The sequence below is a fragment of the Bos javanicus genome, chromosome 5 (genome assembly GCF_032452875.1).
Source record: "Bos javanicus breed banteng chromosome 5, ARS-OSU_banteng_1.0, whole genome shotgun sequence".
NCBI classification, from domain to species: domain Eukaryota; kingdom Metazoa; phylum Chordata; class Mammalia; order Artiodactyla; family Bovidae; genus Bos; species Bos javanicus.
The window spans coordinates 26188267-26257201 of NC_083872.1; the positions used below are offsets into that span (position 1 = coordinate 26188267).

General features: G+C 50.0%; 4 protein-coding genes across 17 annotated transcripts; 2 read left to right on the top strand and 2 right to left on the bottom strand.

The window, feature by feature from the left end:
- Positions 1 to 1684: 1684 nt before the first annotated feature.
- ZNF385A (zinc finger protein 385A) lies at positions 1685 to 22715 on the top strand. Of its 5 annotated transcripts, none has more exons than XM_061415816.1 (8): positions 1685 to 1790; positions 8195 to 8331; positions 15918 to 16028; positions 18096 to 18258; positions 20159 to 20401; positions 20763 to 20932; positions 21110 to 21205; positions 21362 to 22715. In XM_061415816.1, the coding sequence occupies exons 1-8, from the start codon at positions 1781 to 1783 to the stop codon at positions 21590 to 21592; spliced, it is 1161 nt and encodes a 386-aa protein (XP_061271800.1). In that variant the 5' UTR covers positions 1685 to 1780; the 3' UTR covers positions 21593 to 22715. The 5 variants fall into 5 exon arrangements, with proteins under 5 accessions (XP_061271800.1, XP_061271802.1, XP_061271799.1 ...); XM_061415818.1 differs by lacking the exon at positions 1685 to 1790 and adding an exon at positions 6997 to 7102; XM_061415815.1 differs by lacking the exon at positions 1685 to 1790 and adding an exon at positions 7488 to 7793.
- A 1849-nt stretch (positions 22716 to 24564) lies between these two features.
- Positions 24565 to 43849, top strand: GPR84 (G protein-coupled receptor 84). 6 transcript variants are annotated; one of them, XM_061415814.1, is made up of 4 exons: positions 24599 to 24741; positions 25182 to 26137; positions 33768 to 33844; positions 42514 to 43849. In XM_061415814.1, exons 2-3 carry the CDS (start codon positions 25190 to 25192, stop codon positions 33795 to 33797), a joined length of 978 nt encoding a protein of 325 aa, XP_061271798.1. In that variant the 5' UTR covers positions 24599 to 24741; positions 25182 to 25189; the 3' UTR covers positions 33798 to 33844; positions 42514 to 43849. The 6 variants fall into 6 exon arrangements, with proteins under 6 accessions (XP_061271792.1, XP_061271794.1, XP_061271795.1 ...); XM_061415813.1 differs by having other exon boundaries at positions 24600 to 24741; positions 41186 to 42544; XM_061415808.1 differs by lacking the exons at positions 33768 to 33844; positions 42514 to 43849 and adding an exon at positions 29768 to 33600 and having other exon boundaries at positions 24565 to 24741.
- Positions 37460 to 56832, bottom strand: COPZ1 (COPI coat complex subunit zeta 1). Of its 5 annotated transcripts, none has more exons than XM_061415825.1 (9): positions 56735 to 56832; positions 45828 to 45896; positions 44466 to 44547; positions 43738 to 43829; positions 42536 to 42591; positions 41161 to 41238; positions 40951 to 41002; positions 39679 to 39772; positions 37460 to 38858 (listed from the first exon to the last, which is right to left on the bottom strand). In XM_061415825.1, exons 1-9 carry the CDS (start codon positions 56750 to 56752, stop codon positions 38533 to 38535), a joined length of 867 nt encoding a protein of 288 aa, XP_061271809.1. In that variant the 5' UTR covers positions 56753 to 56832; the 3' UTR covers positions 37460 to 38532. The 5 variants fall into 5 exon arrangements, with proteins under 5 accessions (XP_061271809.1, XP_061271812.1, XP_061271811.1 ...); XM_061415828.1 differs by having other exon boundaries at positions 39679 to 39717; positions 56735 to 56831; XM_061415827.1 differs by lacking the exon at positions 37460 to 38858 and adding an exon at positions 38952 to 39088 and having other exon boundaries at positions 39679 to 39717.
- A 9868-nt stretch (positions 56833 to 66700) lies between these two features.
- Positions 66701 to 68400, bottom strand: LOC133247261 (spermine synthase-like). The gene is given in 2 exon segments (XM_061415800.1): positions 66701 to 67554; positions 67557 to 68400. Coding segments are annotated over 2 exon segments (1125 nt in total). The 5' UTR covers positions 68322 to 68400; the 3' UTR covers positions 66701 to 67194.
- Between the last annotated feature and the right edge of the window lie 535 nt (positions 68401 to 68935).

Genomic DNA, 68935 nt, shown 5'->3' on the forward strand with positions numbered 1-68935 from the left:
GCTGAGGGCAAAGGGGTCTTTATCACTAATCAACTATGTCTGATGCTGACTCTGGTTTGTTCTCGGGAGTCCGCCCAGGAGGAGAAAGAATAACAAGAGGCAAGGAGGGAGTATATGTGTGTGGTGGGGGGTGGATAACAAGAACTGGGAAGAGCAAGCTTGGTGATACAAGGCTGGAACAGCATGGTGGTAGGTCGGATCTGGACCACAAGGACAAACTCTGATGGGCAAGGAGACCCTACCTTCTCCCCCAAGGTCAGATTTAGGCACAAAGCCACAGTCTGCCTAGATCTCTGGGCCTCTGGATCAGAACAAGACCAAGGCATTAGGACCCTGAGAATTAACTTGCCTTTAAGCTGGAGCATCTCGGCAGGTACAGAAACAGATATTTTTTTCAAACCAGATCAGTGGGGTGAGGACAAGAAACTGCTGAGGCCCAGAAACAGGAACTTAAACTTCCTGTACCTTAATTAGCCATATAGTCCTAAATTTCCTGCAGAACCCAGGAATGCCACGCTCCAGTCCCCTTCCTCTTTTCTAGACTATTCCAAGACGCCAGTCCCCCCACCTTCCTCCCGACTTCTGCCTCCCTGCCTCCACTCTCCCTAAATCCCAAGTGTTCTAGCTCCTAGTCACACCTACTTTCCCTCTGGCTGGGGCTGGCCTGAAGCTGGCTGCTTGGCATTCTGGGAAATCCTCCTGCCCTCCCTCCTGGGGCAGGTACAGACAGGTCCAGGCTGCAGCAGCTGCATCTTCTCCAGACACCTCGCAGACTCCCAGACTCCAGGCTCGTGCTGCGGTCCCAGTTGCCTGCCTTAGAATACATCCTGTTGGTGCTTAGAATACATCCAGTGTCCTGTCCTCTGCCCTGCCACCCCATTCTCCCCAGCACATACAGTCTGTTCTATCCTCCATCCTCTCCTCCACCTTATCAAAGACCCCCCACCAGGCCTCTCTAGCCCAGGCTCACCGTAGTGGGGAATGCCCTGGATAGACGCTCCCATCCCCACACCAATCCAGGCCATATCTACAAGGTTGAGCCTCAGTTCTGGATCTCCTGTCAACTCTGGTTGCCCTAATGATTTCAGGTGCAAGCATCTATTTCCACCTCTTTGGGTTCATTGATTGCAGTCTCTTCCCTCAGACCTTCTCTAGGACCTAGGCATTCAGATCCCAGCCAGAGATCAACCAGGATCCGTCTTCAACCCCATATTCCACTTCTGAGACCCAGCCCCCAGGCGTCCTGCTGCAGAGCCAGAGAAACAAACATTCTCTGCCCCCACCCTCCACTTCTGCCCAGTCCATCACTCTGGAGAGGACTCAGGTGTCCCATCCACCCTGGCCCCATCCCTCCCCACAGTATTTAGGCACCCCACCCCCACCGCATATCAACCCATGGCCAGACTTCCCGCCCTCAGACTCAGCCCTTCCCGGGATCCCAGGCATCTTAGTTTCCAGCTTCCTGTGTCAGCACACACCGTCCTCTAGATGTCTTGTTCCCCAAGCCCTGGCTGCAGTGTCACCGTAAATCCAGGAGACTCAGGGGCGGCAAGTAGAAGAGAACGCGGGAGAGGGCGAGGAGCCGCCGGGACGCCCCTTCCTGGAGCCCTGGGTACCCGGGTCCCCCCTCCTCCCGTCTTCACCTGCTGCGGGCTCCGCCCCCGCTCCGCCTCGGCCGGCCTCTGCTCCTCCCCCGACTCCACCCCCCGTACCCCCAGCCCGGCCAGAACGGCCCCCGGGACAGAGCGACGCGGAACCCCCGGGCGCCTGGGTCCCCAGCATGATCCTCGGTGAGTGGGCTCTGCGGCTCCAGGCTCCTGGGTCCCTCTCAGTAGGTCACCCCCCAACCTCCCGCACCGCGGTGACTGCGGCCGCCTGTCAGCGACCGGTTCCCCCTCCCCCTTCATCTGGCTCCACATCTGGGGCCCCCTCCTTCCCCAAACTACCGCTTCTTCTCCCGGTAATCCCGGGAATGGTAAAGGGGGAGGCAGAGCCGAGTGAGACCCCAGCCCCACAATGAGCACATTGCGTATTCATGAGCCTCATGAATATTATATGACTGTCTACGAGCGGCTGGGGGAGGGGGCTGGCCTTGGCCTGGTGGAGTTGAGCGAAAGGTTCTGACCCGCCCCCCCTCCGCACTCCCACCCTTAGCTCAAACACTCCGACCCGCTTCTGGGCCCAGGATAAGAGGGAAAGGAGGAAGTGGGGGGCGGGCGGGGGTAGAAGATGGTGGGTGTAGCTTCGAGGTGTGTGTGGTGGGAGGTGGGAACCTGAGGGCTGAAGATAAGGAGTCTGGGGAGAAGCACGGGTGGAAACTGGCCATCCCAGGGCCCCTGCGGCTTGGATCCTGCCTCCGCAGGATCCTGCCCCAACACGCCGGGACCTGCCCCTCTCTCTCCCAGCTCTGGCGGCCCGGGCCCTTCCTTCCCGGCTTCCTTCTTCTTCCTTCCTCCCCCACCCTACCTCCACCCCTGCCTTGGGCCGAGGGGCACCTTCAGAGGAAGGGGCGACGGAGAGCATCAGGATGGGGGAGGGAGACTCCCGCGGGGCTCCGCCATCCCTTCAACCACAGCCACCCCAGCCTCATGACCTACATGGGAAGGGAGCCCCGAGTGGGGGAGGAGAGGACTCTCAAGATCCGGGCTCCAGGCCCCTGCCTCCACGATAGTCTACCGGTGGACTGCTGTGCTTTGTCCTCTAACCTCTGATCTCTGCCCTGGCTAGGCCGGTTCCTGGGCCCTGTTTGTGATGGGAGACTGCCCACCAGGTCAGGCACCTGTGGGCTCCCCGCCCCCACCGGGACACCTGGCTCCATGCTGGCGCTCCAGGGCTTGCCTGGCTCCCGCCTCAGCCCTCTGCTGGTGCCTCCTTGGCTCTTTTGCTTTTCTGCTTTGGCTTGACCCCTATTGACTCCCACTAGGGGTCTCTCTCCCCTCCTGCCCTCCTCCTTCCATCTCTTTCCCTCTCCTGTATCTCCTCACTCTCACCACTCCACATCTGCCTCCCTCCACCTGGCACTCCATCAAATCCATTAAATGAATGAGCGAACGGAGGCACAAATGACTGGTTGCTTGCCTTCCTTCCCAAGAGGATCTCTAGCAGGGAAGAGACTCCCCTCCCATCTAGACAATCCCTACCCTTGTGTGACCCCCACCAACATACTTGGACTCAGGTCCCCAGAGCACAGACTCCACATTCCTCCAACCTGTGCAATCCCCCACACCCTGGCCCCACCCTGGGCACGAACCCCAGAGGCAGCGTCACGCTTGTCTGGGACAGGCCAGTTGGAGCTGTGCTTCTCCTAGTCAATAGGCCCTGGAGAGGACCTCTGCTAGCACCAGACCAAGACCCCACCACAGGAGGAATGCCCGGGGCCACCAATTGGACCCCCACCACATCTCCCTGAGGGCAGACACTGTAATTAACTCCCTCCTTGTGCCAAGCCCATAGAGCGGTGTGAAGCCTGGTGGGCCACACACCTAGCTCTCTTAGACAAGGAAAGAAAGAGAGAGGAAGCTGCCAGCTGGACCTCAGGCCCATTCTAAGGTTTTCAGGTTCTAAATGCTGAGGTCCACTGAAGCTGCGTGTGGGTGTCCTGCCCAGCAGGCGAGGCCCAGCCTGCTTGCTCAAGAACTAGACTGTGGGCCCAGGTTTAAGGTGGTGATTCTGGGCTCAGGTTCCCTATTCTGAGCTTTTCTTACGCTCCTCTGCAACTGGGCCCTTAGTGTGGTGTTGTGGGGGTTGGGGGCATTGAAGGAGGCCTCTCCAGTCAGGCTGGGGAAAATTTTCCAGGGGTCTTCCTTCTTCTTTTCCTGGCCACCTCCTCCCTTTAGGCCCTGCCCCCACCCACATCCACCCCAGGGTTATTAGGGATGATGTTTTGAGTAGTTGTTCATAATCATCCCCTTGTTGCTTTCATCTCTGACTTCAAAGCCTTCCCAGCACTCAGCCTGCCTCCTGCCAAGACGGGGAAAACTGAAGCAGGAGATAGATACCTGAGAGCTGGTCAAGAAAGCAAGATCCAGGGGTTCCAGGCTCTCCCCCCAAAACCCCCAGTTTTAAAAATGTCTGGGGTTTAGAAGAGACCAAAAGGCCTACAGAGAAAAAAATGGATTAGAGATGAGATTCAAGTCCAGATGCCAATCTCATTTCTCCTTTGGCCCCGGAGCATAATTCCCACTTTAACACAGTGCTGACCCCTTGTTTTTCACAGCCATGGGCCCTAACACATTTGCCACCCTCACCCCAAATCCTCTCTCTGATTTGAATCTCATCCCGGTCTAATCTCCAGACCAACACTAACCTGCAGCCCTACCCTAGCACCCTTCCTGGATCCTGTTCCTAGCAGACGCCGCCACTCCCAGAGCCAGCTCACGGCAGACACTCCCATTCTTTGCCACAGGAGCTTCAGGCCCCAGGCCCACCTAAGAGAGTCCAGGGCTGGGACTCCCACCTGGTCAGAGTTTCTGGGGAAGAGAGGAAGGAAAGGACCAGCCCTGAGTGGGATGGAAGGAGTCTGACCTGGCTTGGTTGTGGCTTGGTGCTGGAGGGGAAACCTGAACAAGATCAAAGTGCCTAGGGCCAGGTAGGGCGCAGAAGTGGACAGATGGACATGCATCCAAGGGACTGAGACCTCACCCCCCTAAAATGGTTGGGAACAGTCTTTAATAAAGCATTCGGCTTCTCCCAGCAGAGTTGGGTGGGGCTCTATCTGCTGGAGGTAATTACTCTAATGAGTTTCCCTCTGGAGTGGCCTGTCCCAGCCAGGCCCCAGCTCCTCCCTGCCCTGCTTGACAGGGTGTGCACGCCCACAGGCCTGTGCACTAGCGCACACATACACACTCCAATTTGCTGTCTACCTCCTCTTCCTCCAAACCCCCCTGAAGCCCTCACCTAACCAGCCATCAGGAGCCCCAGATTTCCTGCTTCATTTCCTCCTGCGAAGCCCTCTTTATATTCTTGCCTTTCCCTCTTCCATCCCTAGTAAAGTGTGGTGCCTGAAAGCCCTGTCTGGAGCCAGCCAGCTAGATTCAAATGCCTTACTAGCTGTGTGACCTTGGTCAAGTAACTCCCCCTCTCTGATCTGATGGCCGTCATCTAAAAGATGAGGATTTGTTTATTTAGCAAACATTTCTTGAGCTTTCTTTGTGGCAGGCCAGCACTGTACATAGATTTGTTCTATCTTTTCAACAACTCCACTACGCAAGATACCATTGCTCTCTTTTGATAAAGGAGAAGTGAGACAGAGAGAGTTCAGGAAACAAGCTAGTCACCCAGCTAGTGAGCAGCGGAGCCATCCACAAGGAGGCGTGTGTGTACAGTGCCTGGCATACAGTGGACCCTCAGAAAGTGGCAAGTTATTAATAAAGTTATTAATTATTCCTCTCCAAGAAGGAGAGGAAAGGACTGAGGCTTGGGCTCCCAGACCAAGGGCCCTGTTTCTGCTCACTGGGTCCATAAAAGCTGCCGTCTGCCGCCCTTCCACCCCAGATCTCAGTGGAGTGGACCCAGGACTCTGGGAAAGAGACACACGAATCTCTAGCTGCCCATTTGGGTTCCTCACTTCACTGCATCCTTAGCTCCTTCCTCCCACTTCCCCTTCCCTCCCCCCACCCTTGGGCTCATGTCAGTGGAAAAGATGAGTTGCTGGCCAGAGGGAACCAAGTGGTGGCTACCCCTTTTCCTCCAGCCCCAGGAGGTGCATGGAACTTGTTCTCCGTTTCCTGTCCTTGGACAAGATGGAAGCCTTGCTCATATCTTTGCTGAATTCAGAGTTAGACTGGAGCACTTCGGGGTTATTAGCAAAGGAAGAATTTGCTACAGAGGGTGACAGATCTTCATTGAAATCTCAGCCCTGATACTTACAGGCTGTGTAATATCAACCAAGTCTTTGTAACTCTTCCGAGCCTCAGTTTCTTCATATGTCAAATGGTTAAAACCTAGTATTAGCTACCGCATAGAATGGTTCCCTCAGAGATGAAATGTGCGAATACTCAGAATGCCTGGATATATTTGTTTTTCTGTCGCCTTTTGCGGAACTCACCTCTCTCCTCTGAGATGGGTGTTTGAGGGGCGAGGACCTGGAGAGTCCTGAGCCAGGGAAAGGGTCAGGGAGCTGAGCTGCTGCCCCCCCTGGGGCCGGGGCAAGTGCCAGCCCCGAACCAGCTGCTCGGGGTGGGTGCTGGGTGCCGGGGACTCTGGGAGTGCTCAGGTTTCTCTCACCATTCCTGATGCCGCCCGGGGCTCGTTAAGGCTGCCCTGGCCTTGTGTGCCAGGCAGGAGGGGGTGGGCACAGAAGGGAGAAGCCACGGGGGGAACAGAGGGGAAGGGGAGATGGTCACCCTACCCCATCAGTCTGTCCATCCCTCTTTCTCCTCTCTCGTTCTCTGTTTTCTGGTCTTTCTGCCCTTGTCCCTAGCTCTGTGTCCAGCTTCTCTGCGGTGTTCTGTTTCTCCCTCATTTTACTCTCTTCACCTCTCCATTGTCCCCTATCCTCTTCTCTCTCAGCGTTTATGTCCCTTTTCTCAGTCACCTATTCCTGCTTCTGTCAGTCTTTCCCCTTCTCTCTCACTCACTTTTGTCTGCTTGTCTGTCTGTCTCTCTCCTGCCCCACTATCCCCTCTCAACCTCAAGGTGAGGAGGGAATGGACATGACTTACAGACCCCCAGCTGCCCAAGGGCCAAGGCTAAGCATCCCACCCTTCTCCTTCAGCCCTTAGATGTCTGCCGCCCAAGCTCCCAGCAGCCTTGACCCCTCTCAGCCTCAGGCCCCTTGGCCACGCAGTCATAGCAGTGGGTGAAAAAGGCAGACCCCTCCAACCTTCCTGGACCAGCTCCCTGCCCCCAGCTGTGCCTGAGCCCTCCCCACCCCCTCCCTCTTGCCTCTGATTCCCCTAATCCCTGCTCCCCCGCCCTCCCCTCTGCCCCACTTTTCCAGGACTCTGATTGGCTGGTTCTACTGACTGGACTGGGGTTGGGGGGGGCTGGCAAGGGACGGGGCAGGGGGCAGAACCAAGGGAAGGGGACGCTGTCAGGCCCAGGCCCCTGGGGGGCCAGGGCCAGGCCACTGCCTGGGGGCAGAGGGCACCAGACACTGAAGGTATGAAAGGGGGCCGTCTCTGAAGGGAGCAGGAAAGGATCTGGGTGAGGGGGGACCCTCTGCCCCAGTGAGGTCAAGGGAGGACGGGGCTAAGCTTGCAGCCTCCTGGGTTTGCCTTTGTTCCTGGGAACCCCTGGTGCTGGCAGGGGGTTGCTGGAGCCGTGAAGGGCAGCCAGAGTTCCCTGACCGGTGGACAGTGAGATCGCAGAAGGGAGCTGGGCCAGCGGAAGCCCAGAGGGGTCCTTAGGGCCTTGGGGACCACTTCGTGGAGCCTGGCCGGGCTCCTCCCATGGCTCTGGGGGAGGAGAAGGTTTCAGGGAGGGTAGTGGCGTGGCTGGCCTGGACTTTCATTTCCCCTTGGGGTCAGACCCAGGCATTCCCCTCCCAGAGGCCAGTCACAGTTCCTCCTGCAGAGCCGGAGCGAACATTCCGGCAGCAACCAACAGAGGTGCCTGGGGAAGACAGACCAGTTGGGAGAAAGGGCTCTGAGAATGGTCCTAGGCAGCCCGCCTCCCAGAGCAAATGCCACTCGCTGACCCCAGACGTCGACAGTTCGTTAAGAATTACAGTTGGGACAAAATCATAACTCTATGGGGAGCCTGAAAGATTCAGCAGCCCTCCTTCAAATCCAGGTCTCAATAGTCCCCTCTAAGCAGTGGGATGAATCACTCACCTGACTGCTCTCCCTGGGGTAAGCCTTTGGGATTCCCTGGGGGACAGCAAAACCGGAAGAAGGGAGTGGCCAGGGGTCTGGGACTCCCAGTCCTGCTGGTCTGTCAGGCAGCCTGCAGATAAGGCCTGTGATCTTCCTGGGTTTGTAAAATGCCTGAAGGTCTTGGCTGAGGGAGGCTGGAGAAGGGGGAAGTGAAAATCACCCCGAAGGGAAGAACCACAGATCTGCACCCTCCCCCGGCCCACAGGGCACCTTGCTCCATTGCTCCGGAGTCAGTCAGCAGGAGGAAGTGTGTGTAATGGGGGTCGGTGGCACTTCTGAGTTTGGGGGCCCCAGCTGGGGATTGGGACTGCCAGTCTTGGGTGGGGCTCCCAAGTGTCAATCTTCCTGCCCGACATAATGTTTTCTCTGCCCTTTAGGCAGCTTGAGCCGGGCAGGGCCCCTCCCTCTGCTACGGCAGCCCCCGATCATGCAGCCCCCACTGGACCTCAAGCAGATCCTGCCCTTCCCACTGGAGCCGGCACCCACCCTGGGCCTCTTCAGCAATTACAGCGCTGTAAGTAGCGACCTGCCTGTCTGCCTTTGCCACCCTCTCGCCACCTGACTCCTTCTCTCCCTCGGATCCATCCCTGCCTTCTTCTCCTATTCTGTCTAATTCCTTATCTCAGGGCCCCATCCCTCACTTCTAGTCAGTTACAAGCATCGTTGACTTTCTGGTATACTATTGACAACAATATCCATAATAGCTAATAATCGCTGAAGTTCGGCTACGGGCCAGACACGGTGCTGGGTGTTTGATGTGAATCATCTCATTCAGTCCAGCTTCAAGAGAAGTCATGAGACCTAGATTGGGGGCAGTGACAAGGAGATGGAAAGAGAGACTCCACAAGGGCATAGGCAGCCTGTTTGTAAGCTCCATCTCTCTGGAGCCCACTGTTGGGGAGGGGAGGGTTAGTGCGGTAGGGCTTGAAGGGCCAGCTAAGTTGTCTAGATTTAATACAATATGAAATAGGGAGACATTATCCATTCTTGAGCAAGAGAGTGAGCTGGAGAAGCAGTGTTTGAGGCAGGTGAGTGGGGCAGGAGGGAAGAGAGCAAAGGCTGGAGGACGGTGGCCAGTCAGGAGGCTGGCCCTGCAATACCAACATTTGCATTGCACTTTGAGGTTTGCAAAGCATTTTGCATATCTCAGTCTTTATAGCAACCCTATGGGGTAGCTGCCATTTTACATCAGTTTTACAGATAAGAAAACGGGAATACTGACTATAAACAAGGTGCTGTCCAGAGCCTGCAGGGGAGCCTGGAGAGCCAGACTGGGCCCATGACAGCAGCAGAGTGAGCAGAGGAAGGGGGAGAGGTGAGGTGTTTCCAAGGAAATGTTGACAGGCTACGGTGACCAACCAGGGTTTGGGAATCTGGGGAGAAGAGAGAGGATGAGTCAAGGATGACTGCCGGTTTCAGGCCTCAGTGACTGAGACAAAGAAGTTACCTTGCCAGGGGCAGGGGATCGGAGGAGGAGGCTGGCCTGGGGTGAGGCTGCTGAACTCACTTGAAGACATGGTGAGTTGGTGGACCGGTGGGACACTGAGCCAAAAATGTCCAACAGACAGTTGGAACTTGGGGCCTGGAGAGTTGGCTGGAGCTAAAGGTTTGGGGAAAGTTCAGCTTTACTCAACTCAGATAACCCACCATCAAACCATATCCAGTTATAAGCATATTGAGCATCAACTATGCATCAGGCACTGCAGTAAATGGTTCTGTCATGGCCGTCATTGTTGTTTTGGCCACACTGGGTGACTTATGGAATCTTAGTTCCCTAACCAGGAATTGAACCTGGGCCCTCAGCAGTGAAAAAGCGAGTCCTAACCAGTAGATGTTTCTTTATATGTGATCTCATTTAATCTTCATCACTACCCAACAAAGTAGACACTATTATTCCAGTTTGATATATAGGAAGACAGAAACTAAGGCCCTGAAAGAATGTATCTAAGTTGACACAGTACGTGCCTAAGGTATGATTTGAACCCAGAGCATCTAACTCCAAAAGAGTTCTCTTTATACCTGCTGTTCCTTCCAACCTCTTCTCAGAGAATCCAAACCAACATTTGCATTGCATTTTGAAGTTTACAAAGCATTTTTCATATCTCAATCTTTATAGCAACCCTATGGGTTAGCTGCCATTTTATCCATGTTTTACAGACAAGAAAACTGAATACTGACTATAAGCAGGGTGCTGTCCTAGATATGATGGAGATGTGAGGGTAAATATAACATGCTCCAGTCCTAAAGATGCTTATATTCAGGGAAGAAGTATAGATGTGCATGAAATGATCTACAGTGCAAAACAGAGGAAGGGTTAGAAATATGGCAAAAAAGACAGTCACAAAAATTCAACTGAATGAAAAAATTTTTTGAGCACCTACTATGTGCCAGGCACTACACCGGGTGTCAGGGACACAGGACTCAGTCTGCTTGGAGAGCTCACAGTGTAGTAGGAAAGATAACAAGTTAGCATTTACCCTATAGTGTGAGAAGAGCTGTGCTGGAGGCATGCAGCTTGTAGGGCAGCCCAAAAGAGTATCAGAAAAGACTGGCTGGATGTAGTGAGGGACCAACTGGAGCTGAGCAGGGAAAAAAAAAAAAAAAACAGTGGAGGAAAAAGGGATTGAAGCTGGAGCAGGTGACGCTATGATTTGGGCTTTGAAGAATTATTAGTAGGATTTAGAAAGGGACCTCAGAGAATATTCCAGACTGAAACAAGGACTACAAAAGAGCATTTGAGAAACTGCAATTGATTGGATGTGACTGGAGCAAAAGGTGCTGAGAATACTTTCCCCCCAATTTGCATACCTGATTGACACTTAACCTCAGGTCTCCCATCATTGTCCCCATTTATTTTTTATTTTTTGCCACATCATGCAGCATGTAGGATCTTAGTTCCCCAACCAGGGATCAAACCCATGTCCCCTGCACTGGGTGCATACAGTCTTCACCTTTGGACAGCCAGGGAAGTCCCCTTTGTCCCCATTTTATAGGCGAGGAAACACCGACCCAGAGAGTTTAAGTGACTTGCCCAAGGTCACAAAGCTACTTCGTCTATTCACTTGGATAATCCCAGGTTTCTGACTCCCTGGGTTCATGGTTCCACGGCCTCTGGTGGAGACGAGCCATGTAAAGCCAGGACCGTGGATAAGCTTGGAGAGAATGTGACCAGATTTTGAGCAACACCAACTCTGGCATCAGACTGGCAGGCTTTGAACTGATGTTCTGAAAGTACTGGCTGTGTGACTTAGGCCAATTACTTAACCACTCTGAATCTCAATTTTACCAGCTGTAAAATAAGACAGCAATAGTACCAACTCAAAAGTTATTGTGAGAATTGTATTACATAATCATAATGCCTAGCATAAAGTAAGTTTTCAAGGTAAGCTGCTATGATTATTATGTTATTTCTATTGTTTTTATTTTATAGATGATCAGAGAGAGAAAGGTAGTTTGGCCAAGGCCCAAGCCTTGGGGAATATGCAGAACTAGGCAGTCATAACAGGAGGAGGCTCCAGCAAAGGAAATGGAGGAGCCACAGGAGGGGGTGGGGACAGAATTGGGTTTTTGTTGAGTTGGAGAAGCCAAGTGAGAGTGTGTGGCAGGCTGCATCAATAGTGTCAAATTCTGCAGGGGAACAAGGACTGCAGAAAAGCTGCAGACAGGCCTTGGCAGTGGTGTGCAGCAGTTAAGTACAGGGCTTTGGAGTCAGGCTGCCCAGGTTTAAATTCAAATCCCAGTTCAGCCACTTACTAGCTTATGACCTTGGGCAAATTATTTAGCCTCTCTAAACCTCAGTTCCCTCATCTATAAAATGAAGATAATAATAGTACTTACTTCCAATAGTGGTTGTGAAGATTAAATTAGATAATCCATGCAAAGAGCTCAGTCCACAGGCTGGCACATTCCAAGGGCTCAATCAACATTAGATGGAGGTGGTGATATTATTATTCATGGCAGAGTCTCTCCTTCGCTGCTCTAATACTTCCAGATCTCTCCTACTCTGGTAGTTCTTACTCTTTAGACCCCTCCCTGCATTACTCATCCCTCTGCCCTTGAATATCCCTCACTGTCTCCCAAAGACAGCCTCTCTCTCTCCGCATCCTAGCCCCTGCTTCGCTCATCTCTCGGCCTTAGGTGGAACGGAGGGGAAGAGATCCAGAGATGAGAGAGCCGGAATCTCCTAGGATTTATCCAGAAAAGGATGAGGAAATGTTTGGGGGAGTGGGCTGCTCTGCCCTCCTGGCCCTCGTCCCGCAGTGCTGTCCCCACTGGACCGCCAGAGGGCAGCAAGTGCACGAAGCATAAGCTCTTCGGGACGCTGGTTCTCCAGCAGGTGGCGGGCGAGCGGAGCAGGTGGGAAGAGGTTAGGGATGATGTCCCCAGCCTGAGGTCGCTTCTGCCCTGGGCGACCCCAGCTCCACCATCCAGAGGAGTCACTAGGAGAGCAGTGCCTGGCACCTGGGTACCTGGGCTCCGTCTCCCATCCTTAACAGGGGAAGTGACATGTAAAAGGGGCACCGGGGCGGTGTGCAGAGGGAGCAGAAGGGTCGTCTGGGGACTCGAAAGAGAAGCTGTTAGAAGAGCGAGGGTGGAAGGGGTGACAGAAAGGAGAAAGGTCCAAGCTAGAGAAACAGGGTCGGCCATGGGATTGGTAGGGATATAAGCCCCAGCAAGGTCCCCAGTGGAGGAAGCCCAATGGGGCGTCTGGCCCATGCCGCTCACCAGGACCAGGTCTTCCTGGAACGAGTGTCTGGACATGGACACCCCGTCCTCTTTTCGCCCTAGCGCCCCTTTATCCCTCCCGAGATCCCTATCCCCGCCCCCGTGTTCGGCCCTCCCACGGCCCCGCCTCTGGGGCGGGCTCCGGGCAGGGCCGGCGCCGCCTCCCCTTCTCCCGGCCGGCCCGGCCGCACAGCCCCGAGCCACCCGGGCAACGAGCGCCGCGTCCCCGGCCTGCCCGGCCCGGCCCGGCTCGGCCTCCCCGCCCGGGTCCACCAACCCGGGCCATGGAGCCGCGTCCCCCGGGGTCCCGCAGGGTAAGCCACCCGGCCCCTCCTCTCTCCCTGGCTCCCGCCGCTGCCGCAGCGGCCCCCCCCAACCCCCGCCCCAATCCCCGCCCGCAAGCCCCTGCCCGACTCCCTACCTCTCCGCCTGGTCCTCGGGTTATCCGGCCCATCCCCCACGACCGGCGCGGCCCTAACCAATCTCCGGATCCCATCTGGCGCCCCGCAGCCTGCTGCCACCATACTGGATACCCTGGCCTCTGTTTCTCAGATCCTCGAAGTCCCCCAAATCTTAAGACTTCCCATCAGGTCCTACACCTACCCCCTGATTGCCACGCCGCTGCTCAGATCCCTAATGCAGCCCTGACCCCATCTCAGCCTTAGACCTCTTCTTAGCATCCCTCCGCCAGCTTCCACCTGCTCTTTGGACATCCTCTAGCCCCCTCTCTTTCCTATTTCATTCTTCCTGCCCCTCAGGTCTCTCCATCCCCGAAATTCCACCCCCTTCCCTTTTTCGCCTTTATTTGGGGGGGATGGGGAAGTGGGGTGGTCAAACAGGGGCAGCGGTGCCATCAGATAAAGGGCAATGGAAGGAAATATAATCAGAGCCCCCCCCTCGTGTTCCTGATCTGGTTTCCCCCTTCCCTCCCCCTTGCCCTTCCTGATTCATTTTGCCCCAGCTTAGAGGAGCGATTCCCTTTCATGTCTGCTGTTGGAGGGCAGGTGGGAGGGGACTGTTCTGTGGACTTTTCCAGACAGCGTCTAGGCCAAAATCCTAGGGAAGGGGCTCTGGAGTGGGATGGGGTCTGGGAGACGCTGGCCTCCACCCTCCCCAGAGAGCCCTCATCTAGGTCACCAGGGCCTCTTGACCTTGGCCCGGAGCAGCACTTCAGTGGTTCACATTCCACCTGCGCAGGGATTGGGCCTAGGAGCCTTCACCTTCAGCCCGGTGTCTCCTTACTTCCTGGAGGACGGGGTGGGAAGGACCTACCTGGCTGGGTTGCTGCCCTCTTCTCTGCTTACCCCCACCCCTAGCTGGTGTTCATGGACTTAAACCTGAGGAGTGGGGTGTGCAAAGGAAAAGGCTCTTGCCCTGCAGGAAGGACCTAAGCGGGGGAGGGACTGTTGGCAGGGGATGGATGTTGGGACAGTCAACTCCCAGGTCATCCTCAGGGCACTGGTCCTCAGCCACTCTGGGGAGCAGGCTGAGGTGCTGGGTGGGGCACAGACAGAACCCAGAGCCTCTGTGTCCCCCTCTCCTTCCCACTTCTCTCTCACTACAGTTTTCTTTGACTTAGGTTTCCTGGCCCAGATTGGGTTTCTGTTTGGGCTGAATTCCATTCCCCACCCAGCATGTGAGGACATCCAGGAGCTGAGGGGATCCCTGGGGCAGGGTTGGGGGTCCCTGATTATGGAGGACTGTCGGCTAGGGGCTGAGAGTCGAGTGCAGTCATGTGTCTCCTCTTTGTGATTAAAGCCTGTCTCCAACTTGGTCTGTCTATCTTTCTGCCAAACACATCGTACATTCACACCGATAAACACACAGCTGAAGATTGCACAACCTGACCATTCATGGCTTCAGCAGATCCCCCGACACAGAAATGTTGATCCATAAATGATGTACACACAGCACGTGACACGCCTTCACACTCCACCCCTGCACAAATTGATCATAGCCTGCCTAGACACACACAGACACACCCAGTCTTCCCCTGTTTGGCTTTTCCCCAAAAAGGACCCAGGCTTCCAGGAGGTGAAGAGTAAGCCACTGAGAGGGACTGCTTCCAGCCATGGGCAAGCCAGGCAATGGACATTTGTCTGTCAGCCTGGTTATCTGAACCTGGCTCCTGCCTCTGCTACTGCCAAGTGGGGTGGCCTATTTCACAGGGATGCTGAAGCCCCTTTCTTGACATTAACCCCAAGCAGCCAGTGAGACAACTGAGGGGAGCAAAGAGGAGCCAGGATGTGTGGGCTCTCCAGACCGCCTTCTTCACCCTGCTCCGTGTTCCTGTCTCTCACCACTGCCTCCTTGGGAATCATGAAGACCTGGGCACAGGGAGGGCCTCGCCTAAGGAGCTATGGACACCCCCAGTCTCCAGCAACATTTTTTTCCACTTAATCCTAGGAGATAAGGTTTCAGCTCTCATTTGGTTCTAAGCTTATGAGAGATCACCCAGTCCTGCACAACCTCAGCTGCATTCCAGGCTCGCCTCTCCCCAGCCACTGAGGGGCCAGAAGGGAGGAGGAAGAGCAGGGAGGCAGTTATCATGCCTCTGGGCCCCTGGCTTCATCCCCTGATAGCAGAAAGCCTCAGAGAGAAACTCCCATCCTCTTCCCTCCTCATGTGAACTCTTGGCAGGACACTGCAAAGACATCTGCTGATCCAGGGTTGGGGCAGAGGCCGTTCCTAATCCCGCCCAGCCCCACAGCCCTGCCCTAGAAGCCCTGTGACCAGAGAGAGGGAGTTCAGAAGATGCCTGGGCTTCCTCAGGCCAGCCCGGCTTCTTAGCTTCCCCTTATTCCCCGTTATTCACTGGATCCACCTACTCTCGCCTGAGTTCTTTTACTCCCTCTAGAAACTGCTACTCTTAAGAGGTCCAGGGAGTGAGCATGTTAGGGCAACCTGGGGCTCAGAGATGGAAAGCTAGGAACATCTGTCTCCTTGGCTTGGCTTGGTTGAAAGGCCGGAAAAGGCTTTAGCTGAAGGCCCTAGGATCTGGGATGCTTTGGGGACTTCCTAAGTGGGCCTCTGGTGGATTAGCTCAGGAAAAAGGTCATGGTGACAGGATTCGATCTTCATGGTATAACAGATGGATGCAGGAGTCCAGGTTCAAATCCCAACTCTGCTACTGAAGCATGCTGTGACCTTGGGCAAGCCACTTCTACTTTCTGTCAAATGGGAGCATTGAGCCAGTGGCTTTTTCAGGGCCCTTCCAGTGCTATGAAGATTGGGCTGGGAGAGAATCAGGGAACCGAAGCTCGGGGCCTTCTGGCCCACTGAGGAGTGGGGAGGAAGCTCTGGGCACTTTGTTTCAGCCCAGCTGCTGCCACTGCTTGTGCTGGGTCCCTGGCTTACCCCAGCCTGCCTCCACAGATGGACCCTGTGCAGAAGGCTGTACTCTCCCACACTTTTGGGGGACCCTTGCTCAAGACCAAGCGGCCCATCATCTCCTGCAATGTCTGTCAGATCCGCTTCAACTCTCAGGTAAGATACCCAGCCACTCATGCATCCAGTGGGTGGGGCAGGTGGAACAGGGGCTGTGTGGCATCTTGTGGGAGGGTCAGGGCTGGGAGCTCTGGGTGAGGGGTGGGGATTAAGGGGGTCTCAAAGGATACTGCAGGAGGGGCGGGAATGATGGAAGCCCTCCGGAGGGACCAGAGATCTTTCTTGGGGGACTCAATTCAACTCCTAATGTTTCCAGATACTTTTCCCTCGCCCTGTAACTCAGGGACTGAGGCATTCCTGCCTCAGAACTTCTTAGAACGCAGGTGGCCGTCTGTGTCCGGGTGGGAGCGTGGCCTCTGGCCCGCTGGTCTCGGGTGTGGGGCTAATTTGTGTCACCGGCCCCCCTGCAGAGTCTGTGTTCCTTCCTTGTTGTTGTTCAGTCCCTCAGTCGTGTCCGACTCTGCAACCCCAAGGACTGAAGCCTACTAGGCTCCTCTTGCCTGGAATTTTCCAGGCAAGAATACTGGAGTGGGTTGCCATTTCCTCCTCCAGGCGATCTTCCCGACCCAGGGATCAAACCTGAGGCTCCTGTGCTGGCAGGCAGGTTCTTTACCACTGAGCCACCAGGGAAGCCCAGTGCCCTCCTTGGCCTCTGCGGAACTCCTCCCAGCACCCCCCACTTCCCTCTAACCTCCTGGTTTCCTCCTCTCTCCAAATCACACCCAAGGCCTGGCCCCTACTGCTCTCCTGTGAGAAAGTCTTTCCCATGGGAGAAGCCATCCAAACCTAGGTGTCAGAACTGATGTATCTGGCCTCCCAGATTATCCCCCTTTGAGGCTCCCTTTTCTATGGGTCTGTAGGGGACTCTGTGGGGTGCAGGTTCTAAGAGCTTTTGGAGAAAAACAGCACAGCCTCATTCTGCTGAGTAGGGGAAAAGAAAGCATGTTCTATTTCTCTCCCCAGTACACACACACACACCCACACACACGCACACACCATGCTGCCAGACTCTGCACACCACTGCCCCACCCTGGGCTGTCAGTCTTTTCCTGCCTATCCACACCTTTTATTTCTGCTTTACCCTGTCTGGATGTTTTTGTGGTTCCAGGATTGTGTATTCTTAGCAGAGGAGGCACGCAGGGTTGGGGTGGAGCCAGGACCAACTCAGATTTAGACTTCACCTTGACCTTGACTCCAAGAACCCCCTCTCTCAACCCTGGCTCCACTCACTGTGAGACTGGAGGGGCCAGGGCCCAATGGTGGGCAGCCCTCCCCTCTCTCTGCCCTCTCACTCCCCCCACCCCCACCCCCAACCAAGCAGCTCTGTTTTGACAGCTGTCTCTGTTGCTGTCTCTGTCTCCAGAGCTGGGCTTGGGGCCAGGGTCCTCCAGGGTGTCCACAGAGGCCTCAGGGAAAATGAGACCAGGGGGGAGTATTCAGGGTAGAGCCCAGACTTCAGTGCTCCTGGGACTCCCAGCTTGAGCATGGAAGCAGCAAAGCTGGATGCTGGGGCCAGGGGACACAGGCGCAGAGAGGAGATGCAGACTGGCTGGATTGCTCGGCCCCTCCCATTTCCCCTGTTGGAGCGAGTGGGCTTCCCAGGTGGTGCTAGTGGTAAAGAACCCACCTGCCAATGCAGGAGACATAAGAGACTCGGGTTATGTCTCTTCCCTGGGTTGGGAAGATCGCCTGGAAAAGGGCATGACAAACACTCCAGTATTCTTGCCTGGAGAATCCCACGGACAAAGGACCCTGGCTGGCTACAGTCTACGGGGTCACAAAGAGTCGGACACGACTAAAGCGACTTAGCATGCATAGACGTGAGTTCCCTTTCCCTCAGCCCTGGACAAGGTAGGAAGCCGGAGTCAGCAGCCAGGAGCTGGGTGAGGTGGTGGGGTAGAGCCCGGGCTAGATGGGGACTGAGGTTCCCCACAACTGAGCCCAGGAATAATCAGGGCTCCTCAGTGTGGGGCTTTACATATCCCTGGTGTGGGGAGAGCTTTTACTGTAGCCCGCTGAGACCACCCCAGGATCTGATACATCCGTGGGAAGAACATTCAGATGAAAGGTGATCTCAGATTGCCTTCTCTTCCTCCATCTCTGAAGAGCCAGGCTGAGGCACACTACAAGGGTAATCGCCATGCCCGAAGAGTCAAAGGCATCGAGGCTGCCAAGACCCGAGGCAGGGAGCCCAGCGTCCGGGAACCAGGAGACCCAGCTCCCCCAGGCAGCACCCCCCCAAATGGAGATGGTGTAGCCCCCCGTCCAGGTAAGTCCAACACCCCTACACCCTTCAACGGATCTTGTCTCCTCCATTCTGTCCCCACTCCCAGAACTCTCCTTTGCTTTCATCTCTCTTCCTCAGCCCCCACCCCACCCCCACCCAAGGTGAGTCCTGCAGCCAAACACAGTGATGCAAAATTTCCATCCTGTCACCCCGACTCCCGCCCCAGCTCCTCAGCAGAGTCCCCACTCTCTGTCCTCCCCACTGCCCAGTGACTCAGAGAGGGGCTAGGGTGAGGCCACCTGGCAGACTTCCTCAAGAAAAAGAGAACCACCAGATGCAGGGAAAGGCCCCTTCATGGGGCAGAGGAACAGGGGAAAGAATCAAGATATCTGAGGGCCTGCCCACGGAGGCTCCCCGCTCCACCAGGGAGGACTGAGCCCAGGAAACCCAGGCAACTCCCTGGGTAATCTTGGGTAGATCTTTTGACCTCTCTAGGCCAGAATTTTCTTTCTGGGGACATGAGGGCCTGAGACTTGAAGATCTGTGAGATTCTTTCTCCCTCATGGCTGATGGCCATCCTCAACCATATTCCCAGCCAAGAAACCAGAAAGAAGGAATATCAAGACAGGAAGATCTGAGCCACCCCCATCCCCAGGATTACCACATCAGATGTCAGTCAGGGTCAACTTCGGGGAGATTCAGCAAACCCATGTTCTTGTCCTTGCCTGTCCTTCCTGCCCCACCCTAAGAATGAGAACCAGGAAACAGGTCCCCACTCTCACCACACACACACACACACACACACACACACACACACACACTCACACCGTCCTCAGGGATGCACGGATAGGGCAAGCAGGTGAGCTGAGTTCTACTTGTGTTCTAGCTGCTTCTTAGCCTGAACATCTTGTGTTTATTTGGTAATGTCTCTGTCAAAGGGGCTGACGATGGTGGTGATGTAGCTAACACTGCCTGTCTAGCACCATTCTCAATGGTTAATGTATACTACCTCACTGAGTTCCTGGGGTACCTCTCTAAAGAGATAAGGAAACCTGTCCTGCTTTTGAAAGCCAGGAGGCCTGTCCAGATTGAGATATGAGTGTGCTGTCTGGATTGGGACGGACATAAAGGATGGCAGAAATGAGGAAGAGAGGGGAAAAAAAAACAAGAAAGATCCCAGGATGGACCAACAAATGGACATCTGCATGGCTTAGGGGGGTCCCCTCCCACCAGCCCCCCATCCCCACCCCTACTCCCACCCCCGGCCTCTCCCTGACCCGGAAACTGGATCAGCCACTGGAGCAAGAATGGGAGCGCTTGAGTTTCCCCTGTGCAGAGGCCAGAACCCAGCGCTGAGGACTGGGGCCTGTGCATCTTTAATCGAGCCATGAATTATAGAGCAGCCCACATCCCTGTTTCTTCCCTCTCCGGTTCTGCTGTTTCTGTTTCCCTTTCGCCATGTCTGTGTGTGTCTCTCCCAGGCTCTCCTCACCTCGCTTCGGCCCCTTCCTAGAGTTCTTTGGCATGCCTCCCCAGGGACTGGGCAGGCCTCTGAGAGGGGGCTGGCCGGGCGGAAAGCCCAGGCTGGCTGGCAGGCCTTGGAGGGGAGATTCTTTGCTCCATGCCCCTCTCCCCCTGGCTAGACTGGCTGCCAGCTTCACCCTGGCTGAACGGGAGGCTGGTGGGTCTGGACCCGTCAGCCTCCCAGCTTACAAAGAGCGAGCCAGGCGCCGGAGTCTCACACCCAGCCTGCGGCAGCTGGACCACACGTGGCTCTGAACCACATGTGGCTCTGGTCCAGGACATGAGTGCATGCATGTTGTCACAGGGTGGGGACTCCTGGGCCCCTGCCCTCCAGGAAATGGGGGTAGGTCTCCTCCACATAAAGAATCTTCTCCAAAAGCTATCTGGGATGATCCCTATGTTTCTCCCCCAATGACAGTTTCCATGGAGAATGGAGTGGGTCCAGCTCCAGGATCCCCAAAGAAACAGCCTGGCTCCCCATCCCCTCCCAGCGTTCCGGAGACTGGTCAGGGTGCAACCAAGGGTGAAGGGGGGACTCCAGCCCCAGCTTCCCTGCCTGGGGGTAGCAAGGAAGAGGAGGAAAAGGCCAAGCGACTGCTCTACTGTGCTCTGTGCAAGGTGGCAGTGAACTCCCTGTCCCAGCTCGAGGCACATAACAAAGGTACGGACTCCCCTCCCATCCCTGCAAGGCCCTGTCCTCACCCCGCTACTGCCCCCTACCTCCCAGTTCTGCGGTTTCCCCCATGCCTGACCCTCTAAGACCAGCCTGTCTCCCTCCCTAAGCATCTCCCTCATTCCTTAGCCCCTTGCCTCCTCAGTTTCCTCTCCACCCCCTCCCTACCTTATTTCTTGTAATTATGACCCTCCCCTGACCCACCTTTGAAAGGGCTGCAAGGGGCTTGGCAAACCCCCACACTTGATGCAGCCCCTCAATATTGTAATTGGAAATGTGGGTATTTGAGGCCTAGTAGGCCTGGAGAATTTTTCTCCATCCCTAACCCCCTGCCCTCTGTGGGCTCCAGGTACTAAGCACAAGACAATTCTGGAGGCCCGAAGTGGACTGGGCCCCATCAAAGCTTATCCTCGGCTGGGGCCTCCCACTCCTGGGGAACCAGAGGCCCCTGCCCAGGACCGAACCTTCCACTGTGAGATCTGCAATGTCAAGGTCAACTCGGAGGTCCAACTGAAACAGGTGGGTCTGAGGCCCTTCCCGAGAATTCTCAGGAGTACACCTGCTAAGGGGGAGCTTGGGGGAAGACATTTCCTCAGGGTCCCCCTTTAGTGCCACAGAAGGGGCAGGCCCAGGTGCTGAGGTGTGAGCTCCCTGTTTCCCCGTGGCTCACGGTCCCGTACCCACTGGTCCTTACAGCACATTTCCAGCCGGCGGCACCGAGACGGCGTGGCCGGGAAGCCCAACCCACTACTGAGCCGTCACAAGAAGCCTAGGGGCGCTGGAGAACTAGCGGTGAGGCCAGGACGATGGAAAATTTGGCCAAAGCAGGGGGGACCCGAGCGGGGGGGCGGGGAGGAGACGGAATGCCGGCCGCCCTGGGAGAGGTGGAGTTGGCCAGGCCACAGAATGACTATTCCCTCTCCCCTCCCCGCCCTCTTCCCCCTGCAGGGCACGCTGACTTTCTCCAAGGAACTGCCCAAGTCCCTGGCCGGCGGCCTGCTCCCCAGCCCCCTGGCGGTGGCTGCAGTGATGGCAGCGGCAGCAGGCTCCCCGCTGTCTCTGCGCCCGGCTCCAGCCGCACCTCTTCTCCAGGGACCGCCGATCACCCATCCCCTGCTCCACCCTGCTCCCGGGCCCATCCGAACTGCGCACGGACCCATTCTCTTCTCCCCCTACTGACCTGAAACCTGAACCCTGAACCCCCTCCCATTCAACACCCCCCCCCACCTCCAGCCGGGACCCAGGCCTCCGGGCGCCCAGCCCGCCCCTCCTCCCGGCACTCCTTGAATGATCTCTCTCCCTCCCCCCCACCCCGAGGTACGGGGTTCCAGGAAAGGGGAGGGGTAGCGGGGGAGGGGGGCTTCAGAAGGGGGGGAACACCCCAGATCTCAGGGAACCCCGCCCCCTGCCCTTCCCTCTCCCCTAGAAAAGGGGGGGCCGTCTCACCCCCGAGCCCCCTTGGAGACACCCCCCCTCCCAAAAGCCATGTCCATCCAGCCCTTCCCCCCCAACCTAGCACAAAACGGGGTTCACAAGCCATGGTCGGGGTCCAGGGGGCAGAAATGGATTTTCTTGGCAATAAGCGGACTCTGGGACTCCGGCGCCCCCTACCCCAAACTGAAGCGCTTCCGTGAACACCCCTGTCCTCCGCAGGGGGAGGGGAGCAGGCGGGATCCTGGGTCCCTCATAAGCACTTTGGTTTTACCGCCTGCAACCTCACTGTGCCCGCCCCGCATCATGCCCCAGCCCAGGTCTAGCCGGGCCCATGGGCAGCACTTAGGGGCATCTCTGGCATTTGGGTGGGACCAAGTAGATGCCCCTATAGACCCATTCCTTCACCTTCTTCCTTCCCAGTCCGGATTCCATTCTTTTCACCAGCACCCATCGCCCAAGGGGTACCAAGGGGGGCAAGGGGTGTCCAGTCCAAGCCCACCCCCGCCTCGCCTTCCGCAAAACTGTGAGCAAAAAGCAATAGAAGCCTCGCCCCCGCCCCGCCCCTTTCCGCAGGATTTGCAGTCTGTAGCCTCCTCCATCCCAGCTCCTAGACCTCACGGCTGTCCCCTCCCCCCAGACACCTCCACTGCACAATTCGGGCGGGGTCGTGACCTTCCCTCCCTCCACCCCCTGTGCTTTCCGTATCGTCAGCCCTCCCAGCACCGACCCGGGAGAGGGACGGGCCCCACTGGCCTTTCCCTCCACATCAACTCTTTCTGCTTGACGATGTAGCAACCCCGGCCCCCCACCCACGTCTTCCCCTTTTCCCAGTCCCTGACAATAAAATCTGGATTCGTTGCCCTCCGTCCCCCAGACTCAGACTCTCAATCTTTGCCCACTGTTTTGGGGAGCAATTCCATCAGAAGGGGTGTGTGTGTGTAAGATGGGGGGTGGGGGGCGGGGAACGGCACACAGGAAAGAGAGCCAGGAGGAGGAGGGGGACGGGAAAACCGAGCTGGGAGGAGGCAAGATTCGAGGCTTGCGCAAAGCGAGCAATACCCATCCCGCTCAGCCCCACTCCGGCCCAGCTCAAGTGTCAACTTGGCCCTGGGGAATCATTTCGAGTCCAGGTCTCGGATTGCAGCCACGGCTGTTGAGAATTCGTCGCAACTCCACCAGGCGGCGACAACGACATGGAAAAGAAAACCGCGGGGCTAAGACGCTCCAGTGCAGTGTCAGCGTCTCGAGGTCCTAGGGAGACAGGTGTCAGACCTGGTCTCAGACAAAGAAAGGATCCAGACTTTTGTGTCTCTAGTGGGAAACCCACGCCAGGGACACTCAAAGCACGGGGAGATGGGAGGAGGGACCTGGGAATCTGAGCTCTAGGCTCTACTCGGCTCCATAAAATAGTGACCTTGCGGTTAGTCCTCAACTTCCCCATCCGCAAAATGAGCAAGTTTGGGTCTCTTAAAAGTTCGTTTGATTTCATGGATCAACGACTAAAGAGCTGGGACCGTGCTGTTTACAATGATACTGGAATGCCTTCTCATCTGGTTCCCTAAGCGGTCTGTAGGACAGGAAGGCGCACTTCACTAACTGCCTCTCACATGATGCTGGGGGGAGGGGTCTCTCCATCTTCAGAATTCGGCTCAACCACACACTCCCAAGAGCAGCCAGTGCTTCTGTGACCCATCTCCCTCTAGCCCTGCAGGGCAGCAAGAAGGTCAACAAAAAAGGCCAGACCGGAATCCAGCCTCTACGTGGGCTCATCCTGAGTTGCATCTTCTTTGCTCACTTCCACCTCTCTACCCACTTCCCAGTCTTGCGGAAGAAAGGGGGAGGGAAAGTGAGATGAGGACTGTTAAAGAGGAAGATGAGGGAAAGCGGGCCTCCTGAGTTAGTTACCAAGTGGGGGGTGGGAGTTTGCTATAGGTTCAGAAATAGAATCCAACAAGGAGTTTGAGGGGTTTTGTGTGTGTGTGTGTGTGTATTTGTTTTGTTTTCAGGTTGATCTAGCTCAAAAAAGAGCCTGCTGCTGCTGCTAAGTCGCTTCAGTGGTGTCCGACTCTGTGCGACCCCATAGACGGCAGCCCACCAGGCTCCCCCATCCCTGGGATTCTCCAGGCAAGAACACTGAAGTGGGTTGCCATTTCCTTCTCCAATGCATGAAAGTGAAAAGTGAAAGGGAAGTCGCTCAGTCGCATCCGACTCTTAGCGACCCCATGGAGCCTAGAGATCTAGAAATCTGAGGGGCAGAAGTGGCCAGACAGGAAAGTGGGTGGAGAAAAGTAGGGCTGGATCACATGTGGAGAGAGGGGGGTGGGGGCTGGAAGAAATCTGGGTTAGAGGAGCTAGGATATTAGCATATCCCACAGGTACCTCAAATCTGGTATAAAACTGAATTCATTAAGTCCCTTCCTAAGCCTGCTATGCTTCCCACATTCCCTATCTCATTGATTAAGAGAACCACTTCCACCTGGAAAAGTGGGCATCCTCCTAGTCTTCCCTCCTTCTAACCCTTTTTCCTATGAGTCATTAAATAAATCCTTTCTGCCTCTCAATAACCTATGGATCCTGATCATTGTTCTCAATTCCCACAACCACTGTCCTAACCAGGACTGGCTACATCATTTGTGGTGTCCAGTGTGGTAAGTAGTACGGAAATTTCAGCAAAGAAGCCCATATTTCACTAGTTAAAGCCAAATGAGTAGGACCGGAGGCAAGGGAGGAAGTGGCTGAGGTTGGGTAACTGGGGAGTTTCTTGTTCTTTCAGGCCAGTATAATAGGAGCAGAGCACCTCCTGTTTGAAGCCTGACTGCCCACCAGAAAGGACTGTGCTTTGAGTGAGTTGAACGTCTTCCGCTGAAGAGAGATTTGAAGGCTAGGAGACTCAGGTGAGTACTTTTGTGGTGGATATACTTTTATATTCTCTGTCTCATCTCCCAGGTGGTAAAAACAAACAAACAAACAATAAAAAAAACTGAGGCCTGTTATGTGTGTGTGGCAGAAGGGACTATAGACAGATAGGACTGTTATGAATACAGAGGAGAGGGGACTCCTGGGTGGTCTTAAAGGACAGGGGAGAGTATCTGGATGGATATTGAAAAGGCTTGGAGATGGGAGTAGACAGAAACTTCATAGATAAAATAGATAAACATTTGGGAAAATCTTTGAGAATGGGAAAGAGGAGGTTGGGGATCTTGGGATGAAAAGGCTTGGGAATGGCTCTGGAGCTCCTGGCACAAACAGTTCAGGTGCCTGGAAGCCCAGAGTTATTCGAGAGATCTGAGTTCAAGGTCACGTTGTGACTGCCTCTTCTCCCCACCCCTCTCAGCTTCCATCATGTGGAACGCTTCTGACGTCAACTTCTCCTGCTACCATGAGTCTGTGCTGGGCTATCGTTACGTGGCAGTTAGCTGGGGAATTGTGGTGGCCATGACGGGCACGGTGGGCAACGTGCTCACCCTGCTGGCCTTGGCCATCCAGCCCAAGCTCCGAACCCGCTTCAACCTGCTCATCGCCAACCTCACAGTGGCTGATCTGCTCTATTGCACCCTTCTCCAGCCCTTCTCGGTGGACACCTACCTCCACCTGCACTGGCGCACCGGTGCCACCTTCTGCCAGATCTTTGGGTTCCTCCTTTTTGTATCCAACTCTGTCTCCATCCTCACCCTCTGCCTCATCGCCCTGGGGCGCTATCTCCTCATTGCCCACCCTAAGCTCTTTCCCCAAGTTTTCAGTGCCAAGGGCATGGTGCTGGCACTGGTGAGCACCTGGGTGGTGGCTGTGGCCAGCTTCGCTCCCCTCTGGCCAATCTATATCTTGGTGCCCGTAGTCTGCACTTGCAGCTTTGATCGCATCCGAGGCCAGCCCTACACCACCATCCTCATGGGCATCTATTTTGTGGCTGGGCTCAGCAGTGTCGGTGTCTTCTATTGCCTCATCCACCAGCAGGTGAAGCGAGCAGCACAGGCACTGAATCAGTACAAGCTGCGCCAGGCAAGCATCCGTTCCAACCATGTGGCTGGGGCACACGAGGCCGTGCCTGGTCGTTTCCAGGAGCTAGACAGTGGGCTGGCATCAGGAGGACCCAGCGAGGGGATTTCATCTGAGCCAGTCAGTGCTGCCACCACCCAGACCCTGGAAGGAGACTCATCAGAAGTCAGGGACCAGAGCAACAGTAAGGCAGCTAAGCAGATGGCAGAGAAAAACCCTCCAGGAGTGGCTGCCAAGGCCAGGACAACTAAAGGAGCCCAGAGAGCTCAGGACTCTCCATCAGAGTTTGGGAAGGTAACCCGGATGTGTTTTGCTGTGTTCCTCTGCTTCACCCTGAGCTACATCCCTTTCTTGCTACTCAACATCCTGGATGCCAAGGTCCAGGCTCCCCGAGTTGTCCACATGCTCGCTGCCAACCTCACCTGGCTTAATGGCTGCATCAACCCTGTGCTGTACGCAGCCATGAACCGCCAGTTCCGCCAAGCCTACGGCTCCCTCCTGAGACGAGGGCCCCAGAGTTTCCATAGGTTCCATTAAAACTGTGTCCCCAGTCACCAGAATCTGGGATTGTCTCTTCCAGAACTAAGGTGGCCAGCTGTTATAGGAATAGGTGAAAGTGAGATCTGTGGGAATTTTCATGGACAACCACCCCTCAAACTTCCCAAACCCGGCCTCTCCACGCTTCACTCAACATTTCAGCCCTAGGCTGCTCAAGATGCATTATTAATTATTAATAAATGAATTCTATCCTCTTCATATTCAGGTGTGATCTGTGGGGAAGAAGAAAATAGGCCAGGGTTGGTTTGCAGCTGGAACCTAATAGCTGAGGGTTTGCTGCTGCTGCTGCTAAGTCGCCTCAGTCGTGTCCGACTCTGTGCGACCCCATAGACGGCAGCCAACCAGGCTTCCCCGTCCCTGGGATTCTCCAGGCAAGAACACTGGAGTGGGTTGCCATTTCCTTCTCCAATGCATGAAAGTGAAAAGTGAAAGTGAAGTTGCTCAGTCGTGTCCGACTCTTCGCAACCCCATGGACTGCAGCCTACCAGCCTCCTCCGTCCATGGGATTTTCTAGGCTTTGGCGGGACATAAGTCAGAGCAGGGGCAGGAAGCAGAAACTTGGGACAGCCTTCAGCTGAGGGGTTTCCAGGAATAAATCATGTGAGTTGGTTTAAGAGGATTAGCCTGCCTCTTTTTAAAAAAAAAAAAATCAATTACCATTAGCTTCCCAGGTGGCGCTAGCAGTAAAGAACCCACTTGCAAATGCAGGAGACATAAGAGACACCGGTTCAATCCCTGGGTCAGGAAGATCCCCTGGAGGAGGGCATGGCAACCCACTCCAGTATTCTTGCCTGGAGAATCCCATGGACAGAGGAGCCTGGCAGGCTACAGTCCATAGGGTTGCAAAGAGTCGGACACGACTGAAGAGACTGAGCATGCATGCACACCCTTAGCAGATGCCAGACAACCAATTCTTCTTTTTTTTTTTTTAATATTTTTTTATTTGGTTGCCACGGATCTTAGTTGCAGCATGAAGGATATCTCCTTGCGGTGCTCGGACTCTCTAGCTGTGGTGAGCTCTGCAGCATGTAGGATCTTAGCTCCCTGAACAAGGATCGACCTTGTGTCCCCTGAATTATTACAAGGTGAATTCTTAACCACTGGACCACCAGTAAAGTCCCTATTAGCCTGCCTTTTTGTTTAACTGAAACTCCAATATTTTGGCCACCTGATGTGAAGAGCTGACTCAAATTTGAAAAGACCCTGATGTTGGGAAAGATTGAAGGCAGGAGGAGAAGGGGACAACAGAAAATGAGATGGTTGGATGGCATCACCGACTCAATGGACATGGGTTTGGGTAGACTCCGGGAGTTGGTAATGGACAGGGAGGCCTGGTGTGCTGCCGTTCATGGGGGCGCAAAGAGTCGGACATGACTGAGCAACTGAACTGATTTGTTTAACTTCCCAGAAACGGCCCCCACTCTAGCTACTGCTGCCAGGATGACCCATCACAACAGTTTTTTTTTTTTCAACACAAAAAAGTTTTGAAATCCAACTTTGATAGCCACTCCAGTTGAGTCCAGCCCCCTGACCCTTGCTCAGTCCAAAGAGAATGGACATGGGGGAGAACTCCTCTCTCTGTGGAAATGGAACTGAGCTTAACCAAGGCAGTGGCAGGTAGGCATTCTAGCTGCCCTAGCAGGGTCACACTGCTTGGAGTTAATTCACCTGGGTCCTGGCCCCTCCTCTTCCCTCAGACTTGCTCTTGTCATCCTGGGTTACAAAAGTTACAAAAAGATTCTAGTTAAGAAGGCCCAGGGGCCAGGCTAAGGGGAGGTCACACCACTCCCTTCCTCCAGTGTGACGGATATCCTGTCATCCGTGTGCACATGCATGAACTCAAAGCACCTGTGGCCACCAGGTGACGCTGGTTCTCTGTGTTTCCCTTCTGGCTTCCCTGTGAGGACAGAAGGTATCGCAAGACAGGGAGTCCAGAGATACTACCACCCTCCTGGCCAGTAAAGGCAGAGATCCAGGAATCCCCACCCCTCCTTTTTGCCCAAAGTTTAGGAAGAAAAGTGAATAATTAGACACTTATTATTCATGAGATATGTACTGTCTACCTAGCTGGGGTGGGGGGAAAAGAGTGGGCACTGTGGATAGAATGTGAGTCATGTTGATGGTAACACTGCTCTGGCTGCATGTATCCCTTCCCTGCCCATAAGTCCATGGTTTGAGAGAACAATGTCCAGAGAGAAGATGAGAGCAGAAAGAACCATAGTCAGAGTAGACAAATTGATACCCTCACGTTCAACACACCTCTAGGGCCCAAGAGTCCTGCTTCCTAATAAGCAACATGTATTTTTGAGTGTCCTCCTTCCACAAATATCACAGCAGCCTGTACTGAATCAAGTTCAGGTGACTGAGCTGGGGGTCCAGACAGGTAGGGGTGAACAGCCAATAAAGATCATTGGTCTGGGAGTATAGATACCAGGGCTCAAGTCAAGGCTCTCTGATAATTTGTTCTGTGAATTGGAGCAGGAACCTGAGTCATCTTGGACCTCAGGTTTTATCATCTGTACAAAGATGCAAGTGGGGATACACTCTTACCATGCACCTTATACTGTCCTAAATCCTGTAAATATATTATTTTGCGTAATCTTCACAAAATTTACCATAAGGTATCTATTATAATGAGCTTCCCAGGTGGTGCCAGTGGTAAAGAATCCACCTGCCAATGCAGGAGATGTAAGAGACTCTAGTTCGATCCCCAGGTCGGGAAGATCCCCTGGAGGAGGAAATGGCACCCCACTTCAGTATTCTTGCCTGGAAAACCCCATGTACAGAGGAGCCTGGTGGGCTACAGTCCACGGGAGTCACAAAGAGTTGGACACGACTGAGCATCTGAGCATAACTATTATAATCTTTTGCTTAAAAAATAAATAAATAATGCACAAATAGGGCAAGCCATTTGTCTAAAGTCTAAGGGTTAGTAAGTGATATGATCATGATTTGAGAACTGAAAGTCTGACTTTAGTACCAGTCTACATGTCTAACCACAGTAAGACTGAAACTTTTCTATAACTAGAATCAAGTGATCAGATGACCCCTAAAAATCCTTCCTGCTCAGACCTTCTAAGATTCTCAAAGTTGAGAGTTCTCTGCAGGGGTTGTAAAAGGCTCCACTTTTCATATTCTTTGAAGGCGATTCAAAAGCTTTGGCAAGTAGAAATTAGCAGCAATAAGGATTGAAGTTAGACCTCATGAGGGACTTCCCAATCCTCAGTCACTGGAAAAAATGACTCAAGAGGACACGGGAAACCCTAGAGTCTGAGACCAAACGGGACACATCATAGCGAGAAAGTAACCCCCTCCTCTCTCACCCTCAACAGCCCCACACATATACCCCACCCCTAATCTCCATAGGCGCTGAGTGAGGGGAAAAGAGAAGGAAGATTATGCCTCAGGCTCGTTCTCTCTCTTGCGTGTGTGCACGGCGCGCGTGTCCACGCACGAGGTCCCTCGTGGTGCGGAGCTCACGCGTATCTCGGGCAAGTGTATGCATTTGTCTTGGGGAACTGTTTCACGGGGGCCCTCCTGAGGGTGTCAGTGTCGGTCTCTCTTTTTTCTTTATCTCTGTCAGTCTCCCGCCGGAGCCCCAGCTCTATCGCTGACTTTCTGACGCTATCTCTCAAGGCTTCTCTTTGTCTCTCTCCATCTGTCCGTCTCTCCTCTACGCTGTCTTCAGCGCTTGTACCTCCGTTATCGCCCTTTTTTCTCCGCAGCTCTTTCTCTCGCGCCTGCACCCCGCCCGCTCTCCCCCGCCCCCTCCCCATCCCCCGCCCCTGCAGCTCTCGCTCGTACGCACACTCTCTCTCTTTCTCTGTCTCTTACAGGCAGATTTATGGTCAGCCCAGGGCCTTTCATTGGCCAAGCGCTGACAGGACTTGATTTAACGCCGCCTCTCATTGGCTGATCTTGACAGGCCGATTTACGAGTCACTCTACCATTGGCCAAACCGCCTTAGCTCTGATTTATGGCTCAGTGGCTGCGGGGAGAGGGGGGCGCTGCTTGGGGAGTGAGGACGCCCCTCCCCTCTGCACCGCTTCCGTCTCCCTCTCCCCTGCTTTTTCTCTCCTTGCTCTCCCTCCCCTCCTGGAACCGCATTCCCTATACCTATTCCTCAAGCTTTCTCCTCCTCTTTCATCCATTGGGAGAGGAAAATGGGGTGTGGTGGTGGTAGTAACTGAAGCAGATGAGGGGGTCTGAAGGGGTAAATAAGACCTGAGGAATCCGCTGGGTAGGATGGGGTACAGTAGGGAGAGAAAAGGAGATTCGAGAGGGAGAGAGAATCCTGAGCTGAAGGGGAAACTGAGGAGACGAAGTGAGTGACAGAGGAAAAGGAAGACTGAGGAGAAAGGAAGGCCGAAGGAGAGAAAGGGAGGGTGTGAGAAGACTGAAAAGGGCGCGTTTGAGGGAGCTAATGGGCAGAAGCGGGGAATGGGGGCACAGAGGGGGACTTTTCTCTTCAAACCTCACTATCCAGACAGAACAAGAGATGAAAATTTTCTCTTCAAACCTCACTATCCAGACAGAACAAGAGATGAAAATTTCCTCTTCAGACAATGGTTCTGAAAAGGGAGAGACTTGGAGGAGCAAAGGCGTAGAGAAAAGCGCAGCAGAGAGGCAAGAGGGGCGCAGGAAAGAACTAGAAGGTAATAGCAAGGAAAGAGGGATGGAGAACTAATCGAGAAGACAGAACTAAGTTTGGTTTTTATTTCGGGGCGGGGAGTGAGAAAAGGCTAATTCCTAGAGGAAATATTGAGAGCCGCAACTCCTCCTCTCAACGAAGACCCACAGGCGTCAGCCTGGGGATAAGTCAGACACCGCCCCCAGGAGATGTTCGGTTTCCTCAAGGCTGCAGTAGGCTCCCCTTCCCCACACCTCACTCCTCCCCTTGCCCACCTCCCCAGTTAAATTTATGAGTTCAGGGCTGGCCTTCAGGAATTAGGAATATTTATGCTTCTTTGAGAGTGAGGTTTGGAAGGTGATAAATAAGGGGCCGTTGGTGGGGGGTGCAGCTGGGGGCTCCTATTTTTAGAGTGGCCACTTTCCCAAGCCCCCCCACCTACCAGTTCTCTCTCATCCTGAGCCAGAGAAGGGAACACTGAGTGAGGTGGGGAGTGGGTTTCAGATATCAGGAAGGGGCTTTGACTATCCTGGAAAGCCCCTCAGAGGACTGCAGAGCTTTGCAGCAGAAAGGATTGAAGGCTGATGGGGGAGGAACTTTCCAATCATCCTGGCATTCTTATAGCCCCTGGAGTGCAGTTACAGCATTTTCTGTAGAAGATGGAGAGAAATGGGGAGAAGCCAGTTTCCCCTGTTACCCCCTAAACTCAGTTGCTGAGGAATAAAAAAGAGGAGCCAGTAAATGTGGAGGCAGATTTCTCTGGCTTGTCATTTCCCTCACAGAGAGAGGAAGATTTGAAATGCCACCCCACCACCACCACCACAGCCTGGGTCCCTGGGAAAGGAGGCCAGGAATGTGGGGCTCAGGGCATCTCCTAGGAGTCTCAGCCTATCCACCCCCGCTGCTGGCTGAGAATTAAAAACAGCCAGTAATTCAGGATACCCCTTGCCCTGGGCCTCCAGGAAATGAGAGAGGGAGAGAGGATCTTCCCTGTGGATCTACATGACTTCTCCAGCCCTCAGCTTTAGGAGCCATGTCTGTGACTCTCAGCTCAACTGGAGGGCTTTCTCTGGGCTTGGGGAGGTAGTGAACAAAGATGGGGGTCCCTGATATAGAGGAACCTAAAGAGAGCAGAGGGAGCTAGGGAAGAGCTGCCCCCTCCCTCCACATGTACACAGTGGGCCTCCCATCCACTCTGGCCTCAGCAAGGATGGCTGCACATAAACACACACACACACCCCCCAGACTGTGCTGCCTGGAGTGGGAGAAGGGAGGGAGAGAAAGGTCTAGACTGGCCCTTTAAGAGCCACTTAGGGTCAGAAAGCCTGGGCTACAGAGAGGGGAAGGAGCTGATGTCAGAAGACGGATGGGCAGCAAGATGGGGATTGATGCTAATGGGGGAGTTAAAGCTAAGTACCCAGACACTCAGAGGGCAGAACTGCAGATCTGTCTTCCTTATGCTTACCCCCCTTCCCCAAACCAGGGCTGTAAATCTGCCTTCTCAATTGGGGGAAGGGGGAGCCAGGAAAAACGAGATGCTGGAGATGCTCACTTCTCCCTTTTCCTATTTTTTTCCTTACCCTGTGCAAATCCTCCCACCCACCCACCCCTGCCCCGCCATTCTTTTGTCCTTTCCCAGTCTCTGCTCCCAACCCATGAGCCTTTCCCACTGAAATTTCCAAATTTGGGCTTTCCATTGAGAATTAAGAGGATGGTTTCAGCTTGCAGAATTTAAAAAGAAACCACGAGATGGTCTCCTTCATCAGCCCCTGGGTAGGAATGGTTTGGTGGGGTTGTGTTGAGAGACTGGTAGACAGACAAGAAGCTCCCAGTTGCCTTGGTTTCTCTTCCCTCCATCCCTTTTTCACTTGGAGGTAATTCATCTGAGCATCCTTCTCCTGAAACAGTGGGGTGAAGGCAGAAAGCAGGATGTCAGGGAGGGGGAACCAGGAGTTGGAAGTGGTGCAGCTTCAGAGTTGGGTTTTTGGAGGCCTCTGACATGCTGAGATTCTGGAGGGCTAGTGGGGCTCCAAGGGCGGCTAGGGAAGCTGCAGGAGCTGTCCACTGAAAGATATATGGTCTAGTTTCTCGGAAACTCCTGGATCACACCACTCCCTCTCCTTGAGCACACACCCTGCCTGCTGAGTAGAGACAATTTCGGGCCAATAGTCTATTTACTGTAAAGGCAGGGTCCAGCTGCTCCCCATCCTCTCAGTTGGCAGTGGGGGATCTCAGGGAGGCAGGTCTTCTCAAAGGGACTGGAGCTAGCAAGTGTTAATTGCTCAGTCGTGTCCAACTCTGACTCTTTAGACTATAGCCCACCAGGCTCGTCCATAGAATTCTCCTGGCAAGAATACTGGAGTGGGTTGCCATTCCCTTCTCCAGGGGATCTTCCAGACCCAGAGACTGAACCCAGGTCTCCTGCTTTGCAGGCAGATTCTTCACTATCTGAGCCATCAGGAGCTAGTTACTCTTGGGGAATATTATTTCTTCCTTTGATTTCAGGTGAGATGGTATCTTCCATCTTTCAAGATCTACAGTCACCTTTATTCCCTCTTTGCTGGCAATCAGGGCCCTCTAGATTGGGGGATACGTCTCCATCTCATTTCATCTGTTGCATTACTAAACCTGAACTCCTTTCTAGTCCAGGAAATAATAGGAACCTGATTGCTGCCTGGTTTCCAGATCCTCCCCAGTATCCATAAGACATCCATCTCCCGTCTTCTCTTCTCCCAGGTTGTTCTTCAAGGTCCTAAAATCACCTGAGGCCATCCTCTCTTTCCTCAATCTTCAAGAACAAAGGAGAAAGCAAGGTTTGAGTAGGGGAAAGGGTGAGGGGGCGAGAGTTGTGAGCAGGAGCCACTAGAACCCAGGCTTTCCACCTTCCAGCATCTGGCCAAGCACTCCCTCCCATCCAGGGAGGTCAGCCATTGCCCTCAGCCCTGGTCTCTGGCTGCTTCTCTATCCCGGTAATAAATCCTGTCTTTGTCTCCCCTCCAACCCAGGCCCCAGGCGGCTGGGGGTCAGGGGCTGGGGGAGGGGTCAGTGTGGAGGAGGGAGAGATACAAGGAGAGTGGGAGGAGAAGATGGACAGGAGCAGCTGGTGAGCAGGCATGGGGGTGGGCAGTGAGGTGATGGGGCCTCTTGATGCTACAGATCCTAACTGCACATTCCAGCAGGCCTGCATTCCAAGTGAAAAAGCCTGGATTCCTTGGAATCCTGGAAATACCTTGGGGATGGCTCCTGGAGCATCAGGAATACTGGTTGAGGGGTGTATAGGTATGGGGTGCCTCAAGGAAGGAGGCAGCTGAAAGAAATAGGAGAATAATATTGTGGGGATCATCTCTACCCTCACCAGACACCCCTCTACGCCTGTGCCCTGCACTCAGGCACACAGACGGACAGACACACACACATGCACGCATACACAAGATTTATGGCCCAGCAGTGTGAGGGGGCCCAGGAGGGCCAGGCTGCTCCTTGCCTGGCCCCTCCCTAGCTGCCTTCTCTTGCTATGACTTTCCTGTCTCCATCTTTCCATTCCCCCTGCTCCCAGCTTTGCTCTCTTTGCGTGGGTTTCTCTTATGCAGTTTGCTATGCTGGCTTGCTGCTAACCCTCAACTCTCTTTGTGTCGCAGTCTTTTTCTCTTTCCATCTTTCTGTCCCATTCCTTCCACCTCTCCTACTTCCTTGGACCCTTTATCTGCCTGTCCTGCCTCTGCTGTTCTTCAACTCAGCCATCCTTTACCCAACCCCCACCTCAGAGCTCTCTGTCTGGCCCAGGGGGACTGTCAGATTGCAAAGAGGGATGGAAAGGAGAAATGAGTGACTTTGTATGAGTCTCTGCTTTGGTAGGAGGTCTGGGATCATATTGTGTTGTGATATGGGATGGATGGAGTTGGGAGAGGCCAGGTGACCGGGAGGGAAATTCAACAAATTGAAGAGGGTGAAATGGGAGGGAAGAGAGATTAATAGAAAAAAGATACTGAAGGGCAAACACTGAAGAGAGAAGGGTAAGGACTAAGGGTTCCCTTTAAGTGTGTTTTGGATAAGTCTGAAGGGGAGGAGCTGAAGGGCATTTACTGAGTCATATTGAGACACAGATCCAGACAAGATCTGGAGACCCAGCCGGAGACGTGATGTGATATCTACCAGGCAGCCACAATTCTGAGCTCTCCTGCCTACCTGGGGAGGTCTCACAGACCTCTGCAGTAAGTCTTGGAGTGCTAGTTCTCTCCCCGCTCACCCCCTCCTCCCCTCCCCACCTCACCAGTGAGAATGACATCAGCTCTGGCTGCCACTGTCCTCAGCCAAGCTGATGTACTCTCCCATGGGTGAAAAAGAGGCCAGTCACCTCTGCCCCACCCATTCATTCTCCAGTCCAGGAGCTGAAGCTTACCAGCTGAAGCTGAAGCCAGCACCCCGGGGTTGGGAGCAGGAGGAGGCTGTACCAGGTGGAAAAAAGTGGGAGCATGGGCACCAGGGGGAGAGCTAGGAACTGGAGGGGGCACTGAGGAAGAGGGGCTGCAGCACTAAATCACCCTGTAGGGGGGCTCCCTCTGCCTGAGCTCAGTGGGGTGGGGAAAGGATAGACATTTGGGGAGGAGGGAGAGAAGAATAGGGAATCGCCACATCTGGCAGGCAGGTGTCTGGCACTATTCAGGCTCTAGTCACTTTCCCAGCCAAAGGGGAGGAGGGGGAGACAGGAGGGAGGAGGGGTTCCCAGGATCCCCTGGGGAAGAGGGAAAGGCTCACAAACAGAGACAGAGGCCCAGAATCAGACAGAGAAAGACCAAGGGAAGGAGAGAATCAGACCCTACTCCTCAGTCTCTGCTTCAGTCAGTGTTGGGGGAGGGCTTGCTCATTGTCCTGAAAAAGCATTGTTGGCCAGAGGACTGTGTAGGCCAGGGCACCAGAGTTCCATTCCTAGTGCAAAACAGAAGGCAGGAAAAGTTCACAGCAGGCCAGGCTGGGAAAACAAGCTCAGAGAATTCCAAGTTTGAGAACTGGATAGAACAGTACTCTCCACACCATTGCTGATCTCGTGCATATTCAGTCGTGTCTGGCAGCCCCCAACTCCAGCAGGGTCCATGTTGGGTGATGAGTAGGAGGTTTAGGGTGCAAATCGCTCAGTTGTGTCCAACTCTTTGGGACCCCACGGACAATTCTCCAGGCTCTTTGCAACCCCAGAGACAATTCTCCAGGCCAGAATACTAGAGTGGATAGCCCTTCCCTTCTCCAGGGGACCTTACCAACCCAGGGATCAAACCCAGGTCTCCCACATTGCAGGTGGACTCTTTACCAGCTGAGCCACAAGGGAAGCCCGGAGGATTAGGGTGGTAACTTTAATGCCTGAACACTGCTTTTCCCCCAGCTTAGATGGGCAAGACAAAAATCCCTAGCCTTAATCCAGCCCCCTGTACCCCAACTCTCAGTGCAGGATTGCAGAGTGCTATACCCAAGCATTTTTTTCTTCCCTCTTTGCTGAGGGGGACCCCGGGCCCTGGGGTCCCACAGTGGCTGAGCTGAATTGCTAGATTCTCAAAGAGCAGGCAAGACGACACCTCTATGTTTCAGGCATCATTGATGCTGGAGAGGCTTCTCCCTCTGGTTACCTTCCTTCCCTCAACCTTTCCTGTCTCTGTTGCCTAATCCTGAAGTTACAGGCCCATCTCATGAGCAGTAGAGGTGACTGCAGAGACCCTTAAAATTGCAGTGCAGAGAAGGGCTCCCCACACTCCATCCCCCCTTCAAATCCTGCAGAGGAAGGGGGAAAGAAAACCAAAGCATTCTCCTGTCGCCGAGGCAACCATAAAACCCCCAGCTAAATCCATCTTGTGAGCTCACCGCCCCATTAAGATGCAGGGCCAGGCTCTGCGCCAGCCCAGCCACATTCATTTGTGCGAATAAAGGTGGAGGAGGGGGTGGGGAGCAGGCTCTGGAGGGATGGGGAAATGGCGAGGAGAGGTTATTTACACCACCGTCCTGACCTTCTGGAGCAGTGCTGGCTCCGATAAATAACCCGCTCAGCGCCATTTCGGAGCGGGAGAGGGAGGTGCAGGAAGGGAGCCGGGGCTGCAGGCGAGCCCCCACGCAGGTGCGCGTCTCCGGGTTACTAATGGCTGAGGCGGGAGCAGGCAGCTGGCTTTGGGGGTGGCGGGGGGAGCACTCCATTCCCTGGGACTCCCACTGAGAAAATACCATCCCCACCCCACCCCTGGCGCCAATTTCCAGGAGAGTGGACGGAGAGATGCCAAGGAGGCAAACAGCCCCGTAAATTAGGGATGGGGGCGCAGAATGCTGGGGAGTCTCTGAGGTAGGAAGGAAGAAATATTATAAGATGGGGAGCAAGGGGGGGTGGCGTTTAGAGGAACAGGAGCAGCTGCCAAAAAGAGAGGAAGGGGAACACAAACATCACACAAAGGCAGTTTGGAAAAAGAAATGTTTTATTCCTCTTTGCACAGAGCAGTATATGAAGGTGGCTACCATCCTGACTCCACGTATCTCTTACACAGAAATGCCCCCTCACGGATGGATGCCCAGTTATCCGCCCACACTCTTGGAAAATTGGCAGTTAGTCGGTGGGGCAGAACTCAAAGTCTCAGGAAGATTTCTTGAGACGTTTTTTGTGGAAAGTTCTGGGTCGGGGGAGAGATGAGACGAAACAGTGGCTGTTCCTTCCTCTGTCTTCCTGGGGGAATCCAAATCCCCAAGGTTTTCTGAAAAAAGGCGCCTCTCTCAGTGACCGAGGGAGGGGAGGCGCCCAGGCCTACTGCCTGGATGTAAGGCTGAGGCAGAGAGAGGACAGGGTTAAGCAGAAGACAGAGAATGCAGACCCAAGGCAGAGGAGTGAAATGCATGTGGGGGAGAGAAGGGGCTGAGAGAGCCCAGAGGCCCAAGTCATAAATTCCACCCTGTCCCTGTTCTGAGCAGAAACTCTCCTTCCCAAGACTAGAATGGAGTTTTAGTTCAGGGACTGGCTTTGCTCCAGGGCACAGAGAGAACAAGCCAGGCGGAGATCCCACGGGTAGTGAAGGTGGAGAGTTAAGGTACTGGCCCAAAAGACAGACCCTCCCACAACGGACACTCACAGACCACAGCAGTCTTGAAGTTACAAGCCAGGATCGGGGTAAAAAAAAACTCAGCTGTGTTTGAAATAAAGAATTTTATAGGCCCTCTCCAATAAAATTTAAATCACTGCTTCTTCCACGCTGTCCCCTGCCTATGAGTTGTTCCCAGTCTTTTTTCCCAAGGCTGGAGACCTGGGCAGTAAGAAGAAATGGGAGAAAATACCAAGCCCAGCCGGGCTGCGGCAGAGACCTGATATGCCTCTCCCCACCCTCACTCATTCTATAGAAAAGAATTCCCTTTCCCTCCCCTTGCTGGACAAATGTGTTCGGATAGAGGCAAAGGGAGGAAAACACTCAGCACATTCTTTCTCCTGCTTTGAAGCGTAGCTGCAGCAAAGGGCACAGAAATGGAGGAGAAAATACAGGGGAGCCTAATCCAGGGGAGAAAGGAAGAGGGTGCTGCCCCTGCCCATGTCCAAATCCACTGAGAGCCTGATGGACTCCCAGAACTGCCAAAAGCAGGGAGAAGGAACGGGAAGTGCATATGGGTTTGGGGTGGGAATGAGGAGGCAACAACAGACGGGATGGAGATTTAAGGATCCCTGTGATCCCCGAGATGACCCTGAGAGCATCATTTGGGGGACTGCATGACAAGTCACAGCCAACGTGGATTTTTTGAGAGGGTGAGGAGCCAGGAACAGTGGGGTCTTCACCGAAGGAGGGACCACTTGATCTGTTCTTTGGCTGACTGTAGCACCTGCAGGGACAAGGGCGGCATTGAGGGGCTTGCTGAGGGGCAGGGTGGGGGTGGGGATGGGGCTCTCCTTCCCCTCACTTGCCTTCCCTGTCCTTAGAAGATTGGCAAATAGAAAATCCCCAAGGGTAGAGGGATGGGAAGAAGCTCTCTAAGGCCCTAGAGGACTGTCAGTTTGGGAAATTCCAAAAAAATTCAAGTCCACTGGGGGGATGAAGAGAGAAGAGGTATACCTGGGAGGAAAGAAAAAACTGGGGGTTACTGGATACATGTTAAAAGGAGGGGGGTTGCCACATCCAGATGGACTTCTTGGTGAGAATTCCAAGTGGGTAGAAAACAGAATCCCTCCCTGCCCCTCCCCCTCCGCCCCCATCAGGTAGACAATCTATCTGCAAAGTAGCAAGATGGATCTGCAAAACCTGCATGCATATTCTAGAGTATGCATTGCCAGCTTAGCCCTCATTTGAATAATAAGAGAAAGAGAGAGTGTGTGTGTGCATGCACACAGACCATCTGCTTAAGGCAAGCCTCTGCTGGGGAATAAATCACTGAATGAGGCATCAGGCAGGGAGGGTTTGAAGGGTGCAGAGCAAGGCTGACAGCCACTGCTCATAGGAAAAGTGGGATGGGAGTTGGGATGGGTAGGAAGCACTGGGCTGTATGAGCCATGAGCCCCAGTTCTCGGGATTAAGTGGGAGCCAAAGAAGATGTGTCTTTAGTCTCTAGTCTGCTGAGTTCAGGCCTGGTGGGCTGGGGTGGAATGCTACGCTGGCCTCTTTAGTGACCCGGTCCCTCTGGAGAGGAGGAAAGAAGAAAGTCATACCTGAGACACGGTCTGCTCCGTAAGGGGTACATCTTCTCCCTACAGCACAGAGAGACAAGCGTTCAGCGTGGAAAAAAGCTGGAGTGAGACCTGACTGAGGTTGGGGAGTGAGGAAGGAAGAGGCAGTCCTTTAAACTGAAGTGATGGGCACATGCCCTAACCTTCTCAGTCCCTCCTAGGGACTAGTTAGTGCAGCTACAATTTTACTTGGCTAGCCACAATTTTACTTGGCCAGAGGGACTGTGAGCAAAAAAAAAAAAAAAAAGGGTCATTTCATCCATCTTCTCTTTTAAGGCAGGAGGACTTCTTAAGATTTATTCCATTCCAGGTAATCAGCAGGTTATCTGATTCTCAACTTGGGGGTGGGAGACCTGATTCCCTAGTCAGAGAAGACCTTCCCTGAATATCAATATCGCTAGGGAGAGGATGAGGGGGAGCCCGGGGTAGTTTAATGGATCCCGCAAGGCCTGATGGGTAACGACAGCATGTTAATTTGAGAAATAAACTGCTGCAACAGCAGCCTGAGAAGGGAAAGGAGGGAGTCGGTTGGGGGGGTGGGGGGACCTTCTCTCTTGCCACACAGAGACATATGTTAAAGGAGAAGATTAAACTATGCAAATGGAGCCCACGACAGTTAAGGGAGAAGATTTCCCATTACCCAGCACTGTCAGCCTTCACTCTGGAGGTCAGAGCCGGGACATTCTGTGAGTGGGGAGACTGGCTTTGCTCAGGCCTCCCTGTAGCCCTACAATTTGCTGGTGGGCTCTCTCTGCACCTCGATGACTTGAGGCTTTCTATGGTTAACTCAGAAGCCTCTTTCTGGTACCACTGGCACCAAAGAGGACAGAGGTTCCTGCAAATAAGTACTTCCTGATGGAGAGGTGCTGTCCTCAGTTTCCTGAGACTTTAAAAGACAAGGAAGACAAGCCTCTGCCTCAGATGATTGGATTCATTCCCCCAGGAAGAAGCAGCCAACCTCAAAGTCCTTTATCATTTTAGAACCATCAATATTCAAGTTCCCTTTATTTCATCTTTGATTTTAAAAGTATGTATTAAATGTCCACTCTGTGCAGACTATATGAGATGCTAGGTACCAGGTAAGGGACAGAAACACCTTCCTTCTGCTTCCCATCCTTGAGATAAGGACAATTTGAAAGGGAAGGAGACAGTTACATGTATTCTACCAGCCCCAACCCTTTAGATCATTGAGGAGGTTTGGTCCTGGAGGATGAGTGGATGGGGGCTGTGGGGAACAAGCACAGTCCTACTTACCCTTAATGCCACCCGGTGTACCACTTGCTGGGGATCGCTCTCTAGGATCACCCTGAAGAGACATAGAAAAGACCACTGTTCACTCTGTCCTGAAGGACCAACTTACTGTGGGGGAACTCTGGTCACTCAGCCCCCTTGCTTCAGGACAGGGGCAGTGGCCCCACCCGTCACCCCAGATCCAGGGAGGCCCGGGGAGGGCAGAGAACTCACCCTCCATCTACGATTTCATCCACAGCCAAGAAGAGCCCCTCCATGTTCTCCAGCAGAGCTCGCTTTTCTACATTTTTCCTGAGTCCCCAAGAGAAGAGAAAACCCAGCCTGGGTGTGAAAGGGATCCTAGGACATGGTCTGAGCTGCGGGAGCCTCAGCTAGACCAATGTATGTCTCCACTAAGCACACAAAGAAGTGAATAAGAACTTTCTGGCTAACCCATCCTAACACCCTTCCTACACTTCTTTGCTGAGTAAGGATCAGGAATGCCAAGAAAGAGATTCAAAATATACATACAGTCAATTTCTGCCTATTCGAGGGCTGATTTCCAGAGCTATGCTTTCTTTCCTATCTGCTATGATGCTGCTTACAACATTGCTCATGAACACTGACATTAGTGTGTGGAAAAAAGGAAATCCACAGAGCTAACACTCAATCTGGAGGTGGCAGGAGGTGAGGAGGGGCTGAGTGCAAATTCTATTCGCTCTCAAGCTCTGACAAGCCTTCTAAGACTCTCCTTGCTCCCTCCCCTCCCCTGGCCTCCTTCCCCAACTCTGCTCAGGCCTTGAAAAGAAGCCCAACTAGGGGGCTGGGAACCGCCAGGGCCCAGCATCCACCAGCCTCAGATCCGGTGGTTGGTGCACATGGCCAGTCACATCCGTCAGTTTGACTCTTTCACTAGATCACTGAAATGAAGCCTATTCATTCACCTGGCTGAGAAATAAATCATCCCCTTCCTGAGGAAATCTGAGCCATTCACCCTGCTGATTTTGTGGGGCTGAGAGCGCCTGCTGTTCTGCTCCGTCTGGATGGATGTCTGTACTGGGCTCACTGGGGAGCCCTGGATGTTTTCAGGAAAAGTATCTTATATCTCTTCTACAGCCCATCTACGTGGGGAGTAGAGGATGGCGGGGAGGTAGATGGGGAGGAGAGGGTAAAAGGCACATTCTTCCTGTTCTATAGAAGGAACAACTAAGGGCCGCACATGAAAAATTAGGAGTGGCGCCTCCATTCCCGAGGTGCTGATGTCGTATCCGGGACACTTCCCTTTCTCTATCTTGAATGTAAAGAATGAAGCCCAGGAGAACACTGTGAGGTGCTTGGAGCTCCGACAGAGCCACAGCAGGATGTGACAGCAGACACAGGGGCAAAGATTCTGCTCCCTCCCAATCCTTTCTCTCAGGAGAATTATTCCACAGGAGTAACACACTCCCCCATCCAGTCCTCCCCATCAGTGTAAATTACTCTGAAATAATAAGCCCAATTTCTCAAGGTAAATCAACTCCTTGCAGCCTCTGTTGAGCCCCCACAAATCCCTGGGCCCGAAGAAGAGCAACTTTCTCTCCCAAACAGATGTCAAGAATGGCCTGCTCACCTCAGCATCTGGCTCAATGAGTCGAAGAGGCAGTTCAGAACAGTCATGAGCATCAGCTATTTGGAGACAGAAGAAGCAGAAGGATAAAGTTCAAGGCCCCGAAAGCTGCTACCTGAAAACAAAACCCTCTAACTCATTAAGGATCAAAAGACACAGGCTTTCACAAAAGGCCAGCAGCATATGGTGGAAGTGAGAGTAAAACAGGAAGAAGACAAAAATAAATTCTGCTTCATGATCTTGTAATTTGAGGTCTCTCTTTGACCAGACTGTTCAAACAACTTTCCTGTCAGTCTTCTGCGTGTATTTCCCAACTGTATATGTGTTACCCTATGTCTTAGAAAAATCATTAACCAAGCAATAGCTTAAGTCAGTTGTGCAGACAGCACGGACTTTGGAGTCAGACAGATGTGGACGTGAATCCTCGCTGAAGCATTTCTAGATGTGTGACCCTGGGAAAGTTATCAGCTTGAACCACATGAAACAGCCACATCTGTAGTCCAACAGTGGTCAAATGTAAGTAATTTCATACAGTTCCTCAAGGTTTAGTTTAATCATCTATAAAACGAGGGCACTAGTGCCCAAAACTCACAGAGGTGCTACAAGGTTTAAATAACAATGCATTCTACAAAGCACTTACAGTGATAAGAATTCAGTAAGAACTGGTTTTCTCAAACTGTGACTTTTGCCTCAAATTATGTGGGGGCTTATTTTTACTTATCTACTCTCCTTAAAAGTTGTGACCTGAGGTAAATAGTTTTTCCTACATATGGGAAGAGGTTAGGGCTATACCCAGTCTTCGAAGAGCCACTCAGAATATATGGCTTCAATATGACTCAGGATATTGCCTAATTGGCCCAAACTCAGTCAGGTGTGGCTCATTCACAGGTGAACCCTGATCACAACTCAGAAATCCATCTTAAAAACACTAGGCAGGGAAGGCCATTGATAATGTATGTTAGTGTGTTATCAAAACATAGACGGTGTGTCCTAGGCGGACACAGAGAGAAAGCTGGGAAAGCTTGTGTTCCAGGTTGATTTAGTTGCTCGGCCATGTTTGTGAGGCTGACATGGATCTCGGACAACTTCATCAGCCAGTCAGAAGCCAAAGGCACACGGCAGTCCTTGGGCCCAGAACCAGTCACAAGGGCCTGCCAGCGGTTCAGGAGATGAGAGCAGAGATGGCAGAGTGTGGGGATTCTCACCTCATTTTCATAGGAGCTGCCGATCACATAGAAATAGAGATCGATACTGCTTTTGTATACCACTGTCAGGCCTTCCAAGAGGGCAATTTCACCTGTGGGGATGGGTGGGGGGGAACAAAGGTGGAAACAGTAGGTGGTCTGAGACTTGCAAGTAGGGTAGAGGCAGTTACCATGAATTAGTATTCAGCTATGTGGGGCTGAGAGAAGGTGGGTCTTAATGACCCCCACAAAGACCAAAGTTGACCTGCTTTTTATTTCAGGTGATAGCAGAAGAAGGCAAGTATAAATGGGGGAGTCTAAGCATCTCCTTCTCTAACTGCTCCCCGCCCCTACTACCCTTATTTCCCTCCTTGTATGAGACAGGATACTAGTCGATCCTTCGGAGGTGAAAATGCAGAGCGGTCACCTTTACAGACTTCCATTTACCTGCCCTAATGGATGCGGTACAATAAGCAGAGCTGCAGTTAAATTTGTCAAGTGAGGCTCATAAATCCAGGGACTAGACAGGTAGCTAACAGCCAACCTTCTAGCGCGGTATTCCCGCGTGAGGTACACTCACCTCCCCATTACATTTCTGAAGAGTTTATTATATGAGGGGAGGAGGAAAAAAAGAGAAAAAGGAGGCAGAGTCATTTCATCCTTCCTCCACAGTCCCATTGCTGCCCGCTTCCTGCTGTGGCTCCCCCCGGCCACCCACCATGGGGAGTAGGGAAAGGAAAACGACCTACTGTCAGTCCGATGGGTCTTGTTGAAAATGTTCTTCTCAAAGGCCTTTTGCTCCTTGACACTGGGGTAGGTGTCGTCATAGTACTGGTCAGAGGGAAGGAGACGGGTTGGGCTGTTAGAGCTGGAAGCCCAGGATGATTAGTGACTGTTTTGCCCTGGGTCTTGGATTGCTCCCCTTCAAGGGATGGGGTGAAGAGAAATACTGACAGGAAGAAGGGAGAACCACAGAGGTAGGGAATGGGCAGTGAGTAATCGGATAGAAAACAAATTTTTTAAGGACCCTGCTCTAAGCCACCCTACCTCATGGTTCCCAGGTTGGAAGGGCAAAAGGCCTAGAAGCCCTGTGAGGAGGCTCTGCCCCATCTGTACGCCAGGGCAGCAGCCCTGAGGCCATCCCAGGCGCCACCCCAGGTCAGGGAGCACTGCTAGAGAACACAGAAGGCACCAGCCCTCACTCACTGAGCAAGGCTGAGGAATTGGGAAGGGCTGCAATACCCTCCTCTGTAGAAGGACAAGCTCTGCCTGGGCTCTCGGCTCTCTGGTATTTTAGCTTCCTTTCCAGCAAACTCAAAGAAGCGGGAGGCAAGCTAGCACACCATGGAGCCCACTCCCAAGCTCTCCCTGGCATGGGGGCGGAGACACAGGCTGCTAAATCGCTCTGCTCTTTAGGGGCTAATCCGTCGCAGTCAGCTGAAGACCTATGACAGGTCTGGCATTTAGTAACTGGATAACTGTTTCAAAAGGTGTCCTGCATAGTTACATCCAATTACAGGGAGGAACAGCTGGTGAATTCTAAACTAATCTCTACCTGCTGATTGATTTATGCGATGCTTGCCCGGAGTTAATACACCAGGGACAGAAAAAATTTCTCTAGGAGGGGGAGAATATGGAGGGAGAGGAGAGGGGTGTCCTTCCTCTTCTCTTTCAATGGATTCAAAGTTAGAAACATCGGACCGGGAAAGTCAGGAAGTAGCAAGCTTGGTAGTGACTATGGATGTAGGGCTGGAACCGTGGAACTGCACGAGAATTCCCTGGAAAAACTCAGGCAGGATGATGGGGTAGAAGGGAAAGGGACAGGGGTGATGGGCCTTTGTAAGAAGCAGGCTGCTTCTTACATCCATACACTTCTTTGTTCAGAAACCAAGCTCCAAAGCTTTTCTCTCTTCTGATGTTGATGACAAAGTCTAAGGATGGGCAGGTAGGGAAGCAGGGCAACTAACAGACAGGAGCAGTTTAGGTTTTATCTGGAGTAGTCAGATAGAAGAATTCTCAAAATTATTTGTGGATGAATAGGAGTGAATGGGGCCAGTCCCAAGATCCAAAACTCTGTCTTGCTTCTCAACTAATCTGAAAGGGAATCTCACCTTGGCAAAAAGTCGATCTCCATCATTGTCCAGAATCAGGATGGCTTTGACGGTATACAGGGAGGGTTCCTGAAGAGATATGAACATAGCTTCAGTCCTGAAGGCTCTTGCCACCACTCACAAACCAGATACCTTCTCTTAATCCTACTGGGGCTGCAATGGGTTACAGAGATGCCTCTGTATGTCCCCTATCCCAACCTGGTTAGACTTTGACATTTCCCACTGAGAATGACTGAGCAACAAATGAACTGAATTGAGGGAGGGGACTTTTCAACAAAGGACCCAGAGCAGCGCCAGAGAAACAATTTCTATGAGCCAGACTCACAGAGGGCTTAATCAAAGTAGGTCATGCTGTTATTTCCAAATATTATGCTATAGTTATTTTCCAAATTACTCTCCCTCCTCCCTGGTCTCCTATGCACAGGTGGGTATGGAATGTGACCAGATTAATTAATAAGCACTGCACGGGGCTATAGGAAAACAGGGTTGAATGCCCTAGTGTACTTGGAAGTTGCTGCAGTGGCGATGCAGAGGCATAAAGCAAGCCCTCCCTAAACCACCCACTCACTGAGCAGAGGGGAAGGAGCAGGCATGCGCACACGTACACACTCACACACAGACACAACAGTTCTGAATGCAGCCCAGGGAGACATCCATCTTCTAAGACTTCTCCGAGGATCCCAACTCCTCTACTATACCCTGACCACCACCACTTAACTTGCCAAAACAAAAACCAATCTGAATTTGGGGTTGTTAAGAAGCAGTAAGAAGAGGCTCCATCTAAGAAACACTGTGAAACCTGCAGATAAGGAGCAGGAGAGGAGTGGTCCTTCACCACCAAGAATCAACCTTTGAGGAAACTGGCTCTCATAAAGAAATGAGGGACTTCCCTGGTGGCCCAGTGGTTAAGACTCCATGCTTCCACTATAGAGGGCATGGGTTTGTCCCGGGTTGGGAAACTAAGATTCTGCATGCCACACGGCACGGCCACAAAAAAAAAAAAAAGAAAGAAAGAAATCAAGAATTTCAGCCTTAATGGTTACACTCAAACTCAAAGCATGTCACTTTGTAAAAGCTCCTCCACTTCTGCAACTTCCAGGGAACCAACTAACACGAAAGGAGAAGAAGGGAAGGGAGATAGCGGTACATGTATGAAAGTGTTTGCAGGCTCAGAGTCCTTGACTATCAATGTTACTTACCATACATATTCTTCCCCTGTGCTATGAGACAAGGCTGATGCTTTGCTACCTCCATTTCCTGATCCTACTTAGGAAACCCACAGCTCTCACAGGGCCAAACATATTCTCTATTCTCCAAGCATACATTTAACAAAGACCCAAAGGTGAGGAGGAAAGAATCGCTGCCAAGGATCTGTAGCTTCTACCAAGGTAAACTATCCTATGAGGCGCCAGGAGGTTTATGGTTCCAAGCAAAGAACCAACCTGAGCTCAAGGAGTTAAGAAGGAGAGGAAAGGGAACCCAGTATTTTGAGAACAAAATGATGAAGAATGTAAGCTTTCCCCACTTGGATTCTTGAGGACAGAAAATTTTGTTTCATTCACTGATTTATTACAAGTGTCCAGAATAATACACATACTAAATTCTCAATATTTATTGAATGATTATGAGAATAAATAAAGTTTGAGAGTAAGGTAAAAATTTATTGATGCAATAAGCATCTAGGGGATTTCTCTTATAATTAGGCTTCCTCATACAGGTAGATTTTCTGGTGTGGCCCTTTTGGGTGACATTACTACCAACTCATCCTCCTCTGACGAACACTCCTTAGAAATGCCCATGCTATACACATTACTTTCTGGAATACTCTCTCAAACTGAGGGACTCTGTCTAGAAGAAGGAAGTCCTCTAGAGTCTCATCTAAAAGGTCACAAATACAGCAGCTTTCCCAACTCCTAATTCCCCACAGAATGATCTTCCCATAAGCAGGCTCAATTCTGTAGAAACCTGGATCCTTGATTCACCAACAGGGAGACACTCAGGGATTCTTTCCTTAATGAAGGAAAAGAAGTCCATCCGGAAGGGAATTCAGAAGAAATCATTTTCCCCACAGCCTCTTCCCTGGAAATCCTTGGCTCTGTTCAGGCTATCTGCAACCTTAGAGAGCTTCCCAATGGCTTAAACGGGCATTGATCTGGCACAGGTAACTCGTGCTTGCAGCCGCAGGGTCTGGCATCTCTAGAAAGAACAGGATCCCAAAGCAGAGGAAAACGGTTACGGCCACCAGCCAAGTCGGAGAGCCAGACAATCCTCTGTGGCCAACAGGGAAAGAGAGTGCCTAAAACAACTGGCAAAGAGGGGACAGATGCCTGGGTCCTGCTCCCGGCTCTTTTCACTGGCTTCCTAGAAGGCGCCATCAAGGAAACCCCCAAAATAGAAACATGAATCTTCCTGGGAAGGATAAAAGACAGGGCAAAGGCAGGGGAAGGAGAAGACCAGATGTGACTGTAAGTCTGAAAGGGCTAAGAAGGCACTAGAGAAAAGGCTGGTCATTTCAAACTTCCAAAGGAATGACCACTCTAAATAAAGCCGAGAACTTGGCCAGAGCTTCCACGCTGCTTTAGTTCTCCACTCGGCTACAGCCAGCCCGGCAGCTTCTCCTTTACTTCTCCTGCCACCTCCTGACTACAGCTGGTTCCACTTCAGCCTGGGGCCTTTACCTCTCAGGACTGTGTGTGTGTGGGTGGGGAGGGGGTGGCCAGGGGAGGGCCTGAAGTTCCTCTCATATCATAAAACCAGGCTGTTTAAAGGGCCCAGAAGCCATTACTGATAATGTAATTTCATTTTAAGTTTTTTGCAAAGGGCAAGTTTATAAACAACTCCCAGCTACTGAGAAGCAGCATTCCTGGACAATGGACTAGGCCTGACCTTGTTAACACATTAAATGCTGATTATTGAGAAAGACCCTACATGCTTAGGGACACATTCAAAGGATTTTTAAAGGCCTGTTCTTCCCTCCCACTCCCAAATGGGTAGCTGCTAGAAAGCTTTCGAGACAAAGTTCTGTGATGCACTGACTTTCAGAGAGCCACAGCCTGAGTGTATAACAGAACTTCACCTCAAATGCTAACAGTGACTGGAAATGATATACAGGCAGATTGGTCTGTGGGAGGTTGGGTGGCTCAGATTTTCATGTCCCTTTTTATTATCAAGAAAACTAGACTGTACTCCTCAGGAGAGCTGAAACAACACTGAACAAGCAACGAGACTGCTACAAACAAGTCTTTGATCTCAATCAGAGGCTTCTGAAGCTTGGTGAAAAACAACATCTCCTGGTACCCCCTACCCCAGCACACAGAGGACTAAAAGGGAAGAGTCACTCCTAGTGCTGCCCCCTGTGGGTCTTCAGGTGACCTGCAGCCTCCTCAGAACTATAATTATTAGCAAAAATATTCAAAAGGCAGCACTGGAGAAAAGCTCTTATCCGTGTGTCTTTTAAGTCAAACTATAAGAAATGGGCCCTGAAAAAGCATGGAATTAAGTCTGTTCACAATGTACAGTAAAAGGATACTCTGGGATAAGATTGTGATATGCCACCAGAAGAGGACCAGGGTAGTGTTTGGAGCAGGCACAGGATATTTGGGGATTATGACTATTTTATTTGATCTTTGGTGGGGGCGGGGGGAGAAGGCAGAAGGGAGGGATCCAAGAAGACTTTGCGGAGTTAGAGGATGAGATCCACAAAGCTGAAAGGACATAAGTAAAAAATCTGGTTGAGATTTCTAGAAAGTTCTTCATTCTCTACTTATAAAGAAATCTTTATGGCCATGCCAGAAAGTAGTGCCCTGGCTTGAAAATAGGTCTCAATCAACTAGAAACAAGATGCTCTTTCCTTAAATCTATTTTATAAAGTAAAACCAAGGCTATAAAAAAACTAGGAGAAATTTCTAGATACCACTCCAGCTCCACATGGCTGAGCAGGTATTTTGCTCCCTGATTCTGTGCCAATTTCTAAAATGAAAAGCTCCTGTAGGTTTGAAGGCTCCAGTTTGCCAGCCACAAGCCTAGGGACTTCAGATGAGAAGAACTAGCTAAAGGTTTTAGCCAGAGAAAAACCATTTTCACATCCTACCCAAGGGTTTACTTAGATTCAGACAACACAGCTCAGGAAAGAAGAGGAGCCACAGGTACCACAGAACATTCCCCAGCCGACATGAGACCAAATGTTGGTTATTAAGAGGAAAGTGAACCCAAGTGTCAGGAAGGAAGAACTGATGGTAGGAAGAGCCACCCGGAAAGACTCTTCGGATCTGACACAGAAACAAAACAGAAAACCATGGTCACCGGAAGTCTGCCACTACAAGAAAAAATGTTTCGATAACCTGATGAAATCCATGGACCTTGTGACCAGGAAAACACACATTCACAAATTTTTATGAGTTCAAGGAGTTCATAGACCTAGATTTAGAATTACATGAGATTCTCTCTGCAGACAGAAAGATGGTGTGGAGAGGGGAGAAAAAAAGGATAAATGAGTGATACTTTTGTAAACCACCCCCTCGCCTCTGCCAGGCACCGAATAATGACTTCAATGAACATGTGTGTGGCCTTCATAAATAAATGATTGAGAAAACTAACACAGCCAGCAGGGGGAGCTAAGGTCAGCACCACACCCCTCCAGCTTTCAGTGAGTAAATCCAGCAGCTCTGAGACAGGCAGGACAAAGATAATCAGATCCCAAACTCTTCAGGAATACAGTTTCAGGTCCTTTCTTAAAATTCTGAAAGCCCATCTGCCAGAGAATTTTTTGCACAGAGGTTACACAGTCCCCAATTCTTCAGCTATTCTGGAAATGGAAGAATTACAAAAATGAGAGTCAAAGCGAGGAGTACTGCTATGAAGAGATGAACTGACAAGCAGAAATAGAGTACTTCTCAGGTGTGAAATATCTGAACCCTGAGAGCAACATTAGAACTTCCTGCTTGCCCCGTTGGATAATCCAAGAGCCCTCATTTAAATATCACACAGCAAAGGGAAAACTCAAATGGGGCTAGATCTATTTCTGATGAGTCCTTAGTCATGATTTGTATCGTGATTTATTCCCCCCACCCGTGTGCTCCTGAAAACAAAAAGCTAGTCTCTGAAAGACTGAACTGACAGCCTCTGTGTTCATCTTTCAAGCTACTTGCTCCCCCAAATCAACCCTGAGACAGAACTGCTATCTTCTCCCCTAGTTTCAGCCTCCCTCTAAAATCTACACAAATAAAAGAAGCTAGAGAAAATTGGTAGACAGAATTATCCAGGCCAAATGGCTGTGGATGGGCATACCTACTTTAATAGTGGGAAATTTTAAAAGCCAAGTAAGGAGACCAAGGTTTCATCTGCAGCATGTAAGACTTAGATTACACAACAGCAAAGACTTCCTGAAGAGATGGGGGTGGTCAAACATCAGAAAAGGTGACAGGCTTGGGAGTCTAAGAACAGAACTCCTCTAATAATCTGATCTGAGAGAAAGCATAAACTGTGTAGAATCAGCAGAGGGAGATATGAGGCTCTGGCCAGTACGGGTATCTCAACATGTGCATGGACTCAACCTCCCAATCCATCTTCATCAAAGCTGTCCATGGGCACGCTGCCTTCCATCTTCCTAATTACTCTATCATAAGTGGGTAGGTAGGCACTGATTCTTTATCCCTGTTCCATCCTTTATTTGCTTCTCAGTTTTCTTGTCAGTATCCTGACTCTAACCAAGTCACGTTGACGGAGTAAAGCAAGAAAACAGTAGCAAGTATCTAGCTGAAAAAGAGACCCTAAATCTGCCACTAGGTTCCCTCAAATATCTGGATAATTGCATTCATCCTCCCAAGGAAGACCTGGCTTCTCCGGGGTCTGGCTTTCTTCACATGGAGGCCCCCTCCTCCTCCTTTGACCATGTGACAGCTCCCCTAGACCTCTGATATAATTTATACCTTGCCAGGGACCAACTCTTTCCCACCACCGTGAAGGAGAGGGAAAAAATATATATAAATACGTCGGAAATCTATAACGAGGTCTTCTTGGAGGGCAAGACATGGGGAGAGTTAGAAGCAGCGTCAATTGCTCTTTGGGGGTTTTAGTTCAAGCCAAGGTCTGCTTCCAGCAATCAACCATTAAAACAAGCCGGCCAGAGTAACAGCACAGTTTATTCTGATCATTTAATTTGAAGTGTCAATAAATTAAACTTCAATCAATTAAACTAGGTGTGCAATAACCCAGATGGACACCCCGACACCAACATAATCACAATAAAAATTTTTATGGCTGCCAGGGACCTCACCGGGGGCAGTGCTGGCACTGCTCACGCCCTAGCTGAGAAATATATCTCCACAGTGCAGGAATGAGGAGATTGCTTCTCCTAACGAAATGGACCAGCCAGGCACCGGCAAGGACGCAGCTGGGAGAGGGGCACAGGGGACTGCCAGGAATGAGATGGGAGTGCTTTGGGGGCTTAATGTAATTGATACCTTTGCCCAGAGCAGGGGAAGGGGGCATTTAGGCCAAGTACCTCTACTGTTAGTGCCAAAAGAATTTAACAAAAGCCCCATTAAGATGATTCAGGAAGCGAAGGCCATAGAGCAATATCAGCCTTTAAAAGTCATTGATGTATTCTGCATAGTTTCTTCCTCCAATATATACGCATACTCCTGTGTGCACTCTGGATTCCCTGATTACTGAATGAGGCTTAGAATTCAGGATCTGGTCATTGTTTTAGGATAGAAATTTACAAAGGGGAGAGAAAGAATAGAATTAAGAAGTCTAGTCCATAAAGCACTGGAAAAGCTCTAAGAAAGTGAATCCAGAGAGGACTAAGAAAAATGAAACCTATGAGGAAGATTTAAAGATCTGGACTGCTAGAGTAATTCAGTTTTGATGAAAAAAAGGGTAAAAGAGGGAAGGAGGAAGGGGATACGTCATTATCTTTAAGATTCCAGAGGTTATTAATGGAGAATGGTGACCTGCAGAGATACCTCTCCATTCACAACAGAGAACCAACAGAAAAGAGCAGGAAAGAGGAAGGTGTGTCCAGGCCAGGTGCATTAATATCAAGCACTAGGAATGGAAGATGAAAGGGTCTCTTTCCGTAGAAAAGAACCTGAGAAAGATTAGACAAATGTGCTTGAAAGGTAGGAACGGACCACTTAATTCAAGAAAGAAACGTGACCCATTGTAAAGTACATAAATGAAGGGAACGTATTAGCATCACTGACTCAATGGACCTGTTGTCGTTGCTGTTCAGTCCCTCAGTCGTCTCCAACTCTTTGCAGTCCCACGGACTGTAGCATGCTAGACGTGTGTGTCCTTCACTATCTTCCAGAGTTTGCTCAAGCTCTTGTCTATTGAGTCGGTAATGCCATCCAACCATCTCATCTACTGTCGTCCCCTTTGCCTCCTGCCTTCAATCTTTCCCAGCATCAGGGTCTTTCCAATGAGTTGGCTCTTCATATCAGGTGGCCAAAGTACTAGAGCTTCAGCTTCAGCATCAGTCCTTTCAGTGAATATTCAGGGTTGATATCTTTTAGAATTGTCTGGTTTAATCTCCTTGCTCTCCAAGGGACTCTCAAGAGTCTTCTCCAGCACCACAGTTCGAAGGCATCAATTCTTTGGCACTCAGCCTTTTTTACTGTCCAGCTCTCACATCTGTATGTGACTCCTGGAGAAACCATAGCTTTGACTATATAGACCTTTGTCGGCAAAGTAATGTCTCTGCTTTTTAATACACTGTCTAGGGTTTTCATAGCTTTTCTTCCAAGGGGTAAGCTTCTTTTAATTTCATGGCTGCGGTCACCATCTGCAGTGATTTTGGAGCCCAAGAAAATAAAGTCTGTCACTGTTTCCATTGTTTCCCTATCTATTTGCCATGAAGTGACGGGACTAGATGCCACAACCTTCGTTTTTTGAACGTTGAGTTTTAAGCCAATGGACCTGAGTTTGAGCAAACTCCAGGAGATAGTGAAGGACAGTGAAGCCTGGTGTGCTGCAGTCCAAGGGGTCACAGAGTTGGACACAACTTAGCGACTAGACAACAACAACAATTGGTATTTAGAAATTTCCATAATCAGATCAAATTTCAAATGATGGTTCTTTTTGACACCTCCCCCCACTTTACTTACCCTTCTCCTTAGTATCCTATGGCTATGTGTCTTGTAAAGGTGAGGATTGAATACACTTTGATCAGATTTTCCCAGAGGGCCAGTCAAACCAGGAAACAGACATGTGAGAGGAAGGAGCCTAAAAGAACTTTACAAGAGGTCTGCCTTCTCTAAGAAGCAGTTTGTTAAATACTGGTAGCTCAAACGGTAAAGAATCTGCCTGCAATGCAAGAGACCTAGGTTCAATCCTTGGGTCAGGAAGATCCCCTAGAGAAGGGCATGGCAACCCACTCCAGTATTCTTGCCTGGAGAATTCCATGGACAGAGGAGCTTGGCAGGATACAGTCCATGGGGTCACAAAAAGTCAGACACAACTGAGTGACTAATACTTTCACTTTCACCCAGATACAATCAACACTTTAGCTCAATAGGAAGCTCAGGTAAAAGTCCAGGGAATTCCTTATACTTTTCACAATGAAGATGGTGACCCAAGAATTAGAAGTTGCCACTGAGCAGACAGAGAAGGGGATGAGATAAAAAGAACAGTGAGAAAGGGTGATTCTGAATCAGATGGAGCTGTATTTTGTGGATCAGAATGTGAGGGTAGTGAGAAGAGAAAAATTTAGGGAATACCACCTGATTCTCAACCAGGGTTCCACATCTGAAACACTGAATACTGAAAATTATTTAATACTATTTTTTTACTCCTCCCAAAGACAGTATTTAAAACTAGTGACACTGTGTATATAGAGAAGTTGATTCATTACATACAATGATGTCTTAGGGCATCAGGGCTTAATTCTCCCCTGGAACTCCAGTTGAGAAGGGCTGGAATGGTGAGAAAGATACATAAGTTCTTAATTGGGGGCCCAAAATATATTGAAAATAGTAAAGAGCACACACATTTAAAAATGTTGGGAAGCACAGACAAAGAGGAAAGAAATTACTAATATGATATTCTAAGAACTCTGGTGACCAAATCCAGCCATCTCATCCTCTGTCGTCCCCTTCTCCTCCTGCCTCCAATCCCTCCAAGCATCAGAGTCTTTTCCAATGAGTCAACTCTTCGCATGAGGTGGCCAGAAAGTGAAGAGGAACTAAAAAGCCTCTTGATGAAAGTGAAACAGGAGAGTGAAAAAGTTGGCTTAAAGCTCAACATTCAGAAAACTAAGATCATGGCATCTGGTCCCATCACTTCATGGCAAATAGATGGGAAACAGTGGAAACATGTCAGACTTTATTTTGGGGGGCTCCAAAATCACTGCAGATGGTGACTGCAGCCATGAAATTAAAAGACGCTTACTCCTTGGAAGGAAAGTTATGACCAACCTAGATAGCATATTCAAAAGCAGAGACATTACTTTGCTAACAAAGGTCCATCTAGTTAAGACTGGTTTTTCCAGTGGTCACTTATGGATGTGAGAACTGGACTGTGAAGAAAGCTGAGCACTGAAGAATTGATACTTTTAAACTGTGGTGTTGGAGAAGACTCTTGAGAGTCCCTTGGACTGCAAGGAGATCCAACCAGTCCATCCTAAAGGAGATCAGTCCTGGGTGTTCACTGGAAGGACTGATGCTGAAGCTGAAACTCCAATCCTTTGGCCACCTCATGCGAAGAGTTGACTCACTGGAAAAGACCCTGATGCTGGGAGGGATTGAGGGCAGGAGAAGGGGACGACAGAGAATGAGATGGCTGGATGGCATCACCGACTTGATGGACATGAGTTTGGGTAAACTCTGGGAGTTGGTGATGGACAGGGAGGCCTGGCGTGCTGCGATTCATGGGGTTGCAAAGAGTCAGACACGACTGAGCGACTGAACTGAATCCCTATATTTGCCATTTTGAAAGAGGGATATTGAAACCTGTTACTCTCTTTAACCCGATGAGGATTTGGAAGTGTACATGTGAAGAGCTGAAGTGGGGTAAAAAAGGCAAAAAATGAACATAGAGTTTATTCAATTAAGGAAGAAGCTGGGAGTTAAATTCCTATACATTACACATACATATATATGTTAACAACCCCACGTTTGAAACGGGTGGGGCACTTTTGAGAGAAATGCTCAGTTCTAAAGAAGAGGTAATAGTATTTTATTTTTTTGAACAAGCAAAAAGGATTATATGGACAGGGGATGTAACACGCCTCTTTAGTCACCAAAGTTCTTACATAACCAGAGAAGAGTTGGCATCCCAGATCCTACAGTAGTAAGAATTCCCAAAATTTAAATGAACCGGAAAAAAGAGAACAGAATAAGAAGTCTGAAAAAACATTCCACAATCCAACACTAACTCTTATCAGGTATTCCAGAACTCTAATGGAATACTGATTCCTTATGACGACAAAATCTACATAGTAGGAAATCGAAGAAATAGTTTTAAGGTCTACGACAGGGAATTATCAACGGAGAGTTGCACTGTGACAAGTTGTTTGTGATGACAAACACCTGCACTCTATTCTTAAAATTTGAGGCGAGTTTGGAGATTTGGGGGAACTCAAATCACAGTATCATCCACAATGCGCATAATCAGAGAGAATCTGAAGGACCCCAATGCAGTACGCTTATGATCCTATGTGTCCTAAGGACTCCATGTGCTCCCTTCAACTTTCCACCAACTCTGCCCTATCCCCGGCACAGCTTCCTACTCTAAACCGAGGCTTTAGCTCCGGCACTAGGCCACAGGCTTATTCCAGGGACCTGCAAAACGTTCGGACCCCGAGGATTACCCGGAACTCCCCTTTCTACCCCCTCCCACTCAGACTGAACCCCGACTCCCGGCCCCCCTGGACATTGCAGCATCTCGGCTGCCCCTCCAGCTCCTACCAAAATCAGCGCCTCCATCTTGCCCCGCAGCTGGTGCCGACGTGGAGCCACAGAAGCAACACCGCCTCTGATTGGCCCTACGCCCTCATTAGATCCCGCCTAGAATGAAGGTTATTGGACGCCCAAAGGTCATCTATTATTTTATTGGCCAATCAGTGTACTAGTTTGCTTAGCGGAAGCAAGGTGTCCAGCCAGAAGGCGCAGGTATTTGATTGTCAGTTTAAACATTCAATAAAACGACAAAACCTCACGGCTGAATGGAGCGGGAAGGTCAGAGGGGCGGGGTTGTTTCCATGGGGAACAGAGGAAGCGATTATTAATTTTCAATTGGCCTGGCGGAGGGCACGTGATATCGTCGGCTGGATTTAGTAACTTTAATTCGCACTCTCTTTAGGGGGCGCTGTGTCTCTTTGGCCCTTAACACTGGCAGGTCTTGATGTAATCCTACCGGAATCTTCATTCCGGAGCCTCCATTGGGTCCCCGATGTCCACGGTTGCTTTGGCAATCACTACTAGCTCTTCCTTCAGATTCTCTCAGATCACTTCAGTATACACAAAGTCTGCACAGTCATAAAGTAAAGCCACAAGACGACCAGCGTGTTACTTTGATAAAAGAAGGCCGCTAGAGGTTGATTGCTAACAGTAACAATCTACCCTAGGTGGAGTCCCAGACTTTGCTTGATCCAGAGAAGGACAAGAAGCTAGTGAGTTTTCTAAAAGCAGATTTTCTTTGGCCCGCCGTGAAACGGGCTTTGAGAGCTTTGGATACTGAGGGACACGGGGATAAAGGGTCCAGGATAAGGAACGATGTAGGGAACAGGGTATGCGGTTTTCCAGTAGGGACAAGCCGTTGCAAAATGAGAAAAGAGAAGTTTACTGTATGCAGAGATTTCACAATAGGGAGGGATTTTGATGAAGTTTAGCTTTCCTCACCCTTCAATTTCTTGGTCCCTGACGTTTCTTAGGTCAGGGACACCTTTATTTGCCTTATATGTGTGTTAGTCGCTAGTTGAGTCCAACTATTTGCAACCCCATGGGCTGTAACCCACCAGGCTTCTTTGTCTATGGAATTCTCCAGGCAACAATACTGGAGTGAGTAGCCATTCCCTTCTCTGAGGAATCTTCCTGGCCCAGGGATGGAACCTGGGTTTCCTGCATTACACTCGAATTCTTTACCATCTGAACTATCAGGGAAGCCCTTATTGCCTTATATTGTCCCTCAAAGGTTTTTGTGGGTTTGGTTTTTTAAAATTCATCTCTAACAGTTATGTCTTTAGTAGCTCTCCAAAAAGAGTATCCAAACCCAGGAGTTTTTCTAAAAATTTCAGAGCAGAATCAGAGTGCCTAAGAGGAAAGTATGCTGCTGCTGTTAAGTCGCTTCAGTCATGTCAGACTCTGGGTGACCGCATAGACAGCAGCTCACCAGGCTCCCCTGTCCCTGGGATTCTCCAGGCAAGAACACTGGAGTGGGTTTCCATTTCCTTCTCCAAGAGAAAAGTATAGAGCAATACAAAACAAACTACAGAGCTAACATATGCTATGAAGGAAGGTGTCTGATTTTCTGGTAATGTCCCAGGTGACAAGCCCCAAATCTGGGAGAAGCAAAGGTTTAGCCTTTATCTATTTCCATGTGGAGTCATTCAAACATTTAGCGTTGTGCCTGAAATCACAAGATAGTCTTTGGCTTGGCAGTTTAATGATATTACTAACATTTACTGACTATGTACCAGGTACATCTACATCTTTAACTATGTTATTTAATATATTTTTAAAAAAACGTATAAAGTAGATGGTTACTACTCCCATTTTACAGATGAGAGAAGTGGAGCTCAGAGCAGTTAAGTAATTTACTTAAGGCCATACAACTATTAATTGGTAGCCATACATTTGATCAGGGGCTTCCCTGATGGCTCAGTGGTACAGAGTCTGCCTGCAATGCAGGAGTAACGGGTTCAATCCCTAGGTCAGGAAGATCCCCTGGAGAAGGAAATGGAAACCTACTCCAGAATTCTTGCCTGGGACATCCCATGGACAGAGGAGCCTTGTGGGCTACAGTTCATGGGGTCGCAAAGAGATGGACACAAATGAGTGACTAAACAGTGCATTCGAGCACAGGGGGTCTGGTTCTAAAACCGTGTTCTTATCCACGATCCACTCCTCTGACCTGTGATACAGCCTTTCTTGTAGCCTAGTCCTACCTAAAGTAGCCTATACCAGTGCCAGATGTTCTCTAGGGACCAAGAGGAAAAATATGTGATGTGGTTGGTTTGTGGGAGGTGGCTGACTCCTCTTTCTTTGTGGAGTAACTGACAAATTTTAACAGTTAGACATTGTTGCAGAAAATGGCTGATTCTTAGCTCTCCAGCCTCTTGAGTAACTGTGCTGCAGAGGGAAGACACCTACCTGGCTGGATGCGAGTCATTAGTTCTCATCAGTGACTTTGTCTTAATAAGGTCCTTGTATCATCTCTGGACTATAGCTGCCACTTTGTAAAATGGCTCAGACCAGAGCTTTTTAGGGTCCAACATAGTGTTAAAGTTCTATGGTCATAGAACTTCGTGGTCATTGCTGTTCCTGCTTCCTCTCCTCTTTACCTGGAAAACCTTTAAGAACTAATCAAGTGGAAAATGCATGTTGCCCGCCCCCACACTCTCTCTATATATATGCATATAAAATCATGTATGCTGCTGCTGCTAAGTCGCTTCAGTCGTGTCCGACTCTGTGTGACCCCATAGATGGCAGCCTACGAGGCTGCCCCATCCCTGGGATTCTCCAGGCAAGAACACTGGAGTGGGTTGCCACTTCCTTCTCCAATGCATGAAAAAGTGAAAGTGAAGTCACTCAGTCGTGTCCGACCCTCAGCGACGCCATGGACTGCAGCCTTCCAGGCTCCTCCGTCCATGGGATTTTCCAGGCAAGAGTACTGGAGTGGGGTGCCATTGCTCCATGTTTTCTAGGTGTCCTAAAATGTGTGGGTGCTATTTTAAAAGGAGAAAAGTAAGCTATTGTATGTTTTTAAAGGGCAAAATCAACATCCTCTCCCCACATAGCCTTGCATAATATTCCTAGGTGAAGCTGGACACTTCCTCCTTGCCGCCATCCTTGGCTCTGGTCATAGTCATGTTGTAATGCATGCGTGTGTGTGTGTGTGTGTGTGTGTGTGTGCGTATGTTAGTCGCTCAGTGAGTCCAACTCTTTGCGACCCATGGACTGTAGCCTGTCAGGCCACTTTGTCCATGGAACCAATTCTCTAGTCAAGAGTAACTGGAGTGGGTTGACATTCCCTTCTTCAGGGGATTGTCCCAACTCAGGATTGAACCTCGGTCTTTGGCATTGCAGAGAGATTCTTTACCATTTGTGCCACCAGGGAAGCCCCCATATTGTAATACATCAATCTTACTCACCAGACTTGCCATCTAAGGCAGTGGTTTGTCCCATTCATTTTGTTTCCTTAGCATCTAGTCTTCAAATGGTAAATATTCCGTGTTTACCGAATAGAATGAATATTTGTGAAAATGCAAAAAACAAGGTTGAATGAGCAAGGTCAAAGGGGAGTTTACAATTAAATGCTGCTGGAAGAAGCACAAGCTGAAATCAAGATTGCCAGGAAAAATATCAATAACCTCAGATATGCAGATGAAACCACCCTTATGGCAGAAATTGAAGAAAAACTAAAGAGCCTCTTGATGAAAGTGAAAGAAGAGAGTGAAAAAGTTGGCTTAAAGCTCAACATTCAGAAAACGAAGACCATGGCATCTGATCCCATCACTTCATGGCAAATAGATGGGGAAACAGTGGAAACAGTGACTGACTTTATATTTTTGGGCTCCAAAATCACTGCAGATGGTGACTGCAGCCATGAAATTAAAAGACGCTTACTCCTTGGAAGGAAAGCTATGAACAACCTAGATAGCATATTAAAAAGCAGAGACATTACCTTGCCAACAAAAGTCCGTCTAGTCAAGACTATGGTTTTTCTAGTAGTCATGTATGGATGTGAGAGTTGGACTATAAAGAAAGCTGAGCGCCCAAGAATTGATGCTTTTGAACTGTGGTAGTGGAGAAGACTCTTGAGAGTCCCTTGGAATGCAAAGAGATCCAACCAGCCCATCCTAAAGAAAATCAATCCTGATTATTCATTGTAAGGACTAATGTTGAAGCTGAAACTCCAATCCTTTGGCCACTTGATGCGAAGAACTGACTCATTTGAAAAGACCCTGATGCTGGGAAAGATTGAAGGCAGGAGGAGAAGGGGACGACAGAGGATGAGATGGTTGGATGGCATCATGGACTCAATGGACATGAGTTTGAGTAGGCTCTGGGAGTTGGTGATGGACAGGAAGGCCTGGCGTGTTGCAGTCCATGGGGTCGAAAAGAGTTGGACACAACAGAGCAACTGAACTGAACTGAAGGAGCACAGATATTGAGAAGAAGTGATCCCTAGGGATTTGGGGTTGAGGTCTTCAGGAGAGTTTCAGTGAGGTGTTCAGGATTTGGGGGTGAGGTTTTCAGGTGAGAGTTCAGGAGAAAAGGAGCTGTTGAGTTAGGACTTGATTCATTTATGCATTGATGGAGTGATAAGTAGGGTTTAGTGTGAATTAAGGGATAGAGGCTAAGACGTGTAAGAAATTTTTTTTTACTTTTTAAAATTTTAAAATAGGGGACTTCTTTGGCAGTCCAGTGGTTAAGAATCTACCTTCAAATGCAGGGGATTTGATCTCTGGCTGGGTAAGTAAGATCTCACATGCCATGGAGCAATGACGCCTGAGTGCAGCAGCTAAGACCCAGTGAAGCCAAATAAATTAATTATTTTTAAATTGTAAAATACATGAAAATAGTTTATTTTTATTCATAATGTAAAATTTGCCATCTTAACTATTTTTAAATGGTTCAAGTTGAGTGGCATTAAGTATATTCATACTGTTACACAACCATCACCACTCTCCATCTCCAGAATTTTTATTATCACAAACTGAAATTCCTTAGCCATAAACAATGATTCTTCATTCTCTGTCATTCTCCCACCCCAGCCTTTGGTAACCACTGTTCTACTTTCTGTCTCTATGAATTTGATTATTCTAGTATCTTATATCAGAGAAGGCAATGGCACCCCACTCCAGTACTCTTGCCTGGCAAATCCCATGGATGGAGGAGCCTGGTAGGCTGCAGTCCATGGGGTCGCTAGGAGTTGGACACGACTGAGTGACTTCACTTTCACTTTTCACTTTCATGCATTGGAGAAGGAAGTGGCAACCCACTCCAGTGTTCTTGCCTGGAGAATCCCAGGGACAGCGGAGCCTAGAGAGCTGCCGTCTCTGGGGTCGCACAGAGTCGGACACGACTGAAGCGACTTAGCAGCAGCAGCAGTATCTTATATAAATGAAATCGTATAATATTTGTCCTTGTATGCGGTTTATTTCACTAATATAGTGTCTTCATGATTGTGTAAATCTTTGAGGGGTTTATTTCATGGGACAGAAGATTCTAATAAAGAAATAAGAGAGAGGTCGGAGATGAAACTGGAAAGGTACCTTGTGGCCAGATTGTGAAATACCATGAATGCAAACCTAGATAGCTGATGTAGTGGAACCAGATGATTGTGCGAGTTGGAACTGTTATGCTCTTTGGGAAGTATTAGGGCAATATCCTTTAAAATTAAGCTTGGACACATCCTTTCCTAGAGAATTAAAAACACTGCCAGCACACAATGATACATACATAAGAATTGCTAATTGTTTATAATGGTGAAAAAATTATTCTGTCAATAGGGGAATAGCTGAACAAATTATTGTATACCAGGACTGTGAAATAATATGCAGTTCATAAAAAAGTATGTTAGAGCTATTGCATTTACCTAGAGAAATGTCAATGGCATGTTAAAGGACAAACATAAGTTGTAGAGGGGGACTTCCATGGTGGGCCAGTGGTTAAGACTCTGAGCTTCATCTACAGGGAAATCAGATTCCATTTCTGGTCACGGATCCCACGTGCTGCTCAGTGCTGCCAAAAGGAAACAAAAATGCAGAGGAATTTCTGTGGTATGATTCCATTTTATTCACTAAAAAAGTATGGCTCTAATCATGAATAACTATGTTTGTAAATGTTTCTTTCTATTTATTCACTCATTCAGCAAACATTTATTGAATGCCATCCGTGGACCTGCCATTCATTCTGGAATACAAAAAAACAAGCATTCCTTGAATTCATGAAACTTGCATTCAAGTTAGGGAGCAGGAGCAGACAATAACCAAAGAAATAAGTAAACTATATAGGAGGTTAGGTAGTGATAAGTGTCATAGAGAAAATTAAAACTGAAAAAGAGGCTGGAGACAATCCCACTATGTTGCATAATTTGGAATAGTACCACTCACATTTTGGAGACGCACCCTCACTTTTTTAATAGCCATATGAGTGGGGGGCACACTGTGAGTCTTGTGGGATCTTAGTTCCCTCACCAGGGATTGAACCTGTACCTCTTGAAATGGAAGAGCAAAATCTTAACCACTGGACCGACAGGGAAATCCATGAAGTGGTGTTTCATTGTGATTTTGATTTGCATTTTCCTAATGACTAAGGCTCTGAGCATCTTTTCATGTGCTTGTTGGCCATTTGGATAATTTTATAGAAATGTATCCTACGTCCGAGGTAAGGAACAGCGGCTGTGCTTTGCTGGAGCAGCCGTGAAGAGATACCCCACGTCCAAGGTAAGAGAAACCCCAGTAAGACCGTAAGCACTGAGAGGAGACATCAGAGGGCAGACGGACTGAAAATACAATCACAGAAAACTAGCCAATCTGTTCACATGGCCCACAGCCTTGTCTAACTCAATGAAACTAAGCCATGTCGTGTAGGGCCACCCAAGATGGTCGAGTCATGGTGGAGAGTTCTGACAAAGTGTGGTCCACTGGAGAAGGGAATGGCAAACTGCTTCAGTATTCTTGCCTTGAGAATCCCATGAACAGTATGAAAAGGCAAAAAGATAGGACACTGAAAGATGAACTCCCCAGGTCAGTAGGTGCCCAATATGTCACTGGAGATCAGTGGAGAAGTAACTCCAGAAAGAATGAAGGGACGTAGCCAAAGCAAAAACAATACCCAGTTGTGGATGCGACAGGTGGTAGAAGCAAGGTCCAATACTGTAAAGAGCAATATTGCATAGGAACCTGGAATGTCATGTCCATGAATCAAAGCAAATTGGAAGTGGTCAAACAAGAGATGGCAAGAGTGAACATCGACATTCTAGGCATCAGCGAACTAAAATGGACTGGAATGAGTGAATTTAACTCAGGTGACCATTACATCCACTACTGTGGGCAGGAATCCCTTAGAAGAAATGGAGTAGCCATCATAGTCAACAAGAGTCCAAAATGCAGTATTTGGATGCAATCTCAAAACAACAGAATGATTTCTGTTCGTTTCCAAGGCAAACTATTCAATATCATGGTAATGCAAGTCTATACCCTGACCAGTAACACTGAAGAAGCTAAAGTTGAACGGGTCTATGAAGACATACAAGACCTTTTAGAACTAACACCCAAAAAAGATGTCCTTTTCATTGCAGGGGGCTGGAATGCAAAAGTAGGAAGTCAAAAAACACCTGGAGTAACAGGCAAATTTGACATTAGAGTACAGAATGAAGCAGGGCAAAGGTTAATAGAGTTTTGCCAAGAAAACGCAGTGGTAATAGCAAATACCCTCTTCCAACAATACAAGAGAAGGTTATACACATGGACATCACCAGATGGTCAATACCAAAAGCAGATTGATTATATTCTTTGCAGACAAAAATGGAGAAGCTCTATACAGTCAGCAAAAACAAGACTGGGAGCTGACTGGCTCAGATCATGAACTCCTTATTGCCAAATTCAGACTTAAATTGAAGAAAGTAGGGAAAACCACTAGACCATTCAGGTATGACCTAAATCAAATCCCTTATGATTACACAGGGGAAGTGAGAAATAGATTTAAGGGACTGATCTGATAGACAGAGTGCCTGATGAACTATGGACGTAGGTTCATGACATTGTACAGGAGACAGGGATCAAGACCATCCCCAAGAAAAAGAAGTGCAAAAAAGCAAAATGGCTGTCTGAGGAGGCTTTAAAAATAGCTGAGAAAAGAAAAGAAGTGAAAAGGAAAGATATACCAATTTGAATCCAGAGTTCCAAAAAATAGCAAGGAGAGATAAAAAAGCCTTCCTCAGTGATCAATGCAAATAGAGGAAAACAATAGAATGGGAAAGACTAGAGATCTCTTCAAGAAAATTAGAGATACCAAGGGAACATTTCATGCAAAGATGGGCTCAATAAAGGACATAAATGGTATGGACCTAACAGAAGCAGAAGATATTAAGAAGAGGTGGCAAGAATACACAGAAAAACTGTACAAAAAATTTCCTCATGACCCAGATAATCACCATGGTGTGATCGCTCACCTAGAGCCAGACATCCTGGAATGTGAAGTCAAGTGGGCCTTAGGAAGCATCACTACAAACAAAGCTAGTGGAGGTGATAGAATTCCAGTGGAGCTATTTCAAATCCTGAAAGATGATGCTGTGAAAGTGCTACACTCAATATGCCAGCAAATTTGGAAAACTCAGCAGTGGCCACAGGACTGGAAAAGGTCAGTTTTAATTCCAATCCCAAAGAAAGGCAATGCCAAAGAATGCTCAAACTATGACACAATTGAACTCATCTCACACGCTAGCAAAATAATGCTCAAAATTCTCCAAGCCAGGCTTTAGCAGTACGTGAACCATGAACTTCCTGATGTTCAAGCTGGATTTAGAAAAGGCAGAGGAACCAGAGATCAAATTGCCAATATCTGTTGGTTCATTGAAAAACCAAGAGAGTTCCAGAAAAAACATCTATTTCTGCTTTATTGACTATGCCAAAGCCTTTGACTGTGTGGATCACAATAAACTGTGGAAAATTCTTAAAGAGATGGGAATAGCAGACCTGCCTCTTGGGAAACATGTATGCAGGTCAGGAAGCAACAGTTAGAACTGGACATGGAACAACAGACTGGTTCCAAATTGGGAAAGGAGTACGTCAAGGCTGTATGTTGTCACCCTGCTTATTGAACTTATACGCAGAGTACATCATGAGAAAAGCTGGGCTGGAAGAAGCACAAGCTGGAATCAAGATTGCCAGGAGAAATATCAATAACCTCAGATATGCAGATGACACCACCCTTATGGCAGAAATTGAAGAAAAACTAAAGAGCCTCTTGATGAAAGTGAAAGAGGAGACTGAAAAAGTTGATTTAAAGCTCAACATTCAGAAAACTTAAGATCATGGCATCCGGTCCCACTACTTCATGGGAAATAGATGGGAAAACAGTGGAAACAGTGTCAGACTTTATTTTCTTGGGCTCCAAAATCACTGCAGATGGTGACAGCAGCCATGAAATTAAAAGACACTAGCTCCTTGGAAGGAAAGTTATGACCAACCTAGACAGCATATAAAAAGCAGAGACATTACTTTGCCAACAAAGGTCTAGTCAAGGCTATGGTTTTTCCAGTAGTCATGTGTGGATGTGAGAGTTGTACCATAAATAAAGCTGAGCACTGAAGAATTGATGCTTTTGAACTGCGGTGTTGGAGAAGACTCTTGAGAGTCCCTTGGACTGTAAGGATATCCAATCAGTCCATCCTAAAGGAGATCAGTCCTGGGTCTTCATTGGAAGGACTGATGTTGAGGCTGAAACTCCAATCCTTTGGCCACCTGATGTGAAGAGCTGACTCATTTGAAGAGACTCTGATCCTGGAAAAATTGAAGCCGGGAGGAGAAGGGGATGACAGAGGATGAGATGGTTGGATGGCATCACGGACTCAATGGACATGAGTTTGAGTAGGCTCTGTGAGTTGGTGATGGACAGGGAGGCCTGGCATGCTGCAGTTCATGGGGTTGCAAAGATTTGTACATGACTGAGTGACTGAACTGAACTGAACTGATTTAAGACATTTACCAGTTTTGTTTTTTTTTTTCTGATTTGTAACTTTAATTGAATCGTTGCTAATCATTTTTAAAGTCTTTCCTCATAAGCACCAAATTTTAATATCTATATCAATTTGGGTGGGAAAGAAACTCCATGAAGAACTCCCCTCCAGAAGAAAACAATGATGTTCACTCCTCCAAACAACAAAATTCAAATTCAAAGTCTACCAAAATGAAAACAAAACAAACAAACAAAAAAAAGTCCACACAGAAAAACAGAAACAAAAACAAAAATCACATTCTAGGGGTTCAGTGCATTTAGCAGCCTTCACTGTGCTGTCTAATCATCCTAGTTCATCAAAATATACATTTTTCCATTTGATTTTTAAATTAAAAAAATAATTAAAAACAGGAAACATGAAGGAATTCACGATCAATTGCCTGACTTGTTTCGATTTCACGTACAGCATAGAAAGGTCAGGAAGGCTATTTGCAGCACACGTGACTCGGGGACACTGATTTTCAAGGTTTAGCTTTCTTCCAAACAGTGTAAAATACCCACAATTCCAAGTACGAAGGGACACAGACGATCTCCTTCGAGAATTCCACAGGACAATACAGGCGCCCCAGCTGTTCTTCATAGAGCGACAGGGCTTCTGTCAAATTGACACAGTTTCCCTGTGTAAAGTATTTCCCATCCTGTTTCAATACTTTAATTGAGAGGTCAAGAACCAGTCTGAGAAACTCCCATGTGGAATCTTCTTCCAGAGATGTGGAGATTGGAACAGCTGTCAAATCATTAATCACATAATCAAACTCTCTCCTTTCTTTGGCGTACCTCTTCAGTACTGGAATACAGTCTTCTATTAGAACCTGATAGCAAAAAAAAAAAAAAAAAGAACCTGATAGCAGTCTCCTTTAAGATTGTCTAAGACATCACCACACGTTTTTCACATGTATTTCTTACATCCGTCAATCACCATTTGGTCAATCTCTACCATAGTCACCATCTTTGGTTTCAGTTTGACTATTTCACATAATATGCCCCCATCTCCACCTCCCAGAATTAGTACATCTTTGCCACTGTAATCTTCTTTGCCACTGCCCATGATGGCCCGGGTATACGCCAAATCACTTTCCACCAAATTAACATCCCCACTGAGGATGATAATATTCCCAAATTGCTTTGAGTGTAAAATTTTAATGTTCTGGTAAGGTGAGTCTTCGTCATACACCACTTTATCTATGTCGTACTCAACCAGGCGACCATCCGCAGTGGGCCAGTATCTGTCAATGGCCCCTCCTCGAACTATGGGTGGTAATCGCTTTACCCGCTCAGTACTGTCCTGACTCAATTCTTTCATTCTTTCTTCTACTTTGTTCAAAAGACTATCGACTTCTTTGCCTTGTGCGTCGCCGTCGTAGCTCTGAAGATCCAGCAACACCAATCCATGCGGGTAGATTCTCAAATTGGCAAAGCTGCCGTTTTTGTTTATGTACGTCGCTAAATAGCCATGGTCCTGCCAGGTGTGCACTGACTCCGTCATCCCCTGCTCCTGGAAAATGGACTGGAGGCCTTTCAGAATGGTCTCACCATCAGCTTTGGCGCCGAGCATGAAGTCGAGGGTGCTGTGCCGTGCTGCTGCCATAGTGAGGCGAGGCCCTGGGCCATGCCTGGGGGAGACGGCAAGAGAGACTGGGGGGGCCGCGCGGGCGTGTCAGGCTGCGGCCGGCGGGGAGTGCGCCGCGCCGGGGAGGCCGAGCTTTACCCGTTTTTTAATTGGATTGTTTGTTTGTCTTTTTGTTGGTGAGCTCTAAGAGTTCTTTATATAGTCCAGATACTAGACCCTTATCAGATATATGAGTTGCAAGTATTTTCTCCTATGTTGTAGGATGTTTGAAACAGATTTTAAGATAACTGATTTGACAACTGTGTGTACAGGAAAGATTGGAGGAGAAATGAAAGGCAGAAGGACCAACTAGGAAGCCATTGCATTTCTTCAGGTTGCAGTTAACCTGCAAAATAGTAACAGTAGGATAATGCACTCAAAAGATTGTGTACCACAAGTGAAATAAGGAAAAGTCAAAGTGTAATGGATGCGATCAGCCTTATTAGAAGTAGCAAATAACCTGGTGTAGTTTCAGGAAAGCATAATTCTATCAATATATCTAAAGCTGTAGCAGCCTAATCACTTAAAGTAAAATGGTTGAAGCCCTAACACAATCAAACTCTAACCCAATCAATTATAATAAAATGGCTGAA

What these genes read in the sequence shown, in the direction of transcription:
- ZNF385A (XM_061415815.1), top strand. Translation starts at nt 7,763, where the DNA reads ATGAATCACTCACCTGACTGCTCTCCCTGGG. An exon ending in ACCTGACTGCTCTCCCTGGG is followed by an intron (nt 7,794 to 8,194) that starts GTAAGCCTTTGG and finishes TCTGCCCTTTAG; the next exon opens with GCAGCTTGAGCCGGGCAGGG. An exon ending in CGGAGGTCCAACTGAAACAG is followed by an intron (nt 20,933 to 21,109) that starts GTGGGTCTGAGG and finishes TGGTCCTTACAG; the next exon opens with CACATTTCCAGCCGGCGGCA.
- GPR84 (XM_061415808.1), top strand. Translation starts at nt 25,190, where the DNA reads ATGTGGAACGCTTCTGACGTCAACTTCTCCTGCTACCATGAGTCTGTG. An exon ending in CTCCATCAGAGTTTGGGAAG is followed by an intron (nt 26,138 to 29,767) that starts GTAACCCGGATG and finishes TAATCTCCATAG; the next exon opens with GCGCTGAGTGAGGGGAAAAG.
- COPZ1 (XM_061415825.1), bottom strand. An exon ending in GAGATCGACTTTTTGCCAAG is followed by an intron (nt 44,548 to 45,827) that starts GTGAGATTCCCT and finishes CCCTCTGACCAG; the next exon opens with TACTATGACGACACCTACCC. An exon ending in CAAGACCCATCGGACTGACA is followed by an intron (nt 43,830 to 44,465) that starts GTAGGTCGTTTT and finishes CCATCCCCACAG; the next exon opens with GTGAAATTGCCCTCTTGGAA.